The sequence below is a fragment of the Scyliorhinus canicula genome, unplaced genomic scaffold (genome assembly GCF_902713615.1).
Source record: "Scyliorhinus canicula unplaced genomic scaffold, sScyCan1.1, whole genome shotgun sequence".
In the NCBI taxonomy this organism is placed as follows: domain Eukaryota; kingdom Metazoa; phylum Chordata; class Chondrichthyes; order Carcharhiniformes; family Scyliorhinidae; genus Scyliorhinus; species Scyliorhinus canicula.
Genome location: NW_024055891.1, coordinates 6,682 through 61,303, shown reverse-complemented (window position 1 = coordinate 61,303; position 54,622 = coordinate 6,682). Strand labels below are relative to the sequence as shown.

At 45.7% G+C, this 54,622-nt stretch overlaps 2 protein-coding genes across 6 annotated transcripts; both read left to right on the top strand.

Annotated features, from left to right (window-relative positions):
• The first annotated feature begins 11,778 nt into the window (after positions 1–11,778).
• LOC119961270 (zinc finger protein 23-like) lies at positions 11,779–24,393 on the top strand. 5 transcript variants are annotated; one of them, XR_005459635.1, is made up of 3 exons: positions 11,779–11,912; positions 13,564–13,764; positions 14,152–14,682. XR_005459635.1 is itself a non-coding variant. In XM_038788699.1 (3 exons), exon 3 carries the CDS (start codon positions 23,043–23,045, stop codon positions 24,255–24,257), a length of 1,215 nt encoding a protein of 404 aa, XP_038644627.1. In that variant the 5' UTR covers positions 11,779–11,912; positions 21,460–21,565; positions 22,936–23,042; the 3' UTR covers positions 24,258–24,393. The 5 variants fall into 5 exon arrangements, 2 of the variants coding, with proteins under 2 accessions (XP_038644627.1, XP_038644628.1); XR_005459634.1 differs by having other exon boundaries at positions 13,560–13,764; XM_038788699.1 differs by lacking the exons at positions 13,564–13,764; positions 14,152–14,682 and adding exons at positions 21,460–21,565; positions 22,936–24,393.
• On the top strand, positions 14,758–49,576 carry LOC119961267 (zinc finger protein 850-like). Its single transcript, XM_038788698.1, has 6 exons — positions 14,758–15,331; positions 26,447–26,528; positions 28,668–28,794; positions 29,472–30,992; positions 34,462–34,548; positions 48,542–49,576. Exons 4-6 carry the CDS (start codon positions 29,812–29,814, stop codon positions 49,428–49,430), a joined length of 2,157 nt encoding a protein of 718 aa, XP_038644626.1. The 5' UTR covers positions 14,758–15,331; positions 26,447–26,528; positions 28,668–28,794; positions 29,472–29,811; the 3' UTR covers positions 49,431–49,576.
• The last annotated feature ends 5,046 nt before the right edge of the window (positions 49,577–54,622 follow it).

Sequence of the window (54,622 nt, the reverse complement as noted above, 5' to 3'; positions counted from 1 at the left end):
TACATTGTCTGGCCATTTAGAATTCTTTCTATTCTGTAATATAATACTGGATGAATTGATACATTCAGGAGGGTAATTGGGAGGGTGTTTGTTAGATACAGCAGAGTGAGAGTGAAGGGATGGAGATTTACAGCTTTTGTGGAAGGAGAGGGGAAAGAATGTCCCACAGCAACTGAAATTGTCTGTTTTGAATTTCTCTCCCATACTGACAGTGATGATTTGTAAACTCCCTTTACAGGATATCAGAAGTGGAGGATTTGCAGTCAGAAATCTCCAATGAAACAGCATGTCCAGATCTGACAGAGCCACTCGATTCATCGGGACCTGAATTTCATCCGCTTTTGAACCTAGAAGGAAAATGATTGTTCTGTCTGCTTCAAAGCATTTTAACCATCAATGTGACTGGAAAGCACCGAGACAGACACCCGAGTGAGAGTGTTCCAGGGCACTGACTGTTACACAGCTTGAAAAAACATCACACCATTCACAGCGGTTTGAAACCCAACAATTGGAACTGGTCGACCAGCTAACCTGGAGAGACACAAGAAAACCGGCACCACAGAGAAACCGTGGAAATGTGGGGAATGTGGGAAGAGCTTCCATTTCCCATCTGGACTGGAAGCTCATCTACATATTCACACTGGGGAGAGGCCTTTCACCTGCTCTAAGTGTGGGAGGGGATTCACTCAGTCATCCCATCTGCAAACACACAAACGCGTTCACACTGGGGAGAGACCATTCACCTGCTCAGAGTGTGGGAAGGGATTCGCTCAGTCATCCAACCTGGTAACCCATCAGAAGGTTCACACTGGGGAGAGGCCATTCATCTGCTCCATGTGTGGGAAGGGATACATTGATTCATCTGCCCTGCTGGTACCTACACCAGCGTGTTCACACTGGGGAGAGGCCCTTTATCTGCTCCAATTGTGGGAAGAGATACAGCGACTCATCCAGCCTGCTGGTGCACCAGAGAGTTCACACTGGGGAGAGGCCCTTTACCTGCTCCAAGTGTGGCAAGGGATTCAATCAGTCATCCAGCCTTAAGACGCACCAGCGTCTTCACACCAGCGAGAAGCCATTCACATGCTCCACCTGTGGGAAGAGATTCAGTGATTCATCCAGTCTGCTGACTCACCGGCGCATTCACACCGGGGAGAGGCCATTCACCTGCTCCGACTGTGGGAAAAAATTTACGACTTCATCCAACCTGCAGAGACACCGGCGCATTCACACTGGAGAGAGGCCATTCACCTGTTCTCAGTGTGGGAAAGGATTCACTCAGTTATCCAGCCTCCTGAAACATCAGCGAGTTCACACTGGAGAGAGGCCATTCACCTGTTCTCAGTGTGGGAAAGGATTCACTCAGTTATCCAGCCTCCTGAAACACCAGCAAGTTCACAGTGGGGAGAGGCTATTCACCTGCTCCGACTGTGAGAAAGGATTCATTGATTCATCCCACCTGCTGAGACACCAGCGACGTCATAAATGATTCACCTGAAGAAGGAGCCGTGCTCCGAAAGCTCGTGTTTGAAACAAACCTGTTGGACTTTAACCTGGTGTTGTAAGACTTCTTACTGTGCTCACCCCAGTCCAACGCCGGCATCTCCACATCATGTCATAAATGATGACAGGGGTTGGATTCTACTGTTAATGCTGCTGTTACTCACATCCAGGACTGAGCCATGTTCATTCTGACAGTGGGAGAAGTGGGAGGGTCAGAAGGTTTCTTTCTGCTGGACAAGCTGATCTCACGACTCTGTTTCCAGTGGGCTGATGCTCTTTGAGCCAGAACGTTCACATTTCCACAGAAATGATCCATAAAAGCTGATGAAGTACGTTTATTTTATCCTGGAGAGTAAATAGTGTTTTCCTACTACTGCAGTTAGATCTAAAATAAATACTCTGTTCCATTGGGTCTACAGCACAGGGCCAGGCCAGTCAGCTCATGAAATTCTTATTGGACCCTTCTTAATTTTAAAGACTTCAGTCAGGTTGCCCTTCAGTCTCTTCTTATAGAACATAGAACATTACAGCGCAGTACAGGCCCTTCGGCCCACGATGTTGCGCCGTCCTGTGAAACCCTTCTAAAGTCCCTCTACACAATTCCCTTATCGTCCATATGCCTATCCAATGACCATTTGAATGCGTTTAGTGTTGGAGAGTCCACTACTGTTGCAGGCAGGGCATTCCACGCCCTTACTACTCACTGAGTAAAGAACCTACCTCTGACATCTGTCCTATATCTATCTCCCCTCAATTTAAAGCTATGTCCCCTCGTGCTGGACATCACCATCCGAGGAAAAAGGCTCTCACTGTCCACCCTATCTAATCCTCTGATCATCTTGTATGCCTCAATTAAGTCACCTCTTAACCTTCTTCTCTCTAACGAAAACAGCCTCAAGTCCTTCAGCCTTTCTTCATATGATCTTCCCTCCATACCAGGCAACATTCTTGTAAATCTCCTCTGTACCCTTTCTAATGCTTCCACATCCTTCCTATAATGTGGCGACTAGAACTGCACACAATACTCCAAATACGGCCGCACCAGAGTTTTGTACAACTGCAACATGACCTCATGGCTCCGAAACTCAATTCCTCTACCAATAAAAGCTAACACATGGTACGCCTTCTTAACAACCCTCTCAACCTGGGTGGCAACTTTCAGGGATCTATGGACATGGACACCGAGATCTCTCTGCTCGTCCACACTACCAAGAATCTTACCATTAGCCCAGTACTCTGCCTTTCTGTTATTCCTTCCAAAATGAATCACCTCACACTTTTCTGCATTAAACTCCATTTGCCACCTGTCAGCCCAGCTCTGCAGTTTATCTATGTCCCTCTGTAACTTGTAACATCCTTCTGCACTGTCCACAACTCCACCGACTTTAGTGTCATCTGCAAATTTACTCACCCATCCTTCTACGCCCTCCTCCAGGTCATTTATAAAAATGACAAACAGCAACGGCCCTAAAACAGATCCTTGTGGCACACCACTAGTAACTGGACACCAGTCAGAGCATTTCCCATCAACCACCACTCTTTGTCTTCTATCAGCTAGCCAATTTCTGATCCAAACTGCTAAATCACCTTGAATCCCATGCCTCTGTATTTTCTGCAATAGCCTACCGTGGGGAACCTTATCAAACGCTTTACTGAAATCCATATACACCACATCAACTGCTTTACCCTCATCCACCTGTTTGGTCACCTTCTCGAAGAACTCAATGAGGTTTGTGAGGCACGACCTACCCTTCACAAAACCATGTTGACTATCTCTAATCAAATTATTCCTTTCCAGATGATTATACATCCTATCTCTTATAAACCTTTCCAAGACTTTCCCCACAACAGAAGGCTCACTGGCCTATAGTTACCGGGGTTATCTCTACTCCCCTTCTTGTACAAGGGGACAACATTTGCTATCCCCCAGTCCTCTGGCACTATTCCTGTAGACAAAGATGACTTAAAGATCAAAGCCAAAGGCTCAGCAATCTCCCCCCTAGCTTCCCAGAAAATCCTAGGATAAATCCCATCCAGCCCAGGGGACTTATCTATTTTCACACTTTCCAGAATCGTTAACACCTCCTCCTTATGAACCTCAAGCCTTTCTAGTCTAGTAGCCTGTATCTCAATATTCTCCTCGACAACTTTGTCTTGAGAAAAGCATCCCAGCCTTTATTGAGCGATGAATTATTTCAATTCTGATCTGATCATTTTGAATATGTTTGACAGTTGTTCCAGTGCCACTATTTCCTTTTTCGAAATGAAGATCACTAATGTTGACAGTGCATCCATTGTAGTCTGACCACGGTACGAAATAAATTGAACATAACCTCCCTGCTTTTCAATTCTCTCCCTCTAGAATAGAGTCCTACCTATGGGCCCCACACTTTTGGAAAGATGTGAAGTTCTCAGAGAAGGTGCAGAGAAGATTTCTGAGAATGGTGCCAAGGATGAAGGAGTTCAGTGCGTTGGAGAGACTGGGGAAGCTGAAGCTGTTCTCTTTGGATCGATCACTAAAGCAGAGAAGGAGGCCATTTGGCCCATCATTTCCATGCCAGGTCTCTGGAGCAAATCAGTCAGTCCCATTGCCCTGTCGTATTCCCGTCTTTATTTCCCTCAAGTCTTCATCCAATTTCTTTTTGAATTTATTCATCTTCACGCCTGCCTCCCCGATTGGTTGGAGGCTCATTTCCCAGTCAGTCCTCTAACGCCATACTGTTTCTCTATCATTGTGAGGTCAGTGACAGTTTCCTGAGAGAAAGGCCCCGTTATTCACATCTAAATCCAGCCCTCAGCTCCATCAGCTGGCTGTCATTGACATAGATACGTGGGGAATAGAAGGACGAGGCCATTAGGGCCTGCTCCACCATTCATTATCATCATAGCTGATCATCCAACTCAGTCGGCTAATCGTACCTTCACCCCCCCCCCCCATGTCCTTTGCCCCAATGCTATATCTAACTGCTTCTTGAAAACATGTAATGTTTTAGCCCCAACTATTTCCTGTGGTAACAACTTCCACAGGCTCACCACTCTCTGGGTGAAGAGATTTATCTTCACCTCTGTCCTAAATGGTCTCCCCCCGTATCCGCAGACTGTGACTCCTGGTTCTGGACACCCTCACCATCGGCAACATTCTTCTTGCATCTATCCTGTCTAGTCTGTTAGACTTTTGTAAGTTTTTGAGATCCTTCCTCACTCTTCCGAACTCCAGCGAATTCAATCCTAACTGACGCACCTCTCCTCGTACAGCAGTCCCTCCATCCCAGGAATCAGTCTGGTAAACCTTTGCTGCAATCCCTCCATAGCAATTCATCCTTCCTCAGATAGGGAGACCCCAGCACACAATATTCCAGGTATGGCCTCATTCCTGTACTCGATTTCTCTCGCAATAAAGGACATGAGCGATAGAGAGACAGAAACATGTCAGAGGCTCAAATAGGAAGTGGAAACTGAGGGAGTGCTGCATTTTGGAGCTGCTGTCTGTCTTTTTGGATGAGATGCTGACTCAACCGCCCCATCAGGCCACAATTTCAAAGAGCAGGGGAATTCTCCCAGTGTCCTGGGCAATGTTTATCAATCAACATCACTGACAACAGGTAAGGTAAAGTTGCCATAGTCCCAGATGACCATAGGCTGCTTTCCCCTTTGAGGGAGAGAGCTGACTGGTGGTGATGTAACCTGAGGATTCCCACATCCCAGGCGAGGGGCAAGGTTGAGAAGCAGGGCCTTCATGAATAACCTCAGCCGGTACGGAGACTGAACCTGCGCTACTGGCCTTGACTCTGCATCGTAAAGCCAAGTGAGCTAAACCAGCCACCAACAAACCATCTGTTCATTATCACACTGCTGTTTGTGGGATCTTGCTGTGTTAAATTGGCTGCTGCGTCTCCTCCATTACAACAGTGACTACTCTTCAAAAGTACTTCATTGTCTGTAACACTTTGGGACAGCTCGTGGTCGTGAAAGGTGCTACGGAAATGCAAGTTTTAAAATTTAAGATTTGTATTATCTGAACTTGTTATCTGTAACTTAATTGGCTAAAGAACTGATTCAGCCATTTGATAAATTCGCTTTGGTTCGGGCGATACTTTAATTAAAGCAATGTCAGAATTCTCTGTATAGTAAAATTAAAAAGTCATTTATTGAAAGAAAAACGTTAACTTAACTTTAAAACATTGACATTTACAACTTCATGCAGGTGATCAGTCTGTCAAAGCTTAACCGTCTCTGGCTCCTACTTTGACAGTAATTTCCTTGGAACACGGCCTCGGGAATCTTCGGTACTTGGCCAGCAAATGGACCATTCCTTCTCGTCAGAGTGGGGCTTGTTGACAATTGGTCAGTTTTGTTACTGGATTAATTTAATGGGATTCTGAATTATTTACACCACGATCTGATTATCGTAGGCAGGAATGCAATGGAACCGCTTCGTACTGTCCCTTTATCAGATTCTATACAATCCCTCCTTCACTATTCCTTTATCTGATTCTATACAATCCCTCCTTCACTATTCCTTTATCTGATTCTATACAATCCCTCATTCACTATTCCTTTATCTGATTCTATACAATCCCTTGTACAGTTTCAAACTGAGGCTAATGAGAGGTTAACGGTAGGCGGCACGTGACAGTGGTTAGCATTGCTGCCTACAGCGCTGAGGACCCGGGTTCGTATCCCAGCGCCGGGTCACTTCCAGGTGGAGTATGCACATTCTCTCCGTGACTGCATGGGTTTCGCCCCCAAAACACAAAGATGTGCAGGTGATAGAGTGGTGGAGAGATTGAATGTTTGTGGATAGCTTGCTAATAAAGGTGGCTGCTTTATCTTAGGTGCTGTTGAGCTTCTTGAATGGTGTTGGAGCTACACTCATCCAGGTTGGTGGAGAATATTCCATTAGACTACTTACTTGTGCCTTGTATATGGTGGATGGGCTTTGGAGAGTCAGGTGTGTTATTAGCCACAGGATTCCCAGCCTCTGACCTACTCTTGTAGCCACAGTATTCATATGGTTAGTCCAGTTGAGTTTCTGGCCAAAGGTAAATGCCAGGATGTGGATAGTGGGGAATTCAGCAATGCTGTCATTGAAAATCAAGAAGTGATGATTAGATTCTATTTGGAGGGGATCATTGTGTGGCCAGAATGTCAGTTGTCACTTCCCTGCCCTGGTGAGATATTGTCCAGGTCTTACTGCATTTGAAAGGATGTCCCGAAGCGTGGTACATTGGCGAGACCATGCAGACACTGCGACAACGAATAAACGGGCATCGTGCGACTATCAACAGGCAGGACTGTTCCCTTCCAGTTGGGGAACACTTCAGCAGTCAAGGACATTCAGCCTCTGATATCCGGGTCAGCATCCCTACAAGGAGGCCTTCAGGAGACGCGACAACGCAAAATTGCTGAGCAAAAACTTATAGCTAAGTTCCGCACGCATGAATGCGGACTCAACCGGGATCTGGGATTCATGTCGCATTACATTCGGCCCCCACCAACAAGCCTGGACTTGCAGAGGCCTACCGACTGAACTGGCTTGGGACAATTCACACCTCTTTAACCTGGAGTTACCTCTCTCTCTGCATCTTTGATGATTTGATTGCCTGCAGGTGCTCGCATTCCGGGGCATCTCTGACTGTGTCTATATAAACATTTCTGGAACAAGCCTTTCCATTCACCTGAAGAAGGAGCCGTGCTCCGAAAGCTCGTGTTTGAAACAAACCTGTTGGACTTTAACCTGGTGTTGTAAGACTTCTTACTGTGCTCACCCCAGTCCAACGCCGGCATCTCCACATCATGGTTACTGCATTTGAACATGGACTGCTTCAGTATCTGAGGAGTGATGAATGGTGCTGAACATCAGTAATCCTGACCTTATGATGGAGGAAGGTTGTTGATGAACCTGTTAAAGACGGTTGGGCCTCGGACAATAACCTAAAGATCTCTGACTGACCTCAACAATGACCATCATCTTCCTCTGTGCTCGATATGATTCCATCTTTATCTTCATTGCACATTCTTTCCATAAACAGTAACTAAAGTTTTACATTTTACAGCAAGTAAAATTCAGTCTTGGTATATAACTACTCATTGATTATTGATTCATTAATTACCATTAGAATTAAGGATCACTACTTATTCAATCTTCTGTTATTGACAGGTAAGTAGTGAACACCGTAATCTTTAATGAGTACAGGCATCAGCCCACACTTTTCTGGCTTAAATTTCATTTCCCACAGATCTGCGCAACCGACCAGCCCATCTACATCATCCTGTATTAGAAAAACTGAGAGCATTTACCTCTCGGGAAAGGCAGGGGCTGCTTTTCTTTTAAAAAAAAAAAGACTGAAGTGTGACCTGATGCAAGTCTTTAAGATTATGCAGGCGTTCAATAATCCAATAGGAATGTCAGTAGAAACCTCTACCCAGCGGGTGGTGAGAATGTGGAACTCACTCCCACAGCGAGTGGTTGAGGTGAACAGCATGAATACATTGAACGTAAAGCTAGATACATATATGAGGGAGAAAGGAATAGAGGGAAATGCTGATGGGGGAGATGTAGAGGGGCGGGTGGAGACTCATGTGGAACATAAATACTGACAGTCCAATTGATCTGACCGGCCTGGCCCTGTGCTGTAGACTCAATGCAACAGACAAAGTATTTATTTTCTAGCTACCTGCAATGGTTGCAAAACAAAAAAAATATATTATTATTTACTATCCAGGATAAAATAAATGTCCTTCATTAACTTTTGTGGGCCATTTCCATGGAAATGTGCTCTGTCAGGCTCAATAAACATCGGCCCACTGGAAGCAGAGAGGTGAGACCAGCCAGTCCAGCTGAAAGAAACCCTCTGATCCTCCCACTCAACTGTCAGAATGAACATGGTTCAGTCCTGGATGTGATAAAACAGCAGCAAAAATAGCAGAACCCAAGTAATTACTTGTGAACTCGGTGTTGTGTCATCAGGTGAAATGGCTGAATGAATCCCTTCCCACACACAGGGCAGCTGAACAGCCTCTCCCCAGTGTGAATGTGCTGGTGTGCCAGCAGGTGGGATGATCGAGTGAATCCCTTCCCACACAGAGCAGGTGAATGGCCTCTCCCCTGTGTGAACTCGCTGGTGAGTCAACAGGGTGGATGAATCATTAAATCACTTCCCACACTGAGAGCAGTTGTACGGCCTCTCCCCAGTGTGAATTTGTTGGTGTGTCCGAAGACTGGATGACGTTCTAAATGTCTTTACGCAGTAAGAGCAGCTAAATGGTCTCTCCTCAGCATGAATGCGCTGGTGGACCCTCAGATCAGCAGCTATTTTGAAGCAACTCTCGCAGGTCGAGCATTTGAAAGTCTCTCATTGGTGTGAGTGACATGGTGTGCCAGCAGGCTGGCTGACTGAGTGAATCGTTTCCCACACAGAGTGCAAGTGAATGGCCTCTCCCCGGTGTGAGCTCGCTGGTATGTCCGTACGGAGGAAGAATGAGTGAATCTCTTCCCACAGACGGTGCAAGTAAACTGCCTCTCCCCAGTGCGAACTCGCTGGTGTATCAGCAAGTTGAATAAATTGCTGAATCCCTTCCCACACTCGGAGCAAGTGAACAGACTCTCCCCAGTGTGAACTTGCTGGTGAGCCACCAGGTTGGATGATCGAGTGAATCCCTTCCCACACTGAGAGCAGGTGAATGGCCTCTCCCCAGTGTGAACTCGGTGGTGTTTCCGCAGGGTGGATGAATCGCTGAATGCCTTCCCACACACAGTGCAGGAGAATGGCTTCTCCCCAGTGTGAACGCGCTTGTGTGGCAGGAGATTGGATGAATGAGCGAATCCCTTACCACACTCGGAGCAGGCAATTGGCCTCTCTCCAGTGTGACTGCGTTGATGAATCTCTAGCTCTGATCGAGATTTGAATCCCTTCCCACTGTCAGAACAGGTGAACGGTCTCTTACTGGTGTGAACTCGTTTGTGTTTCGATAAGTTGGATGAATTAGTGAATCTCTTCCCACACTCCGAGCAGGTGAATGTCCTCTCCCCAGTGTGATGGGGATCTGAATCCCTTCTCACAGTCACGGCATTTCCACAGTTTTTCCATGGTGCGGGTGTCCTTGGCTCTCTCCAGGTTGATCAGTTGAAGCCTCGCCTACACACAAACCGAATGTATGGTTTCCCCCCACTGTGAATGGAGGAATGCTTATGCAAGTGGTGTTTCTGGTTAAAGCTTGTTCCACTGTCAGTTCACTGGAACACTCTCACTCAGGCCTGTGTGTGTCTCATACTTTTCCAGTCACACTGATGTTTAAAATCCTTTTGAGATTTCTGTCTGCCAATTCTCCCCTTCTATAATCCTGTAAAAGGAGAACACAAAAGTCATTTCTATCAGTACAAGATAGAAATAAAAAATCACAAATTCCAGTTTCTGTGAATCCTTCTTTCATCTATCATTTCTCAAAGATCAACCCAGACACACACTCTCCATTCTCTCTGTGCTGTACCTAATATTCAACCAAACAATTCTCGTGAAGGACTGATTCATACTGCTCAACAGTTTCTACTCTACGCAGTCTCCTGGAATATATATAATTATGTGTCCATGTAACTGTTTGAAAATGTGTAATATGCTAGACTCAATTTCTTAATTAATTAATGCTATGGTGGCAGAGGATATGTGAAAGAATACTATTTAGACAGTGAGTGGTTTTAATCTGCATCTCTACCTATGTTTCCACATGAAATTTGATGGATACTTGAAGGAAATAAACTTGCACGGGTACAGTAGTATAGGGGAAATGCAAGTGACTGGGTGGCTCAAAGAGGCAGCACGGTAGCACAAGTGAATAGCACTGTAGTTTCACAGCGCCAGTGTCCCAGGTTTGATTCCCCGCTAGGTCATTGTCTGTGCGGAGTCTGCACGTTCTCCCCTGTGTCTGCATGGGTTTCCTCCGGGTGCTCCGGTTTCCTCCCACAGTCCAAAGACGTGCAGGTTAGGTGGATTGGCCATGATAAATTGCCCTTAGTGACCAAAAAGGTTAGATTGGGTTATTGGGTTACGGGGATAGGGTGGAAGTGAGGGCTTAAGTGGGTCAGTGCAGTCTCGATGGGCCGAATGGCCTCCTTCTGCACTGTGTGTTCTGTGCTCTGTGAATAAAGACTGGAGTTGCTGTTTGATCTCTGTATCGTGAGGACTATAAAGACATTCAGTACTATAATTTAAAAGTGGAAATAAATGATTGAGACAAAACCATAAATAATATATCAAATATGTACCACGTAACACCAGAATATCTCTGTCCCATATTAATTCATTGTCCCCTTAAATGTCAGCCATCTCAAGGGGAAATCCGCCTTTTAATTATGAATATTAGGAAAGAGACCACATTTTTAGCCAGACAAATAAATGTGCCAATGTGAGGGAGAAAAGGAAGTTAATGTGTTTAAGAGAGGAAGAGACCTGGGCCAACCTTTCTGTAGTCTGCACACTCCCTGGATTCACTTCCTTTCCCTCCAGTCCATGCAAGTCAACAATTGAAGCCTAGAATTGGAAAATAAATAAAAATGGGGAGAAGGGAAAATTTTACTCACAAATTTTACACACGGGAGGAGGTTTTAGTCTGTGTGAATCCCAATCTTCATTCATGATGGAGCAGCAGCTTTGCTGGTCTGTAATGAGCAACTTCACAAATCCCATATTCACACAATCCAGGAAGCTGCAGCCATTGGCACAAAGCCCGCGTTCTGATTGGCTGGGTGTTCAGAGTGCTTCCGTTCATCCAGCTCCTCCCATTGGTCAATCCCTTACATGAAGATAATGGGAAAGCAAATCCAGAGCTCACGTGGGGGTGGGAGACACTTTGACCTCCAGACGGGTGTTGAGCTGTTGTCCAATCCGCAGTATTCAGCTTCTGGAACCAATGGACCACGGTGTGCTGGGAACGTCCCTCTGAGGAGTTTTAACGTCACAAAGGACTCTGCCCGAGTCGCCCAATAGAAATCACTCTGCTCCGCGATGACGTCCACTGGCGCGCGGCCACGGTAGCCCTATCTCCACCCTTTGTCCCCCCCTTTCCCCCAACACCACCAGGAAAGAAGGTTTCCAGACTGCCGGTCAGAGCGAGCAGCCGCTCACTGACCCACCCTAGCTCCACAGCGGCTGCTGGTCCAAAACGACATCGGGAGCACTGCGCCTGCTCCGGACAGCAGCGCGTTCTGCGCTTGCGCGCTGGGCCGACAGCTCAGAGAGTGGGGGAGGGGACTTTGCAAAATGTCTTCCCATCATTTTCTTCCCAGTCCTGCAGTTTGATATGAAATGTCTTCCCATCATTTTCTTCCCAGTCCTGCAGTTTGATTTGAAACAGCATAGCATTGGTTTTTAGCTTCACACACAGGCTAAAACGTCATCCTCTGTTCAACATCTGTGAGTAAAATACTTTCATTCTCCCTCTGGGAAATACAGAGAGTTGTGGGAGTCTGGAACTGGAATTAGAGTCAAATCTGCTGAGGGGGAAATGCTGTCATTTTGTGGAACCTGTTTTTATTGTCTGAGATATTTAAAGTCAAATTTATCCTGTCCATGAAATGAAAATGAAATGAAATGAAAATCGCTTATTGTCACGAGTAGGCTTCAAATGAAGTTACTGTGAAAACCCCCTAGAACATAGAACATAGAACAGTACAGCACAGAACAGGCCCTTCGGCCCTCAATGTTGTGCCGAGCCATGATCACCCTACTCAAACCTACGTATCCACCCTATACCCGTAACCCAACAACCCCCCCTTAACCTTACTTTTATTAGGACACTACGGGCAATTTATCATGGCCAATCCACCTAACCCGCACATCTTTGGACTGTGGGAGGAAACCGGAGCACCCGGAGGAAACCCACGCACACAGGGGGAGGACGTGCAGACTCCGCACAGACAGTGACCCAGCCGGGAATCGACTAGCCGCAACATTCATAAGACCATTAGATATAGGAGCAGAATTCGGCCATTCGGTCCATCAAGTCTGCTCCGTCATTCAATCATGGCTGATAAGTTTCTCATTCCCATTCTCTTGGCCCTGATCCCCTTGTGTTTAAATATTGTTTGTCAGTCAATACACGATTTATTTATGTTGATTTACGTGAGCAACATGTTGAAAAATGAAATGAAAATCGCTTATTCTCACGAGTAGGCTTCAAATGAAGTTACTGTGAAAATCCCCTAGTTGCCACATTCCGGCGCCTGTTCGGGGAGGCTGTTACGGGAATCGAACCATGCTGCTGGCCTGCTTGGTCAGCTTTCAAAGCCAGCGATTTAGCCCTGTGCTAGATAGCCCCTAGTCAACACAGTGTTAACACAGTGGTTAGCACTGCTGCTTCACAGTGCCAGGGATCCGGTTTCCATTCCCAGCTTGGGTCACTGTCTGTGCAGAGTCTGCACTGGGTCTGCACTATCTCCCCGTGTCTGCAGAGGTTTCCTCCAGGTGCTCTAGTTTCCTCCCACAAGTCCCAAAAACATGCTTGTTAGGTGAATTCGACATCCTGAATTCTCCCTCTGTACCCGAACATACGCCGGAGTGTGGCGACTTTCGCAGTAACTTCATTGCAGTGTTAATGTAAGCCTACTTGTGACATTGATGAAGTTTATTATTTATTTGAATTTAAAAAATAAATAAAACATTATCCTGCAATTTAATCCATGGAAGTCCAACAGTGGAGATGGAGGCCATTCGACCTATCGAGTCTGCACTGACCCTCTGAAAGAGTACCCTACTTAGGCCTTATCCCTGTAACCTCAGTTAACCTGAATATCCTTGGACACCAAGGGCTAATTGTAACATGACCAAACCACCTTACATGCGCATCTTTACACACCAAGAGGCAATTTCCACATGCCCAATCCACGTAACCTGCAAATTCTTGGACAGTTGGGGATCTCTGGAAATGTGTTTATTTTCAGGTTATTAGCCCCTATGGAGATTGTAGAGCATTAATATATCTAGTTCTTGTAATGTACATATTAAATATATTATTTATGGCTGTGCAGTAAAGTTTATTTATAATTATTTCTCTTCTGTCAGACAGTACCGAAGCTACGTTACATATTTCCAGTCAGTCATTACAGTGGAGAAGGAGTCCATTCAGCACCTCGAGTCCATGCTGACTCTGTGCAGAGAATCAAATCAGTCCGATTCCCCCTCTATATCCCCATTCCTCTAGGTTTATTTCCTTAAATATCCATTTTGGAATTTTTGATGATCTCCTCTTCCGCCATTCTTGGACACGGTGAGTTCCATATAATGATCACTCACTGCCAAAATAAATGTCTTCATCAAACCACCTCTGTGTATCTAATGAAGTAATATCTCACACATTCTTGAGCCCACTAAAATACACTTATAAATTTAGACCAACTACTTGCATGAAGATTTTCCGATCCCTGTGTGCTGAAAAGGAAGTAGTGAGCATGGATCTAGATAAATGGCACCTTGAGAATTGGAAGTGTGTATATCAGGCACAGCAGAGTGAGAATGAACAGAGAGTGTGTGAGACGGTGATTTACAACTTTTGGGGAACAAGAGAGGAAAGAATTTTCCATAGAAACTAGAATTATCTGTTCTGAGTTTCTATCCTGGACTTGGACTGATGACTTTTGAAAATCTATTTTTATAGGATATTAAAAGGGAAGATATTTTCAATCACAAATCCCAAAACAAATGTCATGCCGTGATCTAGCACAGCCAATCGATTCATTGGGAGCTGAATATCATCAGACTTTGAATCTAGAGTGTGAAATATTTCTGTGTCAAAAGATTTTAATCACCAGTGACTGGAAAAGCACCGAGACACACACACACGCTCGAGCGAGAGTGTTCCAGTGAATGGACTGTGGAAAGAACTTTAACCAGTTACACAGCCTGAAGAAACATCACACCATTCACAGCGAGGAGAAACCATACACATGTTCCATGTGTGGGCAATGCTGATTGTCAAACCTGGAGAGACACAAGGACCCCCACATGATGGAGAAACTGTGGAAATGTAGGGACTGTGGGAAGGGATTTCTGTTCCCGTCTGCTCTTGAAACCCATCGACGCATTCACACTGGAGAGAGACCATTTACCTGCTCTGTCTGTGTAAAGGGATTCAGTGATTCATCCACCCTGCGGAAACATCAGCATGTGCATACCAAGGAGAGGCCGTTCACCTGCTCTGAGTGTGGGAAGGGATTCAGGGATTCATCACACCTGCTGACACACCAGCGAGTTCACACTGGGGAGAGGCCATTCACGTGCTCTGACTGTGGGAAGGGATTCAGGAATTCATCACACCTGCAGACACACCAGCGAGTTCACACCGGGGAGAGGCCATTCACCTGCTCTGCATGTGGGAGGGGATTCAGTCAGTCTTGCAACCTGGTTGTTCACCAACGCGTTCACACCGGGGAGAGGCCATTCACCTGCCCCGAATGTAGGAAAGGATTCAGCGATCCATCTGCCCTACAGAGACACCAACTTGTTCACACTGGGGAGAAGCCATTCACTTGCTCAGTGTGTGGGAAGGGATTCACTCAGTTATCCAATCTGCTGAGACACCGGAGAGTTCATAAGTGATTCCAGTGGCTGGATTCTGCTGTTAATCACATTTAGGACTAAACCGTGTTCTTTCTGACAGTTGGCGAAGAGGGAAGATCAGAGAGCTTCTGCTGGACTGGCTGATTTCATGACTTTGCTTCCAGTGGGCTGATGCTCTTTTGAGCCTGGGAGTGCACATTTCCACTCATTCAGTCCATCACATTCCTGCTGGTTCCTCGAGAACAATCCAGTGAGTCCCATTTCCCTGTTCCATCCCGGTAAGTGTATTTTCCACAAGTGTCCTTTCAAAATTATTCCATCATCTCTGTTTCTCCCTCACTCATGGGGTGTGTATTCCAGGTCATTACCACTCACTTGAGAGGCAGACAAAACAACGAGGTTAGGAGGTGGCCATTCTGCCCATCCTGATCATGCTGCCTGTTTCAAAGAGCTACCCAGTTAATCCCTTTTCCCTGCAATTTTCATTTCCTTCCTTTTGGAAAACAGTCTCTCAATGCAGGCAGCGGATTCCAAATCACAAAACCTCACTGTGTTTCCAAACAAATAATTCAGGAGAAAGTGTTTGGATTTTCAGAGTAGTCAACATGGTATCAAAGACATGGTTATTTCATAAAATTAAAACGTGAATCTTTATTAATGACTAAATGTACCATATGCAAATTTGTGGACCATTGAAAAGAAATGCATTTCTATAACACGTCTCATGACCGCAGGGCTTCCCAAAGCATTTTGCAGCCCATGGAGTACTTTTGAAGTGGAATCACTGTTGCAATGTGGGAAAATGTAGGGAGGCCTGGGGAGTCATTTTTAGTTTTAAAATTAATCTTGTTCATATTGTATTCACTGTTATAAGTAACAATGTCAAGGAAGCCATTTTATCTCCAATTTCTTTCAGCTGTTTCATTTAGTAACTCTTCTTTATTAAACTACATAAAGCCACTGATGATGAAGGTGATAATTAAGTTTTCACAGTAACTACATTGCAGCGTTAAACAGAAATTGAACTGGAGCAGCCACATTAATACTGTGGCTACCAGGGCAGGTCAAAGGCTAGAAATCCTACGGCGAGTAAATCACCTCCCGACCCCTCAAAGGCTGTCTACTATCTACAAGGCACAAGTAAGGAGTGGAATGGAATAATCTCCACTTGCTTGGATGAGTGCAGCTCCAACAGCACTCAATAAGCTCAACACCATCCAGGACAAAGCAGCCTGCTTGATTGCTCCCCCCTTCCTAAAACATTCAAACCCTGCACCACCGACAAAAAGTAGCAACCTTGTGTACCTCGACAAGATGCACTGCAGTAACTCACCAAGGTTCCTTAGGCAGCACCTTCCAAACCCACAACCAATACCATCTAGAAGGACAGGAGCAGCAGATACCTGGAAACCCCACCACCTGGAGGTTCCCCTCCAAGTCACTCACCAGCCTAACTTGGAAATATATCTCCGCTCCTTCACTGTCGCTGGGGCAAAATGCTGGAATTCCCTCCCTTACAGCACAGTGGGTGTACCTACCTGAAGGACGGCAGCGGTTGAAGAAAGCAACTCATCACCACTTTCTCAAGGGCAACTAGGGATGGGCAATAAATGCTGACCCAACCAGCAATGCCCACATCTAATAAAAATGAATTTAGAAATATAAGCCTATTTGTGACAATCAGAAAGATTATTAGATTATTATTCATAATGAACCTTGATTCGGCTTTGCTGAATGCTGCAAAACCCATTGTGCTACATGAGATGTGATCCGCAATTGGAGAATATTTGTTAAGCAATCCTGAATGTTGTAAGAATTACACTGGCACCCAATTTAAGATTATAATTTGGGCTTTCAGCGTGGTGCACTCCTGTGTTCCAGAAGCTACATCTGTAAATACACAGAGCCCTGATCTATACAGAAGAAGCTGGAAACACATATGCTTGAACTGAACAAAATAGTGACAGATGTGCTCAATTGGCTGGACTGTGGGCTTGTGACATGGAGCAAGGCCAGCAGCGTGGGTTCAATCCCCATACCGGCTGAGGTTATTCAGGAAGGCCCCTCCTTCTCAATCTTGCCCCTCGCCTGATAGTGATCCTCAGGTTAAATCACCACCAGTCAGCTCTATGATCATCTGGGACTATGGCAACTTGACATTTTACATGGTTCATTCCACAGGGAAATGCCCTGATTCAACCAGAGTCAACCTGCCTGGTTTGAATTTCAACAAAGCATGACTCATCAGTTAACTGGGACACTCTCCGTGGCAACGCCTCTCCGCGGCAACGCCTCTACCAATCAGAGTCCACTTACCAACAAATCAACAGTCTCTTCTCATGAAGTTTAAATTGTTGTTCCAATTAAATTTTCTATTCTTGTGAATGTCCTGATGAATGGAAGATGAAAAGCTTCAACTCTTTTGTCGATTACTGTTTGAATGAACTACCAGTCTGTAATGCTTGAGTAAGAAGTGAGCCTTCATTGAGTTACAATTACTTAATCAGTAGTTATAGTGAAAGGCTCAGTTTTATTTGATATAAAAATGTAAAAGCCTAATTGGTGTGTATGTAAAGAATGTGCAATGAGGATAAATGTACCTGCAAGAGAGACCTTCCAACTCTGACTCGTCTCACCATTTGAAACTGTATGAATAAGGAACTGTACAGAATCAGATAAAGGGATAGTATGAAACAGTTCAATTGTATTCCTATCAAAGATAATGAAGATGGTGATAAAAGTAATTGCCATCCAGTAATAAATTAACCTAGTGATCAAATTGACCAATTTTCATGTTACAACAAGCCCAGCTCTTGCCTTTGACAAGGTGCCACATAGGAGACTGTTAAACTAGTTAAGAGCCCATGGTGTTAATGGTAAGATCTTGGCATGGATAGAGGATTGGCTGACTGGCAGAAGGCTGATAAAGGGATATTTTTCAGGATTGCGGCCAGTGGTTTGCCTCGGGCGTCTGGGCTACGACCACAAATTTTCACAATATACCTTAATGATCTGGAAGAAAGAACTGGAGGCACTGTTGCTAAGTTTGCAGATAATACAAAGATCTGTAGGGAGACAGGTTGTATTGAGGGGGGCTGCAGAAGGATTTGGACAGGCTAGGAGAGTGAGTAAAAAAGTGACAGATGGAATACAATGTGGAAAAGTGTGAGGTTATGCACTTTGGAAGGAGGAATGGAGGCATAGACTATTTTCCAAATGGGGAAATGCTTACGAAATCAGAAGCACAAAGGGACTTGGGAGTCCTTATTCACGATTCTCTTAAGGTTGACGTGCAGGTTCAGTCGGCAGTTAGGAAGGCAAATGCAATGTATTCATGTTGAGAGGCTAGAATACAAGACCAAGGATGTACTTCTGAGGCTGTATATGGCTCTGATCAGACCCCATTTGCAGTATTATGAGCAGTTTTGGGCTCCGCGTCTAAGGAAGGAGGTGCTGGCCTTGGAAAGGGTCCAGAGGAGGTTCACAAGAATGATCCCTGGAATGAAGAGCTTGTTGTATGAGGGACGGTTGAGGACTCTGGGTCTGTACTCATTGGAGTTTAGAAGAATGAGGGGGATCTTACTGAATCTTACAGGATACTGCGAGGCTTGGGTAGAATGGACGTGGAGAGGATGTTTCCACTTGTAGGAAAAACTAGAACCAGTGGACACAATCTCAGACTAAAGGGACCATCCTTTAAAACAGAAATTCTTCAGCCAGAGGGTGGTGAATCTGGAACTCTATACCACAGAAGGCTACAGAGGCCAAATCACAGAGTGTGTTTAAGACACAGGTAGATCGATTCTTGATTAACAAGGGGATCAATGGTTATGAGGAGAAGGCATGAGAATGGTGATGAGAAAAATATCAGATATGCTTGAATGGTGGAGCAGACTTGATGGGCTGAGTTGCCTAATTCTCCTTCTATGTCTTATGGTGAGATAATGGTCACTTTGTAGGATAAAAATAGAGGCTCCAAAGGTCTTGTTAGCCAAGTGCTAAAGACTACCGAGGCCACGTTCCACAGAAATTGCTGTCAGAGAAGGAGCCTGAGAGGGTGAGGCTTCTACAGATTGGTCACCTGCATGATGTTGTGAAGGTCAATGTCTAAGTTGTTGAGTAAACCATTATCTTTGAATAAACTTATTTATCTTGGGGATCACTGCACAATTTTCAGTGCCAGTCACAACTCCTCAGATACTCGAGCTGTTCATTTCCAAATGCAACAAGACCTGGACAATATTCAGACTTGGGTTAATAAGTGGCAAGTAACATTCAAGCCAGTCAAGTGCCAGGCAATGGCCATTTCCAAAAAGAGAGAATCTAACCAATGCCCCTTGACATTCAATGGCATTACCACCTCTGAACAGTGCTAACCATCGTGCTGCCCATAAGTGTGATGGAATATTCTGCATTTGACTGAGTGGAGCTCCCAACAACACGCAAGAAGCTTGACACCATCCAGGACAAAGCAGCCCACTTGATTGGCACCCCATCCACAATATTCACTCCTTCCACTGCTAACAAACAGTGGCAATAGTGTGTAACATCTACAATATGCACTGGTGAAACTTACTAAAGCTCCTTACACAACACCTTTCAAACCCCCAACCACTATCATCCATGACAACAGATATATGAAAAAACCATCACCTGGAAGTTCACCTCCAAATCACTCACCATCCTAACTTGGAATTGTATTTCCATTCCTTCACTGTCACTAGGTCATAATTCTGAAACACCCTTCCTAAGAGCAGTGTGTGTGTGCCAATACCTCGGGTACTTCAGCGGTTCAAGAAGGAAGCTCACCACCACCTTCTTGAGGTCAAGGAGGGATGAGCAATAAATGTTGGCCTAGCCTGTTAATGCACATCCCTTGAATGAATAAAAAAAAAGAACTTTATTAGTGTCACCAGTAGGCTTTCATTAACACTGAAATGAAGTTCCTTTGAAAATCCCCTAGTCGCCACACTCCGGTGCCAGTTCGGGTACGCTGAGGGAGAATTCACCTAACAAGCACATCTTTGGGACTTGCGGGAGGAAGCCGGAGCGCCCGGAAGAAATCCACGCAGACACGGGGAGAATGTGTAGACTCCGCACAGACTCCGCAAGCCGGGAATTGAACCTGGGATCCTGGCGCTGTGAAGCAGCAGTGCTAACCACTGTGCTATCATTCCACCCCCTTTCACTTAAACTGTCCTGGGTATACACCATGCAGCCATCCTGAATCCTACCCCTGCCATTTCACATTATCCAATTCATTTCTTGGTTATAAATATCTACAATTCCCTTTCTCACAAGTCCCTATTATTTCTACAGCTGTTATAAAGCGAACAGGCTGCTACTGTTAAGTGACATTTAAACTACTAAATACAACTGTGACTTACTACACTTATTTTGCTTATCTCCAGACAAGCTAATTCCACATTTTCATCTTCTGAGCCAAGATAATTTCTCACCACTGTGTTGATCTCAAATGTGATCAACAGAACTAACCATACCCTTTAATCTCGTCCTATCCTCTGTCAACTACCCCAGAATATTCAGTTTCAAACCTGAGCAACTTTGCGATACCATGCACATTTATTTCTATCTCTGCCATCAGTTCATCTATCTTATTACAAATGCTGGTATATTCAGATAGAGAGCATTTAAATCTCTTTCTATCCTGTTTCCCTACTCTGACCCTCTGTTGCAGCATTATATTTGTACATATCTGATAACTTGGTTATCATTTCCTGTATTGCTACTTTGACTTTGCTCGTTAAATTTCAGTCTTTCCCCTCACCTCAACCCTGTTGCATCGCCAACCGGTTTGTTTAAATCTCTCTTTCGCCAGCCCTAATGTGATTCACCCGGGTTCCAGTCCCAATCTGGTTCAATTGAAGGTTAACCCAATGATACAACTCCCTCTTTCCCCACTCCTGACTCGGGGCTTTTCACAGTAACTTCATTTGAAGCCTACTCGTGACAATAAGCGATTTTCATTTCATTTCATTTCATTTGTGCCTTTTGAATCAAAAGTCATTTCTCCCACACGAATAACGCATTCGACATTTTGACCCCATTTACTCAAAGCAAATAGTAATCTGGAGGGTATTACTTTTTTGTCCGCTATGTAATTCAAATCTAAGCTGCTCATGCTCCCGAGGTAAACCTCTTGTTGTATTCTGCCTATGTTGCTGGAAACAACATCTATCACAATAACTACGCCAGCCCTCTCCTCTGTATTTTATGGAGCAGATCCCCCACCATTCATAATGCGGACTTCAGATTTTTACTTCTATGGTTCAAATTATAATCGGAGCACGTAAAATGAATTTGTATTCGACAATATCGCGTCGTAATGGTGATGTGACTACCCAGCATGCATTGAGAGGGTGAATATACCCTATATTCACCACAGGAGATCATCCGCTTTTGCTGGAGCGTGCGCAGTGCGGGTGTTGGCAGTGGTCGGACGTGTTGGTGTCGGAGCTGCAGGAAGAGCAGAAACTGATTGGAGATAGCAGGTAAGTGAGGTTAAATGGAAGCGGTGGGCGAGAGGGAAGGCTTCATAAACACCCGGTGCAGGAAGGGAAGCTTTAATAATACCGGATGAAGGCCTCATACCACAAATGAAAAGCTCGAGGTCCTGTGTTCGGACCGATTTTGCAGCCGCCATCTTGCACAATAGACGAAGTTGGAGCCATCTTTTTGGGGGGCACTGGACAGCAGAGCGCATGCACGGCCGCCATCTTTATTGGGGGCAATAGGATCCGCCATGAAACCAGGCTGGAGTTGGGTCAATCACGCTATAGTGGGAATAGGCGATCCTGTTGGTGATGTGAATGTCTGCTCAGAATCTCGGTTTGGGAATTAGTAAATAGTTTACTTCAGCCTCAGACAATTCCCAGGGAGAGGGCTGGAGTCAGTGGCTAACGAATTTGGACTGGGGACTGAAGACCAAGATCTCGCTCTGCCCCATATTTAAATAGAGGAAATCCAAGACCAGATGTCAAGCAAGTCACGAAGATGACCTGGTCCATCTAGAAAGTGGAGTTTGAGTGTTTGGGAAATTGTAGTTCAGTTGTAGGTTTATAAAATACCTCTCCATCGCTCTGTGTCTCCCACACCTTTTCCTGTCCCACTGCTCCCATTCTCGCTCTGTATCTCTCACTTCCCCTTTCTGCTTCTCTTATCACAGAATTCTCTACCCCGTAGTGTTGTGGATGCTCCATCATTGAATATATTTAAGGCTGAGATGGAGGGAATTGAGGACGGCATGGTGGTACAGTAGTTAGCACTGTTGCTTCACAGCGCCATGGTCCCATGTCTGATTCCCGCTTGTTCTCCCTGTGTCTGCAGGCATGTCCTCCCACAAGTCCCAAATAAGTTCCGTTTGGGGAACATTCCGAATTCTCCCTGAGAATTCTCCAACATGCACCGGAATGTGGCGACTAAGGACTTTTCACAACAACTTCATTGCAGTGTTAATGTAAACCTACTTGTGACAATAGTAAAGATTATTATTATTTTGGTCTCTTGGGAAGTCAAAAGGATCTGGGGAGCTGATGGGAAAGTGGAGTTGAAGATTAAGATCAGCCATGATTGTGCTGAATTGTGGAGCAGGCTCGATGGGCCGAATGTTCTATTTCTCCTATTATGTTGTTACAGACGTCAGAGTCTTGTCTCGGTTCACAGCGGTGGCAAGTTCCCTTCCCTGAAAGACATTGATGAACCAGTTGTTTTTCTACAACAATCCAGTAGCTTTCATGGTCATTTTTTCTTGGTGCCGGCCCCACAAATGACCAGATCCATTCAGCTCAATTTCAGAACCTGCCTTTGTATTTTTGTGGGTTCTCTCTCACTCCCTGTTTTCTGTTTTAAATCAATTTCACAGGGTGTGCGAAGGGGAGGATTTGCAATCAACAAACACAAAGCAAACCACGTCATAATCGGACAGAGTTCCCCACTTAGTTGCAAACTGTATATCGATGAATTTTTAACATGGAAGAAAACGGCAACAATCACAGTGAGGAGAAACCCTGGAAATGTGGAGACTGTGAGGAGGGATTTAAATCCCCATCTGAGTTGGAATCTCATCGTCGCAGTCACACTGGGGAGAGGCCGTTCACCTGTTTTGAGTGTGGGAAGGGATTCGCTCGATCATCCAACCTGCTGCAACACCAGTGGGTTCACAGTGTGGAGAGAACATTCACCTGTCCACAGTGTGGGAGGGGATTCACCCAATCCTCCCAGCTGCTGAGACACCAGCGAGTTCATAGTGGGGACAAACCATTCATCTGCCCCGAGTGTGGGAAGGGATTCACTCGCACATCAGGGCTGCTGACGCACCAGCGAGTTCACACTGGGGAGAGGCCATTCACCTGCTCCAAGTGTGGGAAGGGATTCGCTCAGTCATCCAACCTGCTGAAACACCAGCGAATTCACACTGAGGAGAGACCTTTTAAATGCCCAGACTGTGGGCAGTGCTATAAAAGTTCCCTGGACCTAATGCGTCATCAACTTGTTCACACTGATGAGAGACCGTTCAAGTGCTCTCACTGTGGATCTGGGTTCAGGCGATCAGAAGAACTCACTGTACATCTACGTATTCACACTGGGGAAAGACCGTTCACCTGCTCAGAGTGTGGGAAGCAATTTACTCAGTCATCTGCACTGCTGACGCACCAGCGAGTTCACACTGGGGAGAGACCATTCCCCTGCTCAGAGTGTGGGAACAGATTCACTGATTTATCCACCCTGCTGAAACACCAGAGTGTTCACACTGATGAGAGACCGTTTAAATGTCCAGACTGTCTAAAGTGCTATAAAAGTCCCCGGGAACTGATGTGTCATCAACGTGTTCACACCACAGAGAGACCATTTAAATGTCCAGACTGTGAAAAGTGCTATAAACGTTCTGGGGAACTGATCCGCCATCAACGCGTTCACACTGACGAGAGACCGTTCAGATGCTCTCACTGCGAGACAGGGTTCAGGGGAGCAGAACAACTCACTGCACACCAGAGAATTCACACTGGGGAGAGGCCATTCACCTGCTCCAAATGTGGGAGAGGATTCACTCAGTCATCCACACTGCTGCGACACCAACGCGTTCACACTGGGGAGAGACCATTCGCCTGCCCAGAGTGTGGGATGGGATTTACTACCTCATCCACCCTGTGCAAACACCAGCGAGTTCACAATGGACTACAGTGATTGGATTTTGTGGTTAATCATATCCACACTGAACCATGTTTATTGGGGTCTGTTTCTGCTGATGTTAATAAACTCCAGCCCATATATCTTCACTAATATTGTAGATAATAGTCAAATAAATCAGTTTTGTGCTAAACACGGTGTGTTGACTCTCTAACGTAAGTTAGTAAGTTTTTTGAAGTGTTCTCCTCTCCCCTGTCTCCTCCATCCTCACCTCCAACAACAGGTGCTCATGGGGTTTCTTTGTCACTAAGATTGAGACAATCTGATCAGCTGCCTCTGCTGCTTCCCTCCCTCCCACTAACCCACCAGGCCAAACCATTTCTACATTTCCTCAAATGTCTGAGTCCTGAACTCACATCTTTCTCCAGTTTCTCTATCTCCTTCCCTCTCAGAGCTCATCTTGTCCATGAGACCCACCTTCTGCTCCCTTGACCCTCTCCGCAAAAAAATGCTGACCATCCAACTTCCCCATGTGACTGATATCCTTAATGATTCTCTCTTAAATTCACTGTCATCAATCATCCTTTTTTTAAAAAAAAAGGTGTTCATCTGACCATCTTTGCAAACTAGCACCCCATCTCCAACCTGCCTATCCAAAATTCTTGGACTGTGGCCCCCAAGGATCTGTCCTCGGCCCCTCCTATTTCCCATCTACAAGCTGCCCCAAGGTGACATCATCCAAAAGCACCGTGTTAGTTTTCACATGTACACTGACAACACCCAGCTCTACCTCACCACTATCCCTCTCCATTCCTCCACTGTTACTCAATTATCAAACTGTTAATCCCACATCCAGTACTGGATGAGCAGAAAATTCTTCCAATTAAATATTGGGAAGACCGAATCCATTGTCTTCAGTCACCACCACAAATTCCCTTTTCCTAACTCCCGAGTCCATCCCTCTCCCTGGAAACTGTCTGAGGCTGAACCACAGTCTCCACAATCGCCGTGTCAGATTTGACCCCAAGACGAGTTTCTGACCACATATCCACACTATCACTAATACCAGATATTTCAATCTCCATACTGTCACCTGCCCCCCCCCCCCCCCCCCCCCCCCCCCCCCACACCCCAGCTCACCTGATACTGAAACCCTCATCCATGCCCCTGTTACATTTAGATTTGATGATTCCGATACATTCCTGACCAGCCTCTCCCATTCACCCCACCCCCACACAGAAATGTGAGATCATCCAAAACTCTGCTTCCTGACACCAACTGTTCACCAACAGCCCTGTGCTAACTGACTTTGCTCCTGGTCTGGTAATACCTCAATTTAAAAATTCACATCCTTGTTTCAAATTCCTCCCTAGCCTTGTCCCTCCTTATCTCTGTAATCTCTAATCGCACCCTCTCTGAGATGTCCGTACTCTTCTCATTCTGGCCTCTTCACATCTCTGATTTTAATAACTCCACCATTCGTGGCAGGACCTTGGTATGAAACTCTGAAATTCACTCCCCAGAAGCTCCGTCTCTCTCCTGATTAAAGATTGTTGTTAAAAGCTGCCTCTCCAATCATCCGTGTGTCCATCTGTTCAAATATCGCCCAATGTGACTCAGTGACAATGTTTTTCTTTATGAATCTCCCCTGAAACACATTGGGATGTTTTATTACATTAATCATGTTGTATAAATACAAGTTGTTGCTGTTTCATTACAGCCTGTTAAAGCAGAGTAAGTTTGCACAGCAATCAGATGAGTAACTGATGTTTTTTTGTGGTGTCAGTTAAAACGCGAATCTTGGTCCCGCTGGACCAGGAGATCTCTCCTGTGGATAGTGTGTGGAGCTGCTGAGCTCTCCTGAGCTGAGAGTGGAGCTGATTGAACTGTCGGGCCTGTCGTGTATCCAGTGTACACAAGTTACAAACCTTATCTCGTACTTTAATGTTCTCAGTATGTACACAGTCTATGCAAACCAATGGGTGAAATGTGGTCAGACACCCCACATTCTCAAACCAAGTGACAGAGACCATCCAATACAACGTCTATGGATTTCTCATCAATTTCCCAGATGTTTGTCACACTGAGTTTCTCACAGAAACTGTCTTCTACACAAGGGTTTCCAATCTTCGCTCTCGAAGAAAATGCTTTGGCGTCTTCAGCCACACAATGCTTTGTCTCGGATGTCTTCACCAAGGATCCAACTCCAGGATTTCAACTCTAATTTCTGCATTCCTCTGTCCTAGGTGACAATGTGCACTTAAGCTTCCAAACAGTCTCTGAAGTACCCAGCCTCACCCACAGGACACAACTGTCTCACAGGCTGTAGTAAGTTGTCAGCAACCTTTTGATCACCTCGGATATTCTCCTCGAGCCGACTTTAAAATTAGATCCTGCAGTAGTCTGTTTATTTCAAATCCTTTCTCTGCCTTTGATTTGAATTTCCCTGAACAGGACTTTGTTCAAATTCCCATTTTTTTTCTTTTGATTTGATAGTCTTCCTGGAACTCTACTTTGTTCCATTCATTTGTTTCTGGGACTTACTGAAATTTCTCAACTTTTCTGAAATCTGCTCTCTGCAGTCCCCTGTCTTGTGGCCAGCTCATCCTGACACTCGCTCACAGTGAACTTCAAAGTTCTTGCTGCCCCAATATAACGCTGGTAGCTGAGCAACAGTCTAGATTTTCTACACCTGTACATTTGCTTTACTTTCTGTATGCTGTAAATGGCAGAACCCTTAGGAACATTAACATACAGAGGGATCGAGGTGTGCAGGTCCACAGTTGCCTAAAAGTGGAAACGCAGGTGGCCAAGGTGATTAAGAAGGCATATGGTATGCTTGCCTTCATCAGCCGGGGCATTGATGTTTGAAACCTTTTGGAACAGGGAGCAAGGATTCCTATCTTGACTTTGAATCACTGATGCTAGTTATGTCCTAATGAATGGAGATATTTCCAACTGAAAATCCTTCCATTCCAATCCCTTGTAAACACATCAATCAAAACCATCACTGCCAGGACAGGATAGAAATTTTAAATTGATACTCTGGTTATCACACAACTTTCTCTCGCTAAATAATCTCTCCCTCAATGTTAACAAAACAAAGGAGATTGGCATCGACTTCAGGAAGCATAGTGGAGAACATGCCCCTGTCTACATCAATGGAATGATTTAGAAAGGGTCGAGAACTTCGGATTTACCAACCAGATTACCAACAACGTGTCCTCATCCCTCCCATGCCCATTAAGAAATCCCACCAACGACTCGACTTCCTGAGAAGACTAAGGAAATTTGGCATGTCAGCTGTGTCTCTCACCAACTTTTACAGATGCACCATAGAAAGCATTCTTTCTGGTTGTATCACAGCTTGGTATGGTTTCTGCTCTGCCCAAGACCGCAGGAAACTACAAAAGGTTGTGAATGTAGCCCAATCCATCATGCAAACCAGCCTCTTATCCACTGACTCTGTCTACAATTCCCGCTGCCTTGAAAAGGCAGCCAGCATAATTAAGGACCCCACGCACCCGGGTGGGTGCACCGTCAGGAAAAAGATACAAAGGGTGGCACAATGGCGCAGTGGTTAGCACTGCTGCCTACGGCACTGAGGACCCGGGTTCGATCCCAGCCCTGGGTCTCTGTCTGTGGGGAGTGTGCACATTCTCCCCGTGTCTGTGTGGGTTTCACCCCCACAATCCAATGTGCAAGGTCGGTGGATTGGCTATGCTAAATTGCCCTTAATTGGAAGAAAAATATATATTTTTTTAAAAAGCAAAAAGATACAAAAGTTTGAGGTCATGTACTACCCGACTCCAGAACAGCTTCTTCCCTACTGCTATCAGACTTTTGAATGGACCTACCTCATATTAAGTTTATCTTTTCTCCACACGCTAGCTATGACATTACATTATGTAGTCTCTCCTTCCTTTCCTATGTATGCTATGCGTTGTCTGTATAGCATGCAAGAAACAATACTTTTCACTGTATACCAATACATGTGACAATAATAAATTAAATTAAATTGCCCAGTTCTCCTCCCCAATGCTGCTGGCTCTCGGATTCTGTTTCACACTGCGCTATTTACCTCCATAATGTGTCACTCTGGTGTCTAAATCTTAAAACGTGAATTTAACAAATGATATTGCTAAACGGTGTTATAATTAATTCCAATGACGACCCACTTGTATTTTCTGTCCGGGTGGGTTCAATGCGCCCTCTCACGACCACCGGTCATACAGTGCCAGGAGTTCAGAGACTGGGTTCCCAACGATTAATGGCCGCTCCAGCTCCCACAAGCCTCCGCGCCTGGGAAACCGCTCCATTCATCGCGCGGACGTGCATGTTCAACCGTAAGATGTTGTGCGCATGTGCAAAGATTTGCGCTTTCTATTGATCAACAGTTGAGTGTGATAAGGGGTCAAAGTGTCTTCGGATTGATGTGACTTCCGCTTTCCCATTGTCTTCGTGCAGGTCATCGACTAACGGCAATTGTCAAGGGACCGGAAGAACTTTGTTCCTCCAGCCAATCAGAGCACGGCTTTGGGTGCATTCAGATTGAGCTTCACAGAAGAGTAAACCTCCTCCTGACTCCAAATCTGTGAGTGAAACACTGTCTTTCCTCCCCCTTTTCATTTACTCATTCTGGGGTTAAATTGTTGACTTGCAGGAACCGAAGGGAAAAGAACTGAATCCAGGGAGGGTGCAGACTCTGGGCAGATTGGCCCAGGTCTCTCTCCCTCAGCTTGACACATTTATTTTGTCTGCCTAAAAGGATGGCCTCTTTCCCAATGTTCAAAAGGGCTGGCATCCACAGAGATGGCTGACATTTAAGGGGACAGTATTTTCTTTAAATTTAGAGCACCCAATTCTTTTATTTCCCAATTAAAGGACAATTTAGCGTGGCCAATTCATCTAACCTGCACATCTTTTTGGGCTGTGGGGGCAAAACCCACGCAGATACAGGGAGAACGTGCAAACCCGACCTGGGGCAGCAGTGCTAACCACTACACCACCATGCTGCCCCGAGGAGATAGTAAATCAATGTAGGACCCAGCTATATCCAGTTTTGTAATATGGTACATATTAGATAGAGTATTTATAGTTAAGTAATGAAGTACTAATTATTAAATCATAGTGAGAATGTGGGAAGAATGTGTGGGATGGAGATAAACCAATTCAGGGGAAAGGGAGAGGAATATTATACAGAAACTAGCATTGTCTGTTCTGAATTTCTGTCCTGTACTTAGTGAAGACTTTTGTAAACTCCTTTTACAGGATGTCAGAAGGGGAGGATTTGCAGCCAGAAATCTCAAAATGCATCAAGACTTAACAGAGCCACTCGAATTACCAGAACCTGAATGCCATCAGTCTTTGAATCACGAAAGGGAAATTGTCTGTTTTGGCCATCACGTTAGTATGACTGGAAAGGCACCAAGAAACACAGATCTGAGTGAGAGTGTCCAGTGCACTGACTGTGGAGAGGGCTTTAACCAATTATACAGGCTGCAGAAATATCACACCATTTCCAGCGGGGAAGAGACCGTACACATGCTGTGTGTGTGGACCAGGCTTTAACTGATTGTCAAACTTGGAAAGACACAAAAACACCCGCACCATGGAGAAACCACGGGAAGTTGAGGACTATGGGAAGGATAGCCGTAACCCGTCTGCACTGGAAACTCATAAACCTGTTCACACTGGGGAGAGACCATTCGCCTGCTCCAAGTGTGGGGAAGGAGACTGCTCCCCTTCTGCCCTCAAGTTTCATCAATGCAGTCACACTGTGGAAAGACCGTTCATCTGCTCCGAGTGTGGGAAGGGATTTCTCCAGTCATCTGACCTGTGGAATCACCAGCAAATTCACATGAGGGAGAGGCCGTACACCTGCTCTGAGTGTGGGAAGGGATTCACTCAGTCATCCCACCTGCTGACACACCAGCAAGTTCACACCGGGGAGAAACCGTTCACCTGCTCCAAGTGTGGGAAACAATTCAATCATTCATCTGACCTTCTGAATCACCAACAAGTTCACACGGGGGAGCGACCGTTCACCTGCTCCGAGTGTGGAAAGGGTTTCACTCAGTCATCCCACCTGCTGATACACCAGCGAGTCCACACGAGGGAGCGACTGTTCAACTGCTCCGAGTGTGGGAAGTGTTTTATTCAATCCTCACACCTAGTGACACATCAGGGGGTTCACAGCAGCGAGAGGCCATTCACCTGCTCCGAGTGTGGGAAGCGTTTTATTCAATTATCGCACCTAGTGACACACCAGGGAGTCCACACAAGGGACAGGCCATTCACATGCTCCGAGTGTGGGAAACGTTTTATTCAATCATCTCACCTAGCATCACATCAGGGGGTTCACAGCAGGGAGAGGCCATTCACCTGCTCCGAGTGTGGGAAACGTTTTATTCAATCATCTCATCTAGCATCACACCAGGAGGTTCACACCAGGGAGAGGACATTCACCTGCCATGAGTGTGGGAGGGGATTCATTCAGTTATCGGACCTGCAGAATCACCAGCAACTTCACACTGGGGAGAGGCCATTTTCCTGCTCTGAATGTGGGAAGGGATTCACTCGTTCAGCCAACCTGCAAGCACACCAACGCGTTCACACCAGGGAGAGACCATTCACCTGCTCTGGATGTGGGAAGGGATTCGCTCTTTCATCTGATCTGCAGAGTCACCAGCAAGTTCATACCGGGGAAAGGCCATTCACCTGCTCTGAGTGTGGGAAGGGATTCATTCAGTCATCCCACCTACAGACACACCAGAAAGTTCACAAAGATTAACAGAGGAATTTACTCAGTCATCCCACCTGCTGAGACACCAGCAAGTCAATAAGTGATGACCGGGACTGGATTCTGCTGTTTTTGCTGCTGTTAATTACATCCAGGACTGAACCATATTCATTCTGACACTTGGTGAAGGGGAGAGTTGGAGGGTTTCTTTCTGCTGGACTGGCTGGTGTCAGACTTTGCTTCCAGTGGGCAGATGCTGAGCCTGGGAGAGCACATTTCCACTCAAATGATCCACAAAAGCTGCTGAAGGACATTTATTTTATCCTGGACAGTAAATAGTGTTTTTAATAACACTACAGGTATATCTAACATAAATACATTTGTCTCTGTTGCATTGAGTCTGCAGCACAGGGCCAGGACAATCGGATCAATTGATCTGTGTCAATATTTATGCTCCACATGAACCTCCACCCACCCCTCTACATGTCCCCCCCCATCAGCATCTCCTTCTATTCCTTTCACCCTCATGTATTTATCTAGTTCCCCTTCAATGTATTCACGCTGTTCATCTCAAGCTCTTTTTAAAAAATTTTAGAGTACCCAATTCATTTTTCCCAATTAAGGGGTAATTTAGTGTGGCCAATCCACCTACCCTGCCCATCTTTGGGTTGTGGGGGCTAAACCCACGCAAACAAGAGGAGAATGATCATACTCCACACGGTAGTGACCCAGAGCCGGGATTGAACCTGGGATCTGGCGCCGTGATGCAGCAATTCTAACCACTGCGCCACCGTGGTGCCCGAACGCCTGCATATTCTTAATGACTCCCATCAGTTCACCCTTCAGTCGTCTCCTTTCTAGTGAAAGGCAGCCGTAACCTTTCCTGAGGGTTAAATATTATTCTTGTGAACATTTGTTGCAACTTCTCCAGTGTCTCTATTCTTTTTTTCTAAATGAAGATCACCAATGTTGACAGAGCTCCCAGTGCAGTCGAACCAGGGCTCAAAACCAGTTGAACATAACCTCCCTGCTTTTCAATTCTATCCCTCTGGAATGGGAACCTATATATGGGTCCCACACTTTTGAAAAGATGTGACGTTTTCAGAGAGATTGCAGAGGAGATTTATGAGGACACCAGGAATGAGGGACGTCAGTTAGTTGGAGTGACTGGAGCAGCTGAAATTCCTCTCTTTATATCACACAGTCAGTCAGCAGAGAAGGAGGCCACTCAGCCCATCCTGGCATAAAGGAAGATGGTTGTGGTTGTTGGAGGTCAATCATCTCACCTCCAGGACATCACTGAATGAGTTCCTCAGGGTAGTGTCCTTGGTCCCACCATCTTCAGCTACTTGATCAATTACCTTCCTTCCATCATAATGTCAGAAGTGGGGATTTTGCAGATCACTGCACAATATTCAGCACCATTCAGAGCTCCTCAGATACTGATGCAGTCTATGTCCAAATGCAGCAAGATCAGGACAATATCCAGGCTTGAGCTAATGTGTGGGAAGGAACATGTGGGTCACACAATTGCTAGACAATCACCAGACAAGGCCCAAAACTATAAGAAACTACAGAGAAACATGAACACAGCCCAGTCCATCTGGCGAAATCTCCTCCCATCCATTGACTCCATCTACACCTCCCGCTGCCTTGAGAAAGCAGGAAGCATAATCAAAGACCCCTTTCCCACCCGGGTTATTCTCTCTTCCATCGGCCAGGAGATACGATGGTCTGAGAACAGCACTAACAGGTTCAAAAACAGTTTCTTCCCTGTGTTACCAGACTCCTGAATGGCCCTCATGTGGATTGAACTGATCTCTTCACACACCTTCTCTACTGAGTAGTACTACACTCCATATGCTTCACCTGGTGCCTGTGACTATGTATTTACATTGTGTAATTATGTATGTCCTATGTTTTTTCCATCTGTGGAAAGATCTTTATGGACTGTACGCAGAACAATACCTCAGTACACGTGACAATAAATCCAATCCAATCTCCAACAAAAGAGTATCTGACCATTACCCTTCATATTCAATGGCTGAATCCCCCACTACACCTTAGAGGTTACCATTGATCAGAAGCTGAATTGGACTTGCCACATAAATACTATGGCTGCAAGAGCAGGTCACAGGCTAGCAATCCTGGGGTGTCTATCTCACCTCCTGACTCCTCAAAGCCTGTCTGGCATCTACAAGGAAGAAGTCAGGAGTGTGATGGAATACTCTCCCCTTGTCTGGATGAGTGCAGCTACAACTACACTCAAGAAACTTGGCATAACCCATAACAAATCAACCCGCTTGATTGGCATCTTTTCCACATTCACTGCCCCCACCACTGATGCACAATAGTAGCTGCGTGTACCATCTACAAGATGTGCTGCAGAAACTCACTAAGGCTCCTTCAGCAGCACCTTCCAAACTCTCAACATCTGCCAATTAATGATAAAAATATTTATTAGTGTCACAAGTCAGCTTACACTAACACTGCAATGAAGTTACTGTGAAAATTCCCTAGTCGCCACATTCTGGCGCCTGTTCGGGTACACTGAGGGAGAATTCAGAATGTCCAATTCACCTAACAGCATATCTTTCAGGACTTGTGGGAGGAAACCGAACCACTTGGAGGAAACCCACGCAGACACGGGGAGAACGTGCAGACTCGGCACAGACAGTGACCCAAGCCAGGAATCGAACCTGGGACCCTGGCACTGTGAAGCAACAGTGCTAACCACTGTGCTGCCATGCCAGCCAATTAGAAGGTAGAAAGACAAGGACAGCAGATACTTGAGAACACCTCCACCTGGGAATTCACCTCCAAGTCACTCATGTCAGGAAAACAGGGAGATTTAAGTGATCTATATTTGCGTTGTTAAATATTAAAATCGAGTATAGATTTCAGTGGGTTTGATTTAGTATTTCTGTGTAGGAAGAGTGGAACTCTGGTTGGATTCGTGTTGGAACAAAGGTATTTGCATGTGTCGGTGGGGGAAGGTTTCAGTTCAAACTGTTCCTGTTGTGCTGGGGAGTTTGCAGCATGAAAAGTAAACATTAGGTTGGAGAAATAATGAATTGTTGCTCAGCAACCAGGGGCACCCTTGAGGTGGGAAGGCTTTTTGAGTGACATTTTCACTGAATTAATCTCATTTGGGGCGAGAACGTGAGAGAGTGAACAGCTCTCTGCTCTGCTAGAAGCAGGATAGCAATAGAATGGAGTAACGTGCACGAAAGCAAGCTCTAGGGGAACTAAGGGACAGTTAGCTCGATAAAACAGGGAATGGAAAAGCTCCAGGAGTATTGAAGTGAGAAGGAGCACAGAGGAACTATCTTTGGAACAGGCTACTGTTCATGGAAGTTAAAGTCAGAGCAGGGAAGAGAAGAGCTGATGAGGTTGGCTGCGAACAAGCCCCATATCTGAAGCAATTGGAAAGTTTGGTGTCTTTCAAATTTTTGAAGCAATAATATTCTGTTGGGGACTGAGTACCTGAGTTGTGTAGACTTTCGATTCATGTTGCAGTCAAGACAAAGGAATTCCGAACAGAGAGTTGGAAAACCTGGAGGCGGCTCCTTGCTACAACAGCAGAGAGGATGCCTTGTTTGAAAGGTTAGCTGGAACATCTGAAGGTGGATCTTTGGTGGATGCAGCTGAGAGAAAGCATTGATTTGGCAGAAGTTTTTAAAGCGTATCTGTTTAAAAGTCGAGTTTGGAAACACTCGTGACAATCATCTGGGGGGAAATTGAGGAGGAATCCACATAAGATGGATTGAATTGCACCTGCCACTTGGTTTCTGAGTGGGGGGAGACGTGTGTCTGATCATGGTCAACCTATGGGTTGAAAGGGACTGTGTCCACTGGAACATTCTAGCAAAAGATATGTTGTAACCTCTGTTGTCCTTGAAAATTGTGCACGTTTGTGAAGATAAGTAGGAGTGAATGAATATTGTATCATAGTCAGACTTAGAACATAGAACAGTACAGCACAGAACAGGCCCTTCGGCCCTCGATGTTGTGCCAAGCAATGATCACCCAACTCAAACCCACGTATCCACCCTATACCCGTAACCCAACAACCCCCCCCCCCCCCCCCCCTTAACCTTACTTTTTAGGACACTACGGGCAATTTAGCATGGCCAATCCACCTAACCCGCACATCATTGGACTGTGGGAGGAAACCGGAGCACCCGGAGGAAACCCACGCACACACGGGGAGGACGTGCAGACTCCGCACAGACAGTGACCCAGCCGGGAATCGAACCTGGGACCCTGGAGCTGTGAAGCATTTATGCTAACCACCATGCTACCGTGCTGCCCCTTTTCGTGTTTAATAAATGTTTATGTCGTTGAAAGCCAATTGGCAATCCTCTGACTGTTTCTTTACATTTTCTAAACAAAGTTACATTCTTTTGAGCCAGGGTTCCTCCCTCGGATCTTCCCATCCAGTTATTACATCACTGGGATTGGAACACTCACCATCTTGCTGTGGAAATATATCGCCGTTCCTTCACTGTCCCTGGGTCAGAATCCTGGTACTTCCTCCCTAACCGCACTGTGGGTGACACCATAGGGACTGCAGCAGTTCAAAAAGTCAGCTCACCACCACCTTCTCAAGGGCAATTTGAGATGGGCAATAAATGCTGAGTTAGATAGAGACACACACCTTTGTTTTATTCATTAATGGGAATAAATGGGCGTTGATCTCCGTAAAGGAATAGAAAATCTTAGGTAAAACCTGTTTTTAGCCCATTTCATTTGTTTTCAATGACATCATTGCCTTCTCCCTTGGTCCTGTGTCCTGCGCCTTTTACAAGTTGATGTCTGAAGGAATCGAGCCAGCCTGGCTCTACTTTGTGATCTCTGACACTGTTATCAATCCCCAGACTGATACGGAGACCTTTATCACCTCAAACAAACACGTCTGTCTCACAGTTCGAGGTTAGTTCTCCTGGACAATTCATTTTGCAGCCATTGCTAATTCTGGCAAGGCTGTGACTTGACTAAATTGATCATCATGCTTTGCATTTTGAGCCCACAACACAGTTCTGTACAGTTTGGTATGGCGGCATGGTAGCACAGTGGTTAGCACAGTTGCTTCACCTCACTAGGGTCCCAGGTTCGATTCCTTGCTTGGGTCACTGTCTGTGTGGAGTCTGCATGTTCTCCCTGTGTGTGGGTGGGTTCCCTCAGGTTTTCCGGTTTCCTCCCACAAGATGTGTTTGTTATGTGAATTGGACATTCTGGCTTCTCCCTCTCTGTACCCGAACAGGCGCCAGAATATGGCAACGCGGGGATTTTCACAGTAACTTCGTTGCAGTGTTATGTAAGCCTACTTGTGACAATAAAGATTATTAAATTAAATTCTTCAGATATCCCGTCTGGGTTCTTCTATCACCTCGATGTTCCATGTTACCACCATGAGACAGACTCCACACACAGGGTTACCCCACAACACGTCTACGCTGATTAATATTAAAGAACTAAAGAGACAGTTAAAAACTGATTGTATTAAAAAGGTAGATAATAATCTTTATTAGTATCACAAGTAGGCTCACCTCAACATTGCAGTGAAGTAACTGAAAATCCCCTAGTTTCCACACTTCAGCGCCTCTTCGGGTACACGGAGGGAGAGTTCAGAATGTTCAATTCACCGAACAGCACGTCTTTCGCGACTTGTGGGAAGAAACTGGAGCACCCGGAGGAAACTCACGCAGACGCAGATAACACGTAGGCGTCCAATAGAGCCGTTGAGTTAAAAGTAGGTAAATTATGCTGAACATTTATCAATCACTATTTAACCCACAGTGGGAGTATTTTGTTCATATATCGTCAGCACACTTTAGAAAGTGTGATGGTCCTTGAGAAAGTGCAGAGGAGATTTATCAGAATGGTTCCAGCAATGAGGTATTTGAGCTCCACGGTCGGGTTCGAGAAGCTGGAGTTGTTCTCCGTGGAATGAAGGAGGATGAGGGGGGATCTGACAGAGGTGAACACCGATACGACAGATTTAGCTCAAGTAGACAAGGAAATTGGTCAGGATTGTTGGAGGCAATAGTATTGGTAAATGTCACCTTTTATTGCACATTCTTCTAACTATATACAGTTGGAGGCTTAGCACGAGGCTTCACATAGAACCATCTCTCAGCATGCTCTTATCATGTGATCTTATATCACTGATAATGGAGATTTCTGTATTTAATATTAACCTTTTATACTGTACCAAGCCTTTAGTCAGCCCTCCTAATATCCCCTTTGACTCAGTATCAATTGTCTGATTTGTCAGTTCATGTTTCTGAAAATCTCCTCAGAACACTCTCCTGCATTAAAGGTCTGTTGTATATGAAAGTTCTTTTTAAATCACATTGTAACAGACTGGGGAAGTCAGGATTAGAATAATATCGGAGTCAATGGAGTTAGGTCACAGATCAGCCATGACCTCAATAAATAAGGGAACAGACTCGAGGGGGATAAATGACCTCCTCCTGTTCCCATGTTCGGAATAAACCTGGACTCAAACACCAGCTGTTGAGTGGAAAGTGATGGGAGAGCTGGGAGAAGACACTTCACCAGAAAGCAGCATTGGAGCAGAGTTAGAGAGTGGGAGAGGTCTTGGGAGAATTACACAGGAGCTGGAGTAGGTTGTTCAGCCATGTCCTGCCATTCAGTTAGACCCTGGCTGATCAATGAGTTTCTCATCAAGATGTATGTGATTCTATCCAGTATATTAGCTCCGGCCCAGTTTTAAGGAAAGTTACCATCAGCAGAAACAAACCAGAATACATACGAATTAGGAACAGGAGTAGCCACTCAGCCCCTTGAGAACCGCTCCACCATTCCGTAATATCATTGCTGATCTGATTGTGGCCTCGACTCCACTTTCCTTCCTCCCCACGAAACCCTTTGACTCCCTCACCAGTGAAGGATCTGTTTAATTCAGGCTTCAAACTATTCAGCGACCCAGCCTCCAGCACTCTCTGTGGAAGAGAATTCCAGACTATCGATCCTCTGAGTGAAAAAGGTTCTCATCTCCATCTTAAATAGGAAACCCCTTGTTTTTAAACTATTACCCTAATTCTAATCTCTTACAATGAATCAATTCCCCTCAGAATCTCATGTTTCAATCAGATGCCCTCTCATTCTTCCAAACTGCAGTGAATACAGGCCCAGCCTGTCCATGTTTTCCTCCTATGATAACCCCTCATCCAGTCAAGTGAACCTTCTCTGACCTGATTCGAATGAAATTATGTCCTTTCTTTGATAAGGAGACCAAAACCGTACACAGTACTTTGGATGTGGTCTTACCAATACCCTGTACAACTGCAGTACTTTCCCCTTGCAATAAACAGCAACATTTCCTTTACCTTCCCAATTGTGTCCTGTATCTGCGGAGTAACTGATCCTGATTCATGTATCAATACACCCAGATCCCTTGTACCTCGGAGCTGCAATCTCTGTGTATTTAAATAAGCAATGCAAGATGGTGCCGGAGTGTGGCGACTCTTTACGAGCTCTCTCACACAGATCCACTTCTTACAGCTCCGATAATCATACTAATCTCTGAAAACTTAATTCTAACACTAACACTATCACTGACCTTTCTCTTTTACATTCTCTTCACACATCTTCTCTACTGAGTAATACTGTACTACACTCCTGTATGCTTCACCCGATGTCTGTGTCTATATATTTACATTGTGTATTTTATGTTTGCTCTATGTATTTTCTTTTCATGTACGGAATGATCTGCCTGAGCTGTGCGCAGAGCAATATTTTTCACCGTACCTCGTTACACGTGACAATAAATTCAATCCAATATGTTGCTTTTTTATTCTTCCTGTCAAAGTGAACAAGTTCAAATTTCCCCACATTATGCTCAATCTGCACCGATTACTGACTCCTTATGGTTACTCACCATACAAGGTACTCCATACCTTTGTAGCAACAGCAAATTTTGCAACCGTACTTTCAACCCTGTCAACCAAGTCCTGAAAATAGTTGAGCCTTCAGTACCGATCCCTGTGGCAGTCCACAGGTTACATCAAAAATGACTCGTTTTTATCTCCACAGTATTTCCTATTCACTAACCAATCCTCTGTCCATGCTGTTACCAGCTACACAATGGGCTTTTATTTTGTGGGGTGAACATTAAGTGGCACCTTGTCAAGTGCCTACTGGAAATCTAAATACATCACATCCCCAAGTCCCCCTTTATCCACATTGCTTGTTACTTCCTCAAAGAACTCCAATAAATTGGTCAAACATGATTTCCCTTTCATAAATTATATTGATTCTGCCTAATTGCACTGAGATTATCTAAGTGCCCACTCCAACCTCCTTAATAACAGAATGAACATGGTTCAGTCCTGCATGGGATTAAAAGCAGCAGCAACAGCAGAATCTAACCCCTGCAGTGACTTGTGAACTCGCTGGTGTCTCAGCAGATTGGATGACCGAGCAAATCTCTTCCCACACATGGAGCAGGTGAATGCTCTCTCTCCAGTGTGAACCTGCTGGTGGCTCAGCAGGTGGGAAGACTGAGCAAATCTCTTCCCACATATCAGGCAGGTGAATGACCTCTCCCCAGTGTGAACTTGTTGGTGTCTCAGAAGGTCCTTTGTGCTCTTAAAGCTTTTCTCACAGTCAGAACATTTAAACGGTCTCTGCTCAGTGTGAACAAGTTGATGCACAGCGAGCTGGGATGGCTGCGTGAATCCTTTCCCACACATGGAGCAAGTGAACGGTCTCTCCCCAGTGTGAATTCGCTCATGGATCAGAAGGTGGGGTGAATCAATAAATCCCTTCCCACACACAGAGCAAATGAATATCCTCTCTCTAGTGTGAACTCGCTGGTGTCTCAGACGGTGGGATGAATGGGTGAATCCCTTCCCACACACAGAGCAGGTGAATGGCCTCTCTCCAGTGTGAACTCGCTGGTGTGTCACCAGATCCTGTTTGCTTTTAAAGCTCTTCCCACAGTCAGAACATTGAAATGGTCTCTGATCAGAGTGAACTCGCTGGTGTGTCTGTAGCTGAGATAAACGTCCGAATCTCCTCTGACAGAGAGAACAGGTGAACGGCTTCTCCCCAGTGTGTGTGCGTTGATGGGCTTGTAAATCATTTTTACTTTTAAAACACTTCTCACAGTGCGAACATTGAAAAGGTCTCTTATCAGAGTGAACCAGTTGGTGTGTTAGAAGGTGGGATGACTGAGTGAATCCCTTCCCACACACTGAGCAGGTGAAAGGCCTCACCTCCATATGAGTGCGCTGGTGTCTCAGCAAGTCCTTTGTGCTTTTAAAGCTTTTGTCACAATCAGAACATTTAAATGGTCTCTGATCAGAGTGAACTTGCTGGTGAATCAGGAGGCTTGATAAAGCATTACATCCCTTCCCACATTCCAGGCAAGTGAATGGCCTCTCGTCAGTATGAACACGCTGATGTGTATACAGGCTGGATGAGTAAGCAAATCCTTTCCCACACACTGGACAGGTGAACGGCCTCTCTCCAGTGTGAATACGTCGATGAATATCCAATGCAGATGGGTAATTGAATCCCTTCCCACAGTCCCCACATTTCAAAGGTTTCTCCATGATGTGAGTGTCCTCGTGCGTCTCCAACTTGGATAATGTTGAAGCCTCGTTGACACAGAATATGTCCAGGGTGACTACTCACTGTGAATGCTGTGGTTTTGCTTTCAGGCTGGTGAAAGCTCTTTCCAGGTTCAGCACATTGGAACCTCTCTCTCGGGTATTTGTGTTTCTCGATGCTTTCTCAGTAACACTGATGGCTCAGATCTTTTCCCACAGGCGGAACATAGATTTCTCCTTCTGTATACAAAGGCTGATGATATTCAGGTTCTGATTAATCAAATCACTGAAGCATCTTGATGTGAAATTTGGTTTCAGTTTCATGTCTGTAAATCCTCTGATATCCTGTAAAAATAATTTTACAAAATCCATCACCGACAGGATACAGGGGGCTTGGGGCCTCCAGCGGGTGTTTGTGAATCCTCCCCGCCCACCTGCCAGGGTTTCCTTCCTTGCCAGAGATCAGAGTCCTCATTGATTTGAGTGCAAAGTGTAAGCTCTTATTTATTATCCCCCCTCCCCCATCCTGTGATGTGAACCATCCCCCAGTGTGTGAAGCAGGATGGTGCCCGTTAACCTGGGCCTGTTCCCGGGAGGGAGGGAGAAGCTCCGCAGCTGCAACCCAGGGAGCTGACAATGATGGTGAAGGGTTTGCGGATCCACAAACTGTTTCCAAATCCTCCCACCGACCGCCTGACGCTGACTCCGCTTCTCCGGGACAAAGGGCCGAGGCAACATTAACACTGCGCATGCTCGAAATTCTTTGCCAATGCACCTGCGCACCGTTGTCCAGCTCCAGCAGCGACACTGCGCATGCTTCAAATTGCAGGGGAGTGATTGGCGGCAGATCTCAACCAATAGAAAGCGGGGAAGGGCTGGAGGACCGAAAGGGAGCGGCTGGTCATCCAACCAATCGGACTGAAGAAGGGGCGGGACCAAGCTGGGAGATGGGAATACTCAGTGTGCGTAATGGCGGTGGTGAGATGTTTGTTTTTCTGATCCGCAATCGGTGCGTATGGCGGTTCAGAGGGAGCAAAAGACCCAGTGGGTGGGCGAAACGGCTTCCTAAATATGTTGTGCAAACCGCAAATCCTAAAAAAGAACCGATCAACCCTCTCTTCCCCTCCCATTTGTATGGGGCTCCAACTGATTGGGCGTGTTGACGGCCGCCATCTTAATTGGGGTAATATGCAGCAGGGCGCATGCGTGATCGCCATCTTTGTAGGGGGCAATGTTTCAACGACTGGGAGGAGCTTGTTACCCATTGTTCAGAATGGAGACACAGGGCGAAATTCTCCGCAACGGCCGACGCCGGAGTGAAACCCGGAGTGTCGGAGGCTGCTCCTCTCCCCCTATTCCCTCTCCCCCAGGGGGGCTAGGAGTGGCGTTGCGGGAAACTCGGCCGCCGGGCCTTGACGCTTGCCTCAAAGCGGCGCGCCGAGAATGACGCGGCCGGCGGCGCCTAAGTGACATCAGCCGCACACGCGCGGTTGCCGTCTTCCCCTCCGCTGCCCCGCAAGATGTGGTGGCTTGATCTTGCGGGCCGGCAGAGGGGAAAGAGTGAGGCGTTTACAGACGCCGGCGCCTGCGGGCACTGATAGCGGGCCAGTCCTCTCCTGAACACGTCCACGGTGCTCGATCCCCTCTCCGCCCCCCACAGGCCCCACACTGACCTGTCGCACGCTGTTCACGCCGGCAGCGACCAGGTGTGATTGCCGCCGGCGTGAACCCATCAGGGTCGTCAGGCCGCTAAGCCCATCCGGGCCGAAGAATCGCCGGGAAAAACGGCGAGCGGCGATTCTCCGAGCGGCATGTCGCAAAACGCGACACGCCATTTGGGGGGGGGGGGGGGGGTGGGAGAGTCGCGGGGGGTTGCCACAGCGGCTCTCCCGTGATTCTCCCACCCGGCGTGTGGGGAGCGGAGAATCGCGCCCACAGTATTAGCCTTTAGTCCCAATGTCTTATTGTTGAGGAAAATGCAGAAGGAAGAGGAAGCAAATCCTGCTGTCCAGATTGAACTACCTCATGGAGTTAAAGGCATCTTATTCGGATGCTGGAATCTGAAACAAAAACAGAAAATACTGAACAATCTTGTCATGTCGGGGATGTTTAGCACAGGGCTAAATCACTGGCTTTGAAAGCAGGCCAGCAGCACGGTTCGATTCCCGTAACAGCCTCCCCGAACAGGTGCTGGAATGTGGCGACTAGGGGCTTTTCACAGTAACTTGATTTGAAGCCTACTCATGACAATAAGCGATTTTCATTACTTCATTTTCATGTCTGACAGCATCTGTGGAGAGAGAAGGGAGCTAATGTTGAGTCTGGATGACCCTTTGTCAAAGCTAGAGAATTGGAAATAGGGTCAAATTTATACTGTGTGGCTGGCGTGGAGCGATGGGGCTGGATAGCGGGCCAGCAATAAGTGGTGTGTGCAAAGATCTGCAGTCACAGTTCAGTCACATGGAGATCCATAGCAGAAAAACACTACCCTGAGGAGATATCATCCTTGAATCAAGGGTCTGCTGATGATAATGACAAGGGGCCAAGTGCAGCAGGGAGCATGCATTGGCAGCAGGAGGAGAGAATGTAGTGAATTTCTATCCCAGACTGACAGAGATGGATTTTGGAAACTCCTTTTACAGGGGATTACAAGGGGAGGATTTACACATAGAAAACTCCAACCAAGAGAAATATTTGTCTCTTCTGAATTTCATTTTTGGACTGACAGTGATGGCTTTTGTAAATGTATTTTACAGGATATTGGAAGATGATTTGCAGACAGGAAATTCAAACCAAATCTCACATCTCAGTCTGACTGCATCGTTCGATTTATCAGGAGCTGAATATTATCTCCCTTTGAGTGTAAGCATTGAGTTCAAGTTATTACCCCACACTGAGTAAAACTTCTTCCTCACATTCCCCCATGTAGATATTGCTCAAAATATTAAATCTGTGTCATGTAATCTTTTACAATCAGCGGATAGGAACAGCATTTGTTGAACACCCTTATCTAAACCTAACAATCTTGTGCACTTCTATCAATTTCCCCTCAATCTCCACAAGACCATAAGAAATAGGAAGAGGGGTATGACATTCAGCCCTTTGAGTCTGCTCTGCCATTTACTAAGATCATAGATCAACCACTCACTGAGTCCACTTTCCTGCCTTCTCTCTGTAACCCTTCATTCCCCAACTGATTAAAAACCCATCGATCTTGGCCTTGACAATGCTCTCTCGTTGGTTCCTCGGCATATTGGTCGAGAAAACCATCCCTTAGAAATTCCAAGAAATCCTCCTCCATCGCATTGCTACCAGTTTGATTAGCCTAATCAATATGCAGATTGAAGTCACACATGATCACAGATTCCCTGATCACATGCATCTCTGATTTCCTGTCTGATGCTATTTCAACATTACCAGTGCAGTTTGGTGGTCTGATTACCTCCCCTATGAATGCTTTTTGCCCCTTGGTGTTTCCTAACTCGATCCACACACATTCCACACTATCGGTGCTAATATCTTTCCTCAATATGATATCAATATCTTCTTTAATCAATTATACAACTTCACCGCCTTTTCCTTTCTGTCTGTCCGTCCTAAAAACTGAATAGCCCTCAATGTTTAGTTCCCATCCTTGGTAACCTTGGAGCCATGTCTCTGTAATCCCAACTGTACATACTCCTTTACATCTATCTACGCAACTAATTCATCCATTTTAGTTCCAGTGCTCCGAGCATTCAGGTACAAAACCTTAAACATCCCTTGACCGGTCTCTACTATTTTAAAATAAATTTAGTGTACCCAATTCATTTTTTCCAATTAAGGGGCAATTTAGCGTGGCCAATCCACCTAGCCTGTACATCTTTGGGTTGTGGGGGCGAAACCCATGCAAACACGGGGAGAATGTGCAAACTCCATACGGACAGTGACCCAGAGCTGGGATCAAACCTGGGACCTCTGCGCCGTGAGGCTGCAGGGCGAACCCACTGCGCCACCGTGCTGCCCTTTCCTACTATTTTTTTACTGTGTTCTTATCTGATTCTGGCCCTTGATTTATCTGCCCATCACTTTTCTTATTTTTCTTTCTGTCTTTTTCCCTTGTTCTTGATTTCTCTCTGCTCTGAATCCTTACATAGATTCCCATCCCCCTGCCATATTAGTTTAAACCCCCCACCTCCCACTACCACTCCAGCAACTACCATGTCCTTCATAATTTTTTTACACCTCAATCAGTTCCCCCTCAGCCTTGCTGCTCTCAGAAAAACAACCCCAGTCTATCCAGCCACTACTCATAACTGAAATACTCCAGCTCCGGCAACATCCTGATGAATCTCCTCTCTAGTGCCTATCCTATGGCGACCAGAACTGCACACAGTTCTCTAGCTGTGGCCCAGCCAGTGTTTTATACAGCTCCATCATAACCTCCCTGCTCTTATATTCTCAATCTCAGCTAATACAGACAAATATCACATAAGCCTTCTTAACTACCTTCTCCACCTGTCCTGCTGCCTTCAGGTATCAATGGACATGCACCCTAAAGTCCCTCTGGTCCTCTATGCTTCCTCATGCCCTACCGTTCAGTGTGTATATCCTTGCCTTGTTCATCCTCGCAAAATGCATCACATCAGACTTTTCAGAGTTAAACTCCATTTGCTCCTGTTCTACCCATCTCACCAGCCCGACTATATCGTCCTGTATACTAAGGCTTTCCTCCTCGCTATTTACCACACCACCATTATTCATGTCATCTGCAAACTTACCTCCCACATTCACATCCAGATCATTAATGTACACTACAAACAGCAAGAGACCCAGCACTGATCCAAACAGTACACCATTGGACACAGTGATCCAGTCACAAAACAACGTTCAACCATCACCCTCCGCCTCTCAACCAATTTTGGATCCAATTTGCCGAATTGCTCTGGATTCCATGGGCTTCTTCACCAGTCTCCCAGAGAAGACCTTGTCAATAGCCATACTGAAGTCCATATAGACTGTGTCATCTACACACCTAGTCACCTCCTCAAAACATTCAATCACATCTGTTAGACATGATCGCCCCCTGACAAAGCCACGATGACTATACTTGATCAATCCTTGCCTCTCCAAGTGGAGATTAATTCTGTCCCTCAGAATTCTTTCCTATGTTTTCCCTACCACTGTTGTATGACTCACACTGAAATTTCCTTGTTTATCCCTACTTCCCTCCTTGAATAATGCCATCACATACTCTGTCCTCAAGTCCTCTGGCACATCTCCTGTGGCCAGAGAGGATTTTAAAAATAGTGTTAGAGCCTCTGCAATCTCCTACCTTGCCTCATACAGCAGCCTGGGACACATCGCCTCTGAGTCTGAGGATTGGTCCACTTTTATACCTGCAAAAACGCTCACTCCTCCTCCCTCTCTGTGCTAACCTGTTCAGCTATATCACAGTGGACCTCCCTGATTTCAATATCTACATCGTCCTTCTCCACAGTGAACACAGATGCAAAATACTCATTAAAATCTCACCCACATCTTCCGGCTCCACATACAGATTACCACTTTGGTCCTTAACGGGCCCTTCTCTTTCCCTTGTTACCCTCTTGCCCTTAACATACTTGTAAAACACTTTGGAATTCTCCTTTATTTTATCCGCCAGCATTGTTCATGTCACCTCTTTACTCTCCGAATTTATTTCATTACGTACCCCTCTGCACTTGCTACAATCCTCAGGCATCCACCGTCTTGGGTCTCCTGCCTCCCTTTTTTTCCTGATCCAATTCTGTGTACCCCTTGATCCCCAGGGTACTCGGAACATTTTGGTCCCAGCCTTTATCTTCATGAGAATATGTTGGCCCTGTACTTTCTCTATTTCCTTTCTGAATGACCCCCACTGCTGGAAAGATTTCCCTGTCAGTAGCTGCTGCCAGTCTGCTTTGGTCAGATCCTGTTGTATCACATTGAAGTCAGCCTTCACCCAATTCAGAACCTTTATTTTCAGTGAGTTTTCCTTTTCCATAACAACATAAACCTTACCAGTTATGGTCACAATCACTTCCACTGACTATTAATACCCTATTATTTTACACTTCTCTGGGATTTGCCTACATATCTGCCCTTCCACCTCTCCCTTACTGCTTGTTTGGGGACCAATGACGCACTCCCAGAAACATGATTGTCCCCTTTTTGTTGTTATGTTCCACCGGGATGGCCTCAGTTGATGTGTCTGCTGAGGTATCATCCTTACCGGATAGCCTCAGTTGAGATGTCTGCTGAGATATCATCCTTACCGGATGGCCTCAGTTGAGATGTCAGCTGAGATACCATCCTTCCCGGATGGCCTCAGTTGAGATGTCTGCTGAGATATCATCCTTACCGGATAGCCTCAGTTGAGGTGTCAGCTGAGATATCATCCTTCCCGGATGGCCTCAGTTGAGGTGTCAGCTGAGATATCATCCTTCCCGGATGGCCTGAGTTGAGATGTCTGCTGAGATATCATCCTTCCCGGATGGCCTGAGTTGAGATGTCTGCTGAGATATCATCCTTCCCGGATGGCCTGAGTTGAGGTGTCTGCTGAGATATCATCCTTCCCGGATGGCCTCAGTTGAGGTGTCTGCTGAGATATCATCCTTCCCGGATGGCCTCAGTTGAGATGTCTGCTCAGATATCATCCTTCCTCACTGCAGTAATTGGCTCCTTGATCAATATTGCAGCTCACGTCGTCTTTTACACCTCCGCCTTTATCACCTGATGATTCTATACCTTGGACAGCTGCCAATCTTGTTCCTCCCTGAATCATGTCTGTATTCCCTTGCCTTGTTAGTCCTCCCAAAATGCATGGCCCCTCACTTTCAGGGTTAAATTCCATTTGCCTCTATTCTGTCCATCTAACCAGCCCGTCTGTCTATATCATCCTGTAATCTAAGGCTTTCCTCCTCACTATTTACCACACCGCCAATTTTCATGTCATCTGCAAACTTACTGATCATGCCTCCCACATTCACACCCAGATCATTAATGTACAATACAAACAGCACTGATTCCTATGGTACACCACGGGGCCCAGGCTTCCAGTCACAAAAACAACCTCCAACCATCACACTCTGCATTCTGCCATTTTACCCATTTTGTATCCAGTTTTCCAAATTGTCTCGAAACTGAACTGAGCTCGTCATATAAATACTGTGGCTGCAAGAGCAGGTCAGAGGCTAGAAATCCTACGGTGAGTAACTCACCACCTGGGACCGAAGACAGCGGCTTCAGTCTTCCCCATATGTAAATGGAGGAAAATTGTGCTCATCCAGTGCTGGACGTGGACAAGTCAGGATAGTGTGTAACTTGGAGAGCGTGGAGGTGATGTTGTTCACACACACCTGACACCGTGCTCCTTCTAGGAGATGATGGTTGAGGGTTTGGGAGATTCTGGTAATGTCCTGATTGATTTGTACAAATATAAAATCCCTCTCTTGCTTCTGCTCCCAATCCTCCCTCACTCCCCTCCCCCCATAGAGGCCAGAGTCTTCAGTCGGCCCAGACAGAGGAGGCGGGGAAGGGGCAGGTTCCCTTCACTGAAGGATAGTAAGAAGTCTTACAACACCAGGTTAAAGTCCAACAGGTTTGTTTCAGATCACTAGCTTTCAGAGCACTGCTCCTTTCTCAGGTGAATTCACGAAAGCTAGTGATTTGAAACAAACCTGTTGGACTTTAACCTGGTGTTGTAAGACTTCTTACTGTGCCCACCCCAGTCCAAAGCCGGCATCGCCACATCGTCACTGAAGGATATCAGTGAATCAGTTGGATTTTTACAAAAATCCAGCAGTTTTCATGGTCACTTTTTCCCAGTGCCGGCCCCATAAATGACCAGATTCATTCAGCTCAATTCCACAAGCTGCCTTTGTGATTTTTGTGGGTTCTCTCTCACTGTTTTTCTGTTTTAAATCAATTTCACAGGGCATTAGACGGGGAGGATTTGCAGTCAGGAAACTCAAACCACATCGGGAGCTGACAGTTGTCCAATTTATCCTGCCCTGAATATCATCGAGTTTGAACATGGAAGGGAAAAGCACTGATCATACTGGGGAGAAACCGTACACGTGTTCTGTGTGTGGACAAGGCTTCAGTCAATCGTCAGGCTTGAGGAGACACAAACACATTCACACTGGGAAGAAACGGTGGAAATGTGGGGACTGCGAGGAGGCATTTCGTTCCCCGTCTGAGCTGAAAATTCATCGATGCACTCACACCGGGGAGAGACCATTCACCTGCTCCACATGTGGTAAGGGATTCACTCAGTCATCCAACCTGCTGGCACACCAGAGAATTCACACTTGGGATAAACCATTCAACTGCTCCGAGTGTGGGAGGGAATTTGCTCATTTATCTAGCCTGCTGAGACATCAGCGAGTTCACACTGGGGAGAGGCCATTCACCTGCTCCACATGTGGGAAAGGATTCAATGATTTATCCAACCTATTGAAACACCAGCGGGTTCACACTTGGGAGAAGACATTCACCTGCGCCGAGTGTGGAAAAGGATTCACTGATTCATCCAACCTGTTGAGACACCAACAAGTTCACACAGACAAGAGACCATTTAAATGTCAGAACTGTGGGAAGGGCTTTAAAGGTTCTGGGGAACTGATGTCCCATCAGCGAGTTCACACTGATGAGAGACCTTTTAAATGTCCAGATTGCGGGAAGTGCTACAAAAGGACCTGGGATCTGGTATTCCATCAACGTATTCACACTGACGAGAGACCGTTCAGGTGCTCTCACTGCGGGAATGGGTTCAGACGATCATCTGAACTCACTATGCATCAGCGAGTTCACACTGGGGAGAGGCCATTCACCTGCTCTAAGTGTGGGAAGGGATTCATTCGGATATCCAACTTGCTGAGACACAAGCAAGTTCACGAGTAACGACAGTGATTGGATCTTGCTTTGAATCACATCCAGGACTCAATCATGTTCATTGGAGTCTGTTTCTCTGTGAATAAACCCCACATCTGTTACAGTTGTTACTATTACTGATGAAAGAAAAATAAATCAGCTTTGACTTTTTAATATCTCGACCTCACGTGAATTCCTTTTGAAGTGGTCTCCCTTTCCCCCTCACATCCTCCATCCACACATCCAACAAGTGTGAGGAGCTCATGGAGTTTTGTTGTCACGAGCATCATCATAGAATCCTTACAGTGCAGAAGGAGACTATTCGGCCCATCAAGTCTGTACCGACCCTCTGAAAGAACACTGTACCTGGACACAATTGCCCACCCTATCCCTATAACCCCACCTAGGGACAATTTAGCATGGCCAATACATCTAACCTGCACAGCTTTGGACTGTGGGAGGAAACCGGAGCACCCGGAGGAAACAACACGGGAATAATGTGAAAACTCCACACAGAGAGTCGCCCAAGACCGGAATCGAACCTGGAGCTGTGAGGCAGCAGTGCTAACCACTTGCCACCATGCCACTAAGATTGAGACAATCTGATCAGCTGCTTCCCTCTCTCCACGAACACACCGAACCAGACTGCGTCTAAAGTTCCTCATCCAAGTCCTTGTCCCACATCTTACATAAGACCTGACGATATAGGACCAGAATTCGGTCATTCAGCCCATCGAATCTGCTCCACCAGTTAATTATGTCTGATTTGTTTGTCATCTCCATTCTGCTGCCGTATCCCTATAACTCCTAATCCCCTTATTAATCAAGAACCTATCTGTCTCTTTCATAAACACACTCCGTGATTTGGCCTCCACAGTCTTCTGCAGCAAAGAGCTCCTCAGATTCCCCACCCTCTGGCTGAAGAAATTCCTCCTCATCTGTTTTAAAGGATCATGCCTTCAGTCTGAGATTCTGTCCTCTGCTTCTAGTGTTTCCTACCAGTGGAAACATCCTCTCCACGTCCACTCTATCCAGGCCTCTCAGTATTGTGTAAGTTTCAATTAGATCCCCTCTCATTCTTCTAAACTGCATCGCGTACAGACCCAGAGTCCTCAACTGCTCCTCATATGACAAATGCTTAATTCTCGGGATCTTTCTTGTAAACATCCTCTCGACCCTATCCAAGGCCAGCATATTCTTCCTTAGAGACGGGCCCAAATATGCTCGTAATATTCCGAATGGTGTCTGACCAGAGATTTATTCTGTCTCAACAGGACATCCCTGCTCCTGTATTCTGGCCCTCGTGAAATGAATGCTAACATTGCATTTGCCTTCCTGGCTGCCAACTGAACCTGCACGTTAACCTGAAGAGAATCCCACACTGGGACTCCCAAGGCTCTTTGTGTGTCTGATTTCTGAAGCCTTTTCCCATTTTACAAAAGTCTCTGCCTCTATTCCTGGCAAAGTGCAGAACCTCACACTTTCCCAAATGATATTCCATCTGCCACTTTGCCCACTCTCCTAGCCTGTACAGATTCTTGTGCAGCCTCCCTGCTTCCTCAAGACGACCTGTCCCTCTACATATCTTTGTATCATCTGCAAACTTAGCAACAATTCCCTCAGTTCCTTCTGCCAGATCATTAATGTACATCATATAAACAATCTCCAGTTTCTCCTGTATCTCACTTTATCCTAATAATCTTGATTGTCACAAGTAGGCTTACATTAACACTGCAATGAAGTTACTGTGAAAACCCGTAGTCGCCACATTCCGACACCTATTCGGGTACACGGAGGGAGAATTCAGGTTGTCCAAATTACCTAACAGCACGTCTTTCGGGACTTGTGGGAGGAAACTGGAGCACCCGGAGGAAACCCACGCAGACACGGGGAGAATGTGCAGACTCCGCATAGACAGTGACCCAAGCCGGGAATCGAACCTGGGACCCTGGAGCTGTGAAGCACCGGTGCTAACCACTGTGCTACCATGCCACCCTCGCAGAGCTCATACTGTCCATGAGACCTGCCTTCTGCTGTTTTTTTTTCCTTTTTTTGTAAATTTAGAGTACCCAATTCATTTTTTTTCCAATTAAGGGGCAATTTAGCGTGGCCAATCCAACCCTGCACATCTTTTTGGTTGTGTGGGTGAAACCCACGCAAACACGGGGAGAATGTGCAAACTCCACACGGACAGTGACCCACAGCTGGGATCGAACCTGGGACCTTGGCGCCATGAGGCAGCAGGGCTAAACACCGTGCTGCCCTCGCCTTCTGCTGTATTGGCCCTATTCCCACTAAAGTATTGAGCACCCAACTTCCCCATGTTAGCTGATACTGTTTCCAGTTCTCTATCTCTTTTGGTCCTCTGCCATCGCCTTTAAATTCACCATTATCACCCATCCTAAAAAAACATTGATCACCCCGTCGTTGCCAACTACCATCCCATCTCACATCACTTTCCTCTCCAATGTCCTTGTACTTGGTGTTCCCCAAGGATCCATCCTCGGCTCCTCCTATTTCCCATCTGGTGACATCATCCAAAAGCACCATGTTAGTTTTCACATGTAAACTGACAACACCCAGCTCTACCTCACCCCCATCCCTCTCCATTCCTCCACTGTTACTAAATTATCAAACTGCTTATCCCACATCCAGTCCTGGATGAGCTGAAATTTCCTCCAATTAAATATTGGGAAGACCAAAGCCATTGTCTTCAGTCACCATTACAAATTCCGTTCCCTAACTCCCGAGTCCATCCCTCTCCCTGGGAACTGTCTGAGGTTGAACCACACTCTTGGTCCACATTGTCACTAATACCAGATATTTCAGTCTCCACAATGTCACCTGTCTCCAGCCCACCTGCTGCTGAAACCCTGGGACCTCTGTGCCGTGAGGCAACAGGGCTAACCCACTGTGCCACCGTGCTGCCACTGTTACCTTTACACTTGATGGTTCCAATGCATTCCTGACCAGCCTCTCACATTCACCCCATCCCCACATGGAAATGTGAGTTTACCTAAAACTCTGCTGTCCATGTGCTTTCTCACACCAGGTCCTGTTCAACCATCACCCTGTGCTCACTGACCAACACTGGCTCCTGATCAAGTCATGCTGAGACCTTCTTGTATTCAAATCCCTCCATGGACTTGTCCCTCTGTGTCTTTGCCGAGTTTCACAACCTGCTGAAGTATCTGCACTCTCTCATTTTAACCTCATGAATCGCTGATTATAATTTATCCACCATTAGTGGTCAGTGCAGACATGAAACTCCGAAATTCCCTCCCAACCCTCTCCACTCCTCTATCTTTCCTGATTAAAAATAGTTGTTAAAATCTGTCTCTCCAATCAAGCTTTTGACCATCTGTTCAAACATCGTCTTATGTGATTTTCTGTCAATTTTTTGTCTTTCTGAAACTCCTCTGACGGGCTTTGGGATGTTTATTACATTAATTTTATTGTATAAATACAAGTTGTCACTGTTTGTCAACAGCTAGTTTGTACAAAGTAAGATTCCACAAATGGCAATCAGACCAGTGACTGATTACTCCAGTTTTTTTGTGGTGTCAGTTAAAACACGAATCTTGGTCCCGCTGGACCAGGAGATCTCTCCTGTGGACAGTGTGTGGAGCTGCTGAGCTCTCCTGAGCTGAGAGTGGAGCTGATTGAGTTGTCGGGCCTGCAGTGAACCTGGGAGACCCACTGTCTGGGATCTTTCCTCTTTCCTGTAAAAACGTTAACTTTGAATATCAATCCCAATTTAACCTTTGGAGCAAAATGTACAGCTTTAAGTCAGCTGTAAAAGAAATTTCTTGTGTTCATTTAGAACCTTTCAAACCCTCAGAACATCCCAAAGTGACTGACAGTCAATTATGAATTTTGGAAGCAGGAATTAGGAGAGACAGTAAAAAACTAAATGCTGCAATTTTAAACAGAGTGACCTGGGACTGGATATACACAAACTTCAGAGTCCGACAGGACAGGCTGATCAAATTGTTGTAAAAATCTAATAGGATCCTCAGTTTATCACTGGAGACTTGGAGAATAAAAGCAAGGCCGTTCTACTGAATTTTACAAATCACTGATTAATCCTCAACTGAAGTATTGTGTTCAGTTCTGAGCACCTCACTTTGGGAAAGATGTCAAGGCCTTGGAGAGGAAGCTGGGAAAAGTTACCAGGATAGCGTCAGGGATGAGGGGTTTCAGTTCATTCAGGAGAGATTCCATTCTTGAGAAGTTTACATGGAGACAAATTGTTTCCATTGGGAGGATGGTTGGTAATCTCAGAACACAGCTTTAAAATAATTAACAATTTGAGATTGAAGTAAAAGTTCAGAAACTTGTTGTAAACTAATTTCTGATGAGGGTTCCTGAATTATGGGGAAAGATCACAGACAGTGTTTCCTAAAGGGACACCACAGCCCCGAGAACACAATCAGCTACAGATCCAGAATATTAAACTCCAGCCCAGTTACAGGGATTAATAACATCAGGAACAACAAATCCCAACTGTCAGAATGAACAAGGTTCAGTTCCGGATGTGATTAATAGCAGCAATAATTTTGATTTGATTTATTATTGTCACATATATTAGTATACAGTGAAAAGTATTGTTTCTTGCATGTTGTTCAAACAATGCATACCTTACATAGGGAAGGAAGGAGAAACTGCAGAATATAATGTTAAAGTTATAGCATGGTGTAGAGAAAAGATCAACTTAATACGAGGTAGGTCCATTCAAAAGTCTGATGGCAGCAGGGAAGAAGCTTTCTTGAGTCAGTTAGTACACAACTTCAAACTTTGGAACTTTTTCCTGATGGAAGAAGGTGGAAGAGAGTATGTCCGGGGTGCATGGGGTCCTTAATGATGCTGGCTGCCTTTCCGAGGCAGCGGGAATTATAGATAGTCAGTGGATGGGAGGCTGGTTTGCGTGATGGATTGGGCTACATTCACAACATTTTGTAATTTCCTGCGGTCTTGGGTAGAGCAGGCTCCATACCAAGCTGTGATACAACCAGAAAGAATGCTTTATATGGTGCATCTGTAAAATTTGGTGAGTCGTAGCTGACATGCCAAATTTCCTTAGTCTTCTAAGAAAGTAGAGTCGTTGATGGGCTTTCTTAACTATTGTGTCGGCATGGGGGGATCAGGACAGGTTGTTGGTGATCTGTACACCTAACAACCTGATGCTCTCGACCCTTTCTACTTCATTCCCATTGATGTAG

Coding starts and splice junctions, on each gene's coding strand:
- LOC119961270 (XM_038788700.1), top strand. CDS start 23,043: ATGGAAGAAAACGGCAACAATCACAGTGAGGAGAAACCCTGGAAATGT.
- LOC119961267 (XM_038788698.1), top strand. CDS start 29,812: ATGGAGAAACCACGGGAAGTTGAGGACTATGGGAAGGATAGCCGTAAC. Junction 30,993..34,461: donor CAGAAAGTTCACAAAGATTA/ACAGAGGAATTT, acceptor TTCATGTTGCAG/TCAAGACAAAGGAATTCCGA. Junction 34,549..48,541: donor GAGGATGCCTTGTTTGAAAG/GTTAGCTGGAAC, acceptor TATCCTGCCCTG/AATATCATCGAGTTTGAACA.